The 72,089-nt window shown below is 33.1% G+C and overlaps 3 protein-coding genes across 3 annotated transcripts in view; all 3 read left to right on the plus strand.

Moving 5' to 3' along the window:
- LOC105775176 (uncharacterized) overlaps positions 1 to 4,903 on the plus strand; it is a 10,928-nt gene extending 6,025 nt beyond the window's left edge. Inside the window, exons 6-11 of the mRNA XM_052621576.1 lie at positions 926 to 1,384; positions 1,532 to 1,879; positions 2,075 to 2,836; positions 2,932 to 3,047; positions 3,126 to 3,178; positions 4,126 to 4,903. Of these exons, the coding sequence (XP_052477536.1) occupies positions 926 to 1,384; positions 1,532 to 1,879; positions 2,075 to 2,836; positions 2,932 to 2,988 (1,626 nt within the window). The 3' untranslated portion in view covers positions 2,989 to 3,047; positions 3,126 to 3,178; positions 4,126 to 4,903. The remainder of the gene's footprint in view (positions 1 to 925; positions 1,385 to 1,531; positions 1,880 to 2,074; positions 2,837 to 2,931; positions 3,048 to 3,125; positions 3,179 to 4,125) is intronic.
- A 5,981-nt stretch (positions 4,904 to 10,884) lies between these two features.
- Positions 10,885 to 20,880, plus strand: LOC105775174 (uncharacterized). The gene is made up of 10 exons (XM_052622553.1): positions 10,885 to 13,386; positions 13,804 to 14,175; positions 14,311 to 14,763; positions 15,662 to 16,450; positions 16,620 to 17,111; positions 18,812 to 19,124; positions 19,227 to 19,300; positions 19,418 to 19,765; positions 19,932 to 20,693; positions 20,824 to 20,880. Exons 1-10 carry the CDS (start codon positions 10,885 to 10,887, stop codon positions 20,878 to 20,880), a joined length of 6,162 nt encoding a protein of 2,053 aa, XP_052478513.1.
- A 13,575-nt stretch (positions 20,881 to 34,455) lies between these two features.
- LOC105775178 (zinc transporter 7) lies at positions 34,456 to 38,487 on the plus strand. Its single transcript, XM_012597710.2, has 5 exons — positions 34,456 to 34,578; positions 34,797 to 35,088; positions 37,204 to 37,817; positions 37,896 to 38,045; positions 38,134 to 38,487. Exons 1-5 carry the CDS (start codon positions 34,456 to 34,458, stop codon positions 38,437 to 38,439), a joined length of 1,485 nt encoding a protein of 494 aa, XP_012453164.2. The 3' UTR covers positions 38,440 to 38,487.
- The last annotated feature ends 33,602 nt before the right edge of the window (positions 38,488 to 72,089 follow it).

Consider the following 72,089-nt stretch of genomic DNA (forward strand, 5'->3'; position numbering starts at 1 on the left):
TTTATCTAAACATAATTAAATAAAATTAATTATAATTAAATGTTAAAACCCTAAATCTTAAACTTGAAATTATAAGCCCTTAAACATAAGATCTTAAATCCGAAAGTTATTAATATTTATTTATAATAGCTACGACTAATGTTAAATAAATTTTCATCTTTTTATCTTTTGAATTTGTATTTTGTCAAATCACCTCAAAATGAATGAAAAAGTTTATGTTTGTTAACTTCGCTTATGTGGCAATCCATGTGTATGCAAAATTAGCAATTAATTAATTTTTAAAATATTTTATATATTTTAAATATTTTATAAAATTTTCAAAATAAAATAAAATTAATTGTTGACATGTCATCTACAGGCAATCCAATGTATATAACATCAGCAAAGTTAACAAATGTCAAATTTTTCTCTACTTTGAATGATTTGACAAATAACACAAGTTCAAAGGATAAAAGAAATAAAAATTAAAATAGAGAGCTAAAATGAATTTTTTTATAAAATTGGAGGGTTAAATAAATTATCTATGCCTAACTATTTTTAAGGTAACTCATTAAATAACTTAAGTAATTAATGTAAATCAGTAATGGAAACTACATAAATATGTGAGTCCAACTTAATTAGAAACAAGCATATTCCCTGTCCAATCGCATCAATAATAATCATTCAACAATCATTATAGTATATATGAAAGCTCCAAGTTGTATAGAAAAAGGCTTCTTTCTTTAAAAAGAAAAAAAAAAAAACAAATTTTGCTTTAGGTTACATTTATGCTGCTGAACATTTCATCTAAGTAAAAAAGGTCCGCGTCTGCTAGCTATATTTATCAGTTTATAAATCTTCATACTTATCTACTCTTTTTGATTGTGTTTGTAAGTAAAGAAGGAAGAGTTTTGATGTTATCTTATAATGAAATTTATGTCAACAGGTTATCATTCCTCGTTTGCGGCATCTGGAATTGTCCTTCGTTAACATTCATGAGATATGGCACCACCCATCCTCCCCATCTGTCGGATTCCTAAATTCCTTGCAAGTGAAGAGGTGTCACAATTTGAAATACCTGTTCCCATCTTTCTTGGTAAAAGATCTTGTGCAACTCCGACGCCTTGAAATTTTGGACTGTAATATGATGGAACAAGTAATATTCACGGATGGATTGGTTGAAGAACATCAAGGGAGGAATCAGATGTTTTTCTCTGAACTAGAATTGCTGTGGCTAAAAGACCTTCCCAAACTCACAAGTTTCTGCTTTGAGAATTACTTTGAATTCCAATGTTTGACAGATTTAGAACTAACAAATTGTCCATTGCTAAAAACATTGATCACTAAATGTGTATCCGAAGGTGAACCTGAAATTGGCCAACATGTACAAGCGAGTAACTTGGAGGTTCATAACTCATCTCTCCTCAATGAAAACGTCATTTCTTTACGGGTTCTCCTTTTAATTTATGTTGCTTCGATTGATCTTATTCATTTGAAGTTCTTTCTTTTCCATGCATATTTCAGTTATTAACCTAATGAAATGATTTAGCAGGTTGTTTTCCCTAGTTTGGAGAAGTTGCGGATTCAGAATTGTGATTCGTTAGAACAAATTATTGAGCTGCAAGGAGTCATTGCTGATGAGTCACAGTCAACATCAGCTGCTCAATCTATTATGGCTGAAACAGAGACGACCAAGTTTGTATTTCCCAAACTAATAAACCTCGGATTGGATAAGGTGCCGAGATTGAAAAGTTTCTACTCTAGGATGCATACCACCCAGTGGCCTTCATTGAAACAAATGGACATTATTGAATGCCCCAAAGTACAGATATTTACTCCACAATGTCCTGAGAGTCAGGTTGGAATCTCAAACCAACAACCCTTGTTTTGCGTCAACGAGGTGAGCTCACTAACAGTTTCATACTCCATGTTCATTACTTGAGATTACCTATAAAATGCCTTTTGAAATAACTAATATTCTTACCTTCCTTTTAAATTTATGAGAAAGAAAATGGAAATGATATTCATTCTGTAGTCTAGTTCTTACCAATTCAAAACTCTTTGATCAATGTTTAATATATTCGTTGCCATCCAGGACACTTTCCCTGTATTAGAAGAACTGACACTGAAGACGAATGATATGGTGAAGGGGATATGTGATGGACAGCTCTCATTGCAGTGTTTCCAAAACCTTAAACTTCTTAACCTCCAATTCTTTCCTGAGGCATCCACTACTCTTCCATATTCCTTCATTCGGTCACTACCAATGCTTCATAAGCTTGTTATAGACAATGCTTCCATTTGTCAAATAGTACAATCTGAAGGACTCAGCGACGACGAAAGGCATACATCAGCGTTCTATCAGCTAAAGGAATTAAGTTTGTGTCAACTTCCAGAGTTGACGTTAAAGACTTTTGAACCATCTTTGCTGTCTTTCAAAAATCTAACGACACTGGAAGTTTCAAGGTGCCATGGGTTCATCAATTTAATCGCATGCTCAACAGCTAAGTGCCTGACGCTACTGGAAAGATTGAGCATAGATGATTGTGGGATGATAGAGGAAATCATAGCTTGTGAGGCTGAAGAAATGCAAGGCGGCATTGTATTTCCCAAACTGCAGTATTTGCAACTAAGCTGTCTACCATGTCTAGCAAGCTTTTCCTTGGCCCATCACTCGTTGGAATTCCCAGTCTTGCTAATGGTGAAGGTGACAAAGTGCTCCAAAATGAGGAATTTCTGCCAAGGAGATTTAAGCACACCAAGGCTGGAACAAATGCACTTAACAAGAGATGAGGAAGGTGAACTGCAGTGGGAAGGCGACCTTAACACTACCATAAAACATATGTTCGATGAAATGGTACGAATCATTTAAAGGATTTAAATTCACGTGTTTTTACATACATACATACATAGTTAATTGAACAATTCTTGGTTTGTTATGATCATGCACAGAATGTGCAAAATTCTGAGGTGACGAAGGTTACTGATCAGTTGCCCAAGCTGGAATAAGGAAATATGTTTGGGTGCTTATGCGAAAAGCTCAATTTCGTTTCAAATCAAAACGAATGGTAATTGACTCTTCTATTTTCATCATGGCTAAACTAAAGATTTATAAAGTGACCATAGATACGCCCTTTTTATTGTAGGTTGAGTTGCTCTACTGAAGCACATGGCTGCATCTGTTGGTAGAACGTGAAAGGTTATTTCAGTTTTTGTAAAACTACTATTTGAACTGTTCCATTTCACATTATAACCTCACAATTGTATTTCAAGTGCATCATGCATGGCATTGGGAACTACAAACATGTAAACTTTTACTAGTAAGCAAAATAAATAAATAAAAAAATCATAAATTAGAGTATGAAAGTAAACATATTAAAGCATACTTTTGGTTTCACAATTTAAATGATTTGAGTTAATTTGAAGCCAGAAAAAAGAAGATAAATTCAATTATAAATTCTGATATTTGAAAATTTTCAATAATAATAAGTAAATGCTTAATGAAGTAATTAAGATTATAAGGCAACAAGCTTAATTAAGAGGAGTATTTGTAAATATTAGTAAAATTTACGGTAAATGTTGTATGAAATAAGCAATTTATTTATTAATTAACCAAATAGTTGTTTTAGGGTAAAAAATGTAGTAATATGTTACAGTTTTAGGGTGTTAAATTAATATGATTTGTCTTGATTAAATGTATTAAATTTAATATAACTATTTTGAATTTTATTTTGGGAATTGAATTGATCCGCAAATCAATATATTAAAAATAATATTTTTAATTTGGGAAGGTTTACTAGTAATAATGCTATCTATCTATTGATAAAAAAATATTATAATCAAAATAATATTTTCATGGTAAGCTTAGCTATCCTTTACCGTCAACATCCTTTATGGGTTGCTTAGAGTATTATATATAGATGAAGCTTTAGTTCAACACTGATCTTAATTTAATATTTTGATTATACATATTGACAGATTAAAATTCTTTTTGAAGTTTTATATGTCAGAAAATTTTTTATTTTGAATAGTCTACTTACATTTTAATCCATTTAGTATGTTTAATCACTTTAGGTACAAATATATTTCGTGTACCAATCTAATCATGCACTATAATAGCCAATTTTAATTATAACTTGATGGTAGGTGGTTGATGGTTGTTGGGTTTGGTGAACTCTCAAGTGCTCGAGTCTGCTGATCTAAAGGTTGTGGCCATTCATCTTTAATTTCAGTGTCAGCAAAGGTTTGAGAAGGTTGCTAGTCATCCTAATCCTAATTCCAAGTGTTCTCCCCATCAAAAGTTACATCTTTGGTAATCACAATTTCTTCGTTAAAGGATTAAACAGTTTTCATGCTTTAGATGTTTCACTTACACCTAGAAACACACACTTTTCTCCCTTGTTATCAAGCTTCTTTCTCTTTGCATCTGGAATATGTACATAAGCAATGTAACCAAAAATTTTGAAGTGATCTATCGTTGGTGGTCTCCTTCCACACCAAGCTTCTTCAGGTGTCATGTTTTGAACAACAAAAATTGGGCTTCTGTTCAAAACATGGATGCTCCAATTTACTGCTTCTAGCCAAAATCGTTTTGGGACCCTTCCACCAGCAAGCATGCTCCTTACCATATTAAGTATGGTTATGTTTTTCCTCTTTGATACGCCATTTTGTTGGGGGGTATATGCAGTAGTAAGCTCTTTTCGAATGCCATGACTCTCACGAAATGCTTCAAATTCCTTGGAGCAATATTCTCCTCCACATTAAGTGCGAAGAGCTTGAATGGTTTTCCTGATTTCATTCTCAACAAATGCCTTGAAGCTAGTAAATGCACTAAATGCTTCTAATTTCTCCTGTAAGAACTAAACTCATGTTTTCTGGGAATAATCATGAATGAAAGTAAGGAAATATTTTTTTACCTCCATTAGATGATGGTTTTATTGGCCCTTAGATATTGGAATGAACCAATTCCAGCCACGTTTTGCTCTCAAAGACTTTCCTTTGGGAAATTGTTCACGATTTTGTTTGCTAACAACACAATCTTCACACACCTGGGAAAGAATGACAATCTGAGGAAGGTCGCTGACCATTTCTTTCTGTCTAAGAGTCTTCAAACCCCCAAAATTAAGATGACCATAGTGAAAATGCCAAAACCACGAGTCAACCTTCACTTTAGCCATCAAGCAAGGTTTTAAAATATCTTTGCTTCTTCCCAAAGGTCTCAAAGCATGTTTTGGAGTTTAAGTCTGATTCAATGGTTGCGTTATGTGGCTTGGCCGTAGTTTATTGCACCTTTGTACTTCTTTCTTTTATGAATAAAATCAATGCTTATTAGAAAAAAAGAAAACAAAAACAAATAGTAGATAGCAACAAACAAAGAAAAAAAACCTTATGCCCTACTAACATTTTTTTTTGTACGTTTAGTCAAGATGAATATAATTAAAAATATTAAATAGATGCCAATTGAGTTTTAGTGTAGTTGATATTGGTATTATTAACTTTGCTTAGTCCATATTCCCATAATATGCGATGGTCATATGTGACTTTTAATCCATTTAATCTAATTTGTTGACTTTAGTATTGACTATATCGACTTTTATTCTCGTTGTGCTCTAATGATTTGATTCTATTTTGTGATTCTAGCTTATATAATTCGTGTTGTAATAATTTGATACTTGTAACAAACAAATACAATTTAAAAATTGCTAGTATTTGGTACCTTTGTTAGAATATTATTATGAGATATTATTTTTAGGAATATCGAAATATATTGTATATTAATATATATCTTTTAAGCATATATTTAGGAATATATTATATATCTTTCCTATTCCTACATAACTACTGTTGTATAAATATTATGTATATTCGTGAAGCTTTTCAATGAGATTGAAAGGAATTACCCTATTCTTGTCATGGTATCTAAGCTTGGTGTTTAATACAAAAAAAGAGAAAAATTTAATCGTTTTCAATGGTTGGTAGTGATTCTACTTCTCCACCACCAGGGGCAAGATAATCATCAGGGGGAGAGAGACACTTCTTGGTTTTACCGCTGAGCAGTGACAATCTCTTTTGGTGGTGTTTGGTAATACACAATCCACTACCAATCGGTTGAATGGACATTCATTTCGAGGCAGTTGATTAGAGCGGATGAGAGACGAGATGGACTTTATTACTTCTGACAAGTATCAATGGACAAAGTGGTTTCGATTAAAGCTTTATCCTCTTTGGAACTTTGGCATAGAAGATTGGGTCACCCTTCCGAGAAAGTAGTAAATTAGCTATTTCCTTACGTTAGTAACTCTAGAGATCATTTGAATAAAGCATGCAAAATTTGACATCGGGTTAAACAAACAAAAAATAGTTTTCCAGTTAATGAACAGAAAGCCACTTGTATTCTTGAGTTAGTTTATTGTGATTTATGGGGTTTTTATGATACTCTTTCATAATGTGGATCTCATTGTTCTTTTACATTGGTTGATGATTTCTCTTGTGCTATTTGGGTATATCTATTGGTTAATAAGAATGAGGTTTTCAAGCAGGGGCGAAGGTAGAAAATTTTTCTAGGAGGGTCGAAATTAAATTGTAATTTTTAATAGTGTATATTTTTACAATTTTTAAAGGATTAAATCAAATATTATCATTTTTAAGGGGACTAAAATGTAATTTTATTTTTATTAATTTAAATTTTTAAAATTTCTAAAGAGCCTAAATGGATGATTTTCCATTTTAGGGGGGCTGGGCCTTTGCTAGCCCCCTAGATCCGCCACAGTTTTCAAGATTTTCATGTCATTTATTACTATGATTCATCGTCAATTTTATGAATAGATAAAGTTTGTTAGAAGTGATAATGAGACTGAATTTAATTACCTCCAAGATTATTTTCTTACATATGACATTATTTTTTCAAACATCTTATGTTGGTAATCCTCAACAAAATGGGAGAGGGGAGATGAAACATCAACGAATTTTAAACGTGGCTTGTGTTTTGCATTTTCAAGGAAATCTGTCTTTATTGTTTTTGGGGAGTGTGTTTTGCTGCTTTTTATCTCATCGATTGAACTCTTTCACCTCTTCTTCATCATAAAACACCCTATAAAATGTTGTTTGGTAGACTTCCTTTAATTGATGATCTTTGTGTGTTTGGTTGCTTATGTTTTGTTCATAATTAACATTCTAAAGGTGATAAGTTTAGTAGTCAGAGTCAAAAGTGTGTTTTTGTTAGCTATCATTTTGTCAAAAATAAATAAAATATATTTTAGTATAAGACATTATGGGACTGTTGGCATGTCATTTCTAAGTTGTTTCCACGAAATGCAATCGATACATAAATTAATCATTTTGTCAAAGATGATATCTAAACCTTGAAAACATTTCCTTATTTCTTGTCTGTTTCTACTTTGGTTGTGATGTGCTTTGTTTGATTCTAACCACTCCATTAAATAAATCATCCAAAAACATATATTATATGAGGAATAGGTGGTTGAAGAAGAGAAAGCAAAAATAATAATAAAGAAGGAAATTAATTAGGAAAATAACCTTATATGAAAACACTCATACAATTGGATAACTCATTCACTCCACCTTTAAGAGGAGAAAAAGAAAAACCTTGTTTATGTAATACATGGATACCTAATAATTCATTTATACTTTGGTATAAGACATTTTGGGTTGTCATTTCTGTGCTGTTTCCATGAAATACAATCCAAACTTCCTTTCCTACTTTTAAAGCAAGTAAGAAGTCGTTTTTCTCAATTTATTACTTTCTGGCTTTGCTCCGTTAAGAAGAAAAAAACAGAAGGGGGAAAACTATCGGTTATTGATCAAAGCCAAAAGGTAGGCCATCTGCTGTTCTTTTCCCTGCTTTGCTCTTACTCTTTTGAAATAAGCTTAGGCAGGCAGGTTTAACCATGAGAATAGACTTCTTTTATGCTTTAAATCTCTGAAAAGCTCTTTAAAATTCGTAGAAAAAAAGGGGTGAGTATTAGGAAAGCTGCATAAGCACTTGTGTTTGGGATGTATCAACAACTTGTTGCTTCATGGTTATTCAGAGGTTGGGTGTGATTTATCTTGTAGTCGACCACCTTTTTTTTTATTCGATGCTTTATTTCCATTCAAAACGTTACATGGCTGGAAAGCTGGTTTGATGGTCCAATAAAATTATATGAAAAATCATTAAAAAAAAACAAATTAAATATATATTTTTTATATATTTAAAAGTGTTTGTTTATATATTATTTAGAAATTGCTTTTATAACATAATTATTATTATACTATTTTGAAATTTGAAATTTCAATATTTAAAAATTAACTAATTTTAAAATTTATAGCGAACTAAAAAAAGAACATTAATAAACAAGAAAATTAGCATATATAAAAATTTAAAATAGGATTTGAAATATATTGTTGATATTTTCAATCTAAATTTTAAAATATTTAAATTATGAAAATATGTTGATTTAAAATTATTATAGAACTTATATTCCAAAAAACCATTATAAAAAGTATTTATTCAAGAAAAACATTTTGTTATGGCCTATTTATATAGTATTATAAAATGTCGATTTCAAAAATTATTAAAAGTAATACTAAATAATTAATTTATATATAAAGAAATTATAGTTTATTAAAATCTGAATTAAAATGCTTTAAACTAAAACTAAAACCAAAATTTTCTTATATTGTAAAATTATTGTTAGAAATTTTAGTATAACAAAAACATATTATTGATATTAGTCACTTACATAAAATAAAAACTAAAATAGTTTTACAAAGCTTCCGTTATTATTTATATGATTAATATTTTAATGATTTAACTATTTAATTTATCAATATAATTGTACTTGTAATGCATGAAAATTTTCAAACCGATTCAATATCTCTATCGATCGATCTAAAATACTCTATATACTAATATATAATCAAAGATTGAATTTTTTTACAAAAGAAAATAGTTAGAAATTTTAAATTTACATCAAATTTGACATGTAAAATCTGCATGAATAGACCATAAAATATAACAGTTTGATTGTTAAAATATTAATTATATAAATAGTTACGGAAGTGTGTAAAATTCCTTTAGCTTTTACATATATAAGTGGATCCTTCTCCTTAATGTTAATAAAATTCAATTTTGTTATCACATAATATTTAAATTATGAATTAATATTAATTAAATAATAAAATAAAAATATAAATATAAATAGGGCGAGTATTTGGTGCACTAACAACGTACTTTTTTATTCCACAAGTAGTCTTAAAAAATTGACATATGTCTCTCTTTTTTAAATATGTTATTATACCCTTATAAGACACTTGTCAACCTCCTGACCCTACTTATAGCTAAAACCTCCACTTACTAAATAAGTTCCACAATTTATTATTAATGTTTATTGGACAAAACATGTTAGCGAACAAAATAAATAAATTATAAATAAATACATATGAAATAAAATATAAATAGAATGATTTATAAGTAATTTATTAAATATGAATCAAATAAAAACATAAGAAAAAGTTGAAATAAAGAAGAATTGAGATTTTACGAAACGTTGAGGCCTGTGAAGCACAATTTCCTACGGTACTTGGAGAAACGTTAGTCGAAATTCTCCCATGATACAACAACAAAAGTGATCAAAGTAGTAGCATCTCTACAACAATCAACGAATGAATTTTGCCTTTTTCTATCACCGGAATGTTTGAAAAACGGAGAGGAAAAGGAAGAGTTTTGAAATGAATAGAATTTCGGCATAAAAAATTATTTGAATGTGTGTTTAATCCTCTAGAATACACAGCCTTTTATAGGCATTTAGGATAAGGAGCCAAAAATCAATTTAATTTAAAAATTAAATCAAATCAGATACTGTCCATATATAAGCAGATTATGTCTGCTAAGGAAAAATAAATTTGTATTGGGCTTAAAATATTTGCATGGGCCTGACTGGTCCAAACATTTTGGATCACCCAAATCATGCAGGTGCATGCCCAACCCCATCAGATTTGGACCTACACCCCCTACGCGTGAGACAATGTTACAAGCATAGTTATTCAATCGTTTTTAAAGAGAGTTCACATATATAAGCACATCTCACACTTGGTATTTAACCAATGTGGATCTAAGCCTTTACTTTTTCTCAACAATATTTCCAAGTAGCTTACTTTGAGCATCAATTTCTCATTCACCACTCAATCATTTTGAGCATATGATATGCCATTGTACAGGACTCATGGAGTAGAATATGAAACCATAAAATTATGATTCAACTCTCCACTTTTACCTATTGAAAATATGCCTGAAAGCTCCCATAAAAGTAATTTTTCTAACAATATTTTTAGACTCCATCAGTAGGATCAAGATATTGACAAGTGTCCTATATGAGTATAGTAAAATATAAAAAAATTAAAAAGAGACATAAAATTTTAAAACAGCTTGTGGAATAAAAAATATTGCTAGTATACCAAATAATCACCCATAAATTATTGCTTTAATCAAAATATAAGAAATAGGTATAATTTTGAATTAGTTTAAATTAATTTAAAAGAAATTTAATTTCATGATAAAAAATAATATTTCAAAATAATTAGAAAGATTTAATTTTAAATAATAATTAAAACAAATTTTTAAAAGATGTGTTGTAAAACTATTCAAAGTGTAAAAAGACAATTTAGTCCTTCAATGCTTAGGAAAAATATTCCTTAAAAAAGATAATTATTAGAAAATATCATTAGATATATTAACAAAAGCACTTTAATTGTCATAAAAGTAAAACGTTAATCACATATTTATAATTTCAAAATTTTAACTCTTCAATGGTAGTCAAGATGCAAATGAGTTTTTTTTTTTTTAAATATAAGATAATTCAAGTTTTGCTCTTTGTTGTTGCTGTGGTTATTCAGTTTGCTCTCTCAATGGAGTTTGTTATTGCCATCGTTGGCTCTATTGTCGCTAAAGCTGTAGAGTATACGATCTCTCCTATCAAAAACCATGTCAAATACCTTTCCAATCATCAGAAATATGTTGAGACCCTCAAGAACCGAGCTAATAGGCTGAAAGATGCAAGGGACGGAGTGCAGCATTCTGTTGATGCAGCTAAACGAAACGGTGAAGAGATCGAAGGTGATGTTGACAAATGGCTGTCTGCAGTCGACAAAAAGATCCTTGAACAAGTAGAGAAAGTGATGCAAGATGAAGAAAAAGCAAAGAAAAAGTGTTTCATTGGTTTGTGTCCTAATTTCAGGACTCGTTACAAGCTTAGCCTGAAAGCTGAAGAGGAGGCAAAGGCTGTTGCCGAGCTACTTGAACATGGCAAGTTTGAAAGGGTTTCCTATCGTGCAGCTCCGCAAGGTATCGTGGTTGCACCAGTTAAAGGTTATGAGGAATTCGAGTCAAGAACGTCGATTTTGAACGGAATAATGGAGGCACTAAAAGATGATAGCGTCAGCGTTGTTGGGGTGCATGGTATGGGTGGGATTGGAAAAACAACGCTGGTCAAAGAAATCGCTAGAAAGGTCAAGGACAAGTTGTTTGATTCGGTTGTCATAGCAACCGTAACTCAAGCCATCGATATTGAGAAGATTCAGAACCAAATTGCAGACTCCTTGGGCTTGAAATTTGAGGAACAGAGTATGGTTGGAAAGGCATTTCGACTACGAGAAAGATTGAAGAAGGAGGAGAGGATTCTCGTTGTCTTGGATGACATTTGGGGAAAGGTTGATATTGAGGAAGTAGGGATTCCTTTGGGAGATGAACACAAGGGCTGCAAATTACTATTAACTTCTAGAGAGCTCAATGTTTTATCAAATGGGATGGATGCTCAGAAAAATTTTCCCATTGGGTTTTTAAATGAAAAGGAAGCCTGGGACCTGTTCAAGAAGAAGGCTGGCGACTGTGATGAAAGTTGCGATTTGAAGCCTATAGCTATGGAGGTAGCCAAAAAATGTGCAGGACTGCCGATAGCCATTGCGACAGTTGCAGGGGCTTTGAGAAACAAAAGATTGTTTGAATGGAAGAATGCTTTACGAGAACTGGAGAGGCCTTCGTCAAGCAACTTCACGGGGATAGCTGCGGCATATTCAGCTATAGAGTTGAGTTTTAATTATTTAGAAAGCGAGGAAGTTAAGCTGACTTTCTTGCTTTGCAGTGTAATAGGCCACAATGGTCTCGTTGAGGACTTGGTAAGATATACTCTAGGTTTGGGTTTATTTGATGGTGTCCACACTTTGGAAGAAGCTAGAAATAAAGTATTGACGGTTGTGGCTAATCTCAAAGCGTCTGCCTTGTTGCTTGATAGTTATAATGATAAGAGCTTTGATATCCATGATGTTGTTTGGGATGCTGCTATAGCTATTGCATTGAAGGACTACCGTATGCTTGTTTTGAGAGATCATGCTCCAAAAGAGTGGTCCGATAAGGAGAAAATGAAGACGTGGAGTGTGATCAGCTTACGTTGTCCTCAGATTATAGCTAACCTTCCCAAGGAGATAGAGTGTTCAGGACTTTCCTTTTTCCATGTGGCCTATGATGGCGCGGTTAAAATTCCTCTCAATTTCTTCAAACAAACCGAAGGCCTCAAAGCCTTAGATTTGGTCGGAATGCAGTTTCCATCCCTCCCTGAATCAATTATTCACCTTGCAGACCTTCGCATGTTGTGTCTGAAAAAATGTGCAGTTGATGACATAACCATCCTTGGAGAGCTCAAGAGTTTACAAGTACTCAACCTTTCTCTGTCAGGTATGAAAGAACTACCTAAGGAGATGGCACAATTGACTCAATTAAGGTTGTTAGATTTGCGTGGGTGTAGAGAACTCAAAATCATCCCACCGAATGTCTTATCAGGTTTGTCTAAATTAGAAGAATTATATATGAGTAGGAGCTTTGTTGAATGGGAAAAAGGAGGAGTAGTTGAAAATGAGAGGAAAAATGCAAGCCTTGATGAATTAAACAATTTGCCTTGTCTAACTACTTTATATGTTCATATTCTTGATGTCCAAATGATACCAAAACACCGGTTTGTTGAAACATTGGACAGATTCAGGATTTTCGTAGGTAATTATGGAATATATGATTGTTGCCATAATTATGAATCTCCGAAAGCATTGAAGCTCATGTTATATGCAAACATTGATTTGGACAATGGGATGAAAATGTTGTTGATAAAGACAGAAGATTTGTGCCTAGAGGGGCTTGAAGGCGTCAAGAATGTACTTATGGAGTTAAATAATGGGAAAGATCTTCCCAATTTAAAGAGACTTCATGTCAGAAATGGTAGGCATGTCCAATATATTAAAACAAACAAAATTGGATTTTCTGAATTATGCTTCATCAAACTTGAAAATCTACCGCAACTTGTTAGCTTTTGCTCTTCAGACGAAAGGTGTTCCACTAAGCCCTTACTACTTTTCAATAAACAGGTATTTGTTTGGCTTTACTTATATTTTCTTATACAATTTTATTTATATGCCCATTAATACTTCTAATAATAGAAATAAATAATATTGTGTAATTATTTTTTCGGAGCTCAAAAATAAATTTCAAATCCAAAACAAATGAAAAATTAATTTTTAATTCAAACCGATTGAAAGTACAAAGTCAATTCAATAATCTAAATTTAAACCCAACAATTTTTTTTTAATTCTAAAAATGAAATTTGAGCCCACAAATCGAACTAAAATTATCTTTAAAATCGAAAATCATATTTCCAAATTATGTTACATACTATCTTTCCCTATCGAAAAAGAATTGTGTGTAAATATGTGCAGTTTATTTTCCCTCACTTGGAAAGCTTGTAATTGTGTTCCATTAACACCAAAATAATATGGCACAACCAGACATGTCATTGGGTTACGAATTTGAGGAGCTTGATCATCAAAGGATGCGGCAAGTTGGAGCATCTGTTATCACCCTCTCTCGCTAGAAGTCTGGTGCAGCTCCAATGCTTTGAGATAGAGGATTGCAATTGCTTAAGGGACATCATACTTACAGAGGAAATTGAAGAAGAAAGGAAAGATGTGATTTGTTTCCCTCGATTAAACTCCCTGCATATAGTGGGTCTTCCAAACCTCATCTTCTTCAACTCAGGAAACCACAATATTGAGTTCCCATTGTTGAAAGTGCTAAAGATTGAGCGTTGCCCCAAGTTAATAGAATTCATTAGTCAGAATAGTAATCAGTCCGGCATGCACGCTCTCTTCAGTGAGAAGGTGATTTATTTCATTAGTCTAACACTCTTGCATAAATCTGTTGATTTGTCCTTGTTTTTTTTTCTGCCTTCATTATTTGAGCTAACCTTATTATGGGCATTGATTATATATATATATATATATATATATGAATAGGTTGCAGTTCCTAGCTTGGAAGACATGAATATCTGGGACTTGAGTAATGTGAAGATGATATTTTATAATGAGCTAGCACCAGGTTCCTTTAAAAATCTACGAAAAATAAGTGTTGTGGAATGTGGGAGTTTGAAAAATCTATTTCCAGTATCAATAGCCAAAGATCTTCCACAACTTGAACATTTACGCATCACTAATTGTGGAGTTGAGGAGATTGTATCGAAAGGGGATGGAGTGGAGGAGCAGCCTGTGAGGTTTAAGTTTCCGCAAGTATCTTACCTTGAGGTTACATGGGTAGAAAAGCTCAAATGTTTCTACGAAGGGCAACATGCATTAGTCTGGCCGATGTTGAAAAAATTGAGAACAGATAGTTCTGCTTTGCTAAAGATAGTGGCATCGGAACATCTTAGATTAACCCAAGGAAATGAGCAGCCAGTTTTGTTGGTTGAAGAGGTATGTATATCATTACAACTATATTTCTTTTTATGCCACGATAATACATTTCTTATTATTATAGTTTGTTTGATTTTAATTTTTTTGTTACATTTATAATTATTTTTCAATTTATGAAAACAAGATTGAATAAACATAATAGGTAAATATTGAGTGTTAATCTTGACTTTTAAATTGTAGTTCAATTTGATAAAATTTATAAATGTTGAAAGTTAAATTTATTATTATGCAAAAAAAAAAGCTACATTAGCATCCTGTTAGGTGCTTTACAGCATAGCAATTAAGATATTCAATTTCTCTAACAACAGTGATTAAATTGAAATTTTATTTGTTTTAAGTAACCAAAATGAAAATATTTTAACACTAAGTGACTATATATGTAATTTACCCTGCATTTAAGTAGTGGGTCGAAACTAAATAGAACGTTTAATTTGCTAAAAAAATTGCCACTCAATAAAAAATCAAAACTTTAAAAGTTAATTACACTAGACATCTCAAACTATGACCTTCATTTTAAATTAGTCCTAAAATTTAAAATATTATAATTACATTCTTAAACTATTGAGGTTATATCAATTAAGTCTTTCTTTATTAAATTCGTTAATTTAACCATCAAATTAAATCAGTGTAATATTTATCTATTTTAATCTAGATTTGCTACTCTTCTTTCGGCTTTCATGTTGTGTAATTTTTATCAGTTTTATTCTCAAGGTATTGTGTTTTCTTAAAACAAAAAATTCATCTATTCTGGATTCGTTTGATTTAATATTGATTTTGTTGGGATTTAATCATCAAAATCAAACACTAAAATTGTATTTATTTAATTGATTTTGTTTGTTTTTTAAAGCATATACATCAACATTGAGCCTAACTTGTATATATTTAATTGGTTTCCAAGGTCATTCCCAAATTAGAGGAACTTGAGTTAGGAACTTTTGGGGATATGGACCAATTTCCACCAGACTTGTTTCAACATATTAAAGTTTTTGCAGTGAGTGGTGGCTCTCCATTTTCTTTATTTCCTTTCGTCCGAAGATTCTACAATCTGGAAAGACTTGAGTTCTCTTGTTTTGATTTCGAACATGTAGTCCCTTGTAAAGGAGACGCCGGGACACTCCCACCAATTAGAAATCTGAAATTGTTTTCTGCCAGAAATCTTAACCATATTTGGAGGAAAGATTCGGAGCTTGACCATATTCTTTCTAATCTTCAAACACTCACAGTTCAGCATTGTGATGATTGGATAAATATTAGAGTCTTCTCATCATCTTTACAAAATCTCACAATTTTGAATGTGTCATTTTGTAATATGATGACAAACTTAGTCACACCCTCAGTACTTAAGAATCTTGTGCAATTAACGACAATAAAGGTAGAAGACTGCACTAAAATGACAGAAATAGTGGGAAACGAGGGAGACTGTCATCAGACAATAGTTGTTAGTAAATTGAAATGTTTACAACTATGCAATTTGAAGAGCCTCACAAGCTTTTCTCCACGGTATTACAACTTCGAGTTTCCTTGTTTGGAAGAATTAGTTGTGGAAGATTGTCCTTGGTTAAAGATCTTTTCTGAGGGAGTTTTAAGCACCCCACAATTACAGAGAATAAAACAGTCGCGTTACGGTGAGAAATGGAGTTGGACAAGTGACCTTAATACCACCATACAACAGCTCTACACAGAAAAGGTACAAAGTTAATAAGTTCATAATGCTAGCTAGATTCGTCGCGTCCTAATACAATTAATTTTATTACTACTTCAATAACCATTGAAGAGCGTTAATCGTTATTTTGTTATTGTCTGCATTTTCTATTTATGATTGCTATCTAGTGGAATAATATCAGATTAATTTTTAGGATGGACTCTATTACCCATATCATTTCAACATCTCTGACACATTTCCGGAGTCGATAGAAATATGGACTAGAAACCCTCAAGAAATTTTTGGCTTCAAAAACCTTGGCAGCCTGCAGTTTTATAAATGTAGCAGCTTGAAGTACATATTTACTCCGTCTATGCTTTTGAGCCTCAATCGACTACGAAGGATAGAAGTGGAAGAATGCAGTTCAATGGAACAAGTAGTTAGGGAGGAGGAGGAAGCAATGACACATAAATTTGCATTTCTTTCGCTACGCTCCGTAACAATTGAGTCGTGTTCCAACTTGACAAATTTCCATTGGGGAAGTCAAGCTCTTGAATTTCCAGAGCTGAGTAATATCACGATAGCTGAGTGTCCAAAAATGACTGCATTTTCTTCCTCAGTTTCAAGAGAGAGTGGTGATGCAAGTGAAAGCGTGGTTGGCGAAGAGGGCATCTATGATAACACTGCAACTTTTTTCAGCAATAAGGTAAGTTTGGTATTCAATATTTATCTGCACAACTTATTTCACATTTTATTTTGATTTGATCAACATGAGTGTGTCTGGTCTATATATACGTACTAGTGCTACACCTTGTCAAAATTGAATATAATAAAATCCATATATTAATAAATAAGATAATATTTTAAAAAATTGGAGTTTAAAGTATAAATAAATATATAAAATACGAATTGAAAGGAAAACTTAAAGTGAAATACTAATAAACACTAAGAATTTAAGAGAAGTTTTAAATTAAAATAATAATAGAAAAAGAAAACTAATCTTCCTTTATTTTAATTTGTGGGTGTATAAGAAGGAGATGATTGTGGAAGACCTTCACAAAGGTCATTTGAGATCAAAGGAGAAGAAGCAAGAAAACAAAAGATGAGAAGTTTGGAGAAGAAAGAACCAAATATATAGAGGAGAATTGAAGTGAGAGAGTGGATGCATATGGGTTTTATTTAAAGATTTAATGCTTTTTTTTTTTAATTTCATATATAAAAAAATCATTGAAAGAAAACAAATTCAATATAATTATTTCAATTTACTTGTCGGGTTTTTATAAAAGTAACTCAAATTTTTGATTAATTATGAAAATGACTCAATTTAAAATTATGCACATAAATTATTCGATTTCTATAGTGTTTATTGGTGCCGCTAGACACAATGGCGCCACCGACCTACCATCATCGACCAATGATTGTATTTTATTTAAAAAAATAATAGTTTTTTAGAATTGGCGATATCAAACTGAAGTGTGATTATATAAAATGTTCATAGACTTAACGAAGTAATTACCTTTTTTTAATTAGCGGAAAAAGGGGTCTTCCCGTGAATATGGGGCACCAAATTAAATGATTTTCATCTTTTGGTCTATTTGCATGTTAGGTCTATCCCTTTTGAAATTAAATTTAAATAACCCTTAAGAAATATAAGAATAACAAAAACAAATCATTCTCATTTATTTTATTTTATTTTAAAAAAATAAACTTAAAAAATTATATAAAATTCTTATTTAAATGACCCAAATATATCCTCACACAATTTCCTCAAGTTTATCTAAATTCAAGCATTTTCAATTCATTCCCTAGCATATTTAAATTTAGATAAACTTAAGGAAATTTTTTAAGGAATATATTTGGGTAATTTGAATTAGAAGTTTATATAATTTTTTAATTATTTTTCAAAAAAAAAATGGTTTAATTTTGTTATTCTTATATTTTTTAAGTGCTATTTAAATCTAATTTCAAAAGAGGACAAACGTAACATGCAAATAGGTCAAAAGTTGAAAAACATTTGGTTTAGATACCAACAACACCCCTTTTTCAACCAATCTAAAAACGTTAACCGCTTGAAAGGATCCCTGCACATTTTATATAACCACATTCAATCTGGTGCCGTCAATTTATTAGGCAACACCACTACAATTTTTTAAAAAGCAATCATTGGTTGATGATGGGGGCCGATGCAATAAGCACTATAGAAATCAAGTCATTTACGTACATGATTTTTAAGTTGGATCATATTCGTAATTAACCAAAAAATTTAGTTACTTTTAACTTTCTAGTTGATGTGTGAATATTAACCTTTAGATCAGTTTATAAATCATCATACTCATCTACTCATTTTGATTGTCTTTCAAAGTAAGGAAGAGTGATACTATCTTATAATGATATTTATGTCAACAGGTTGTCATTCCTAGTTTGGAGAGTCTGGATTTGTCCTCCATCAACATTCATAAGATATGGCACCACTCATCCTCCCCATCTATTGGATACCTAAATTTCTTGCAGGTGAAGAGGTGTCACAATTTGAAATACTTGTTCCCATCTTTCTTAGCAAAAGATCTTGTGCAACTCCGACGCCTTCAAATTTTGGACTGTAATATGATGGAACAAGTAATATTCACGGATGGATTGGTTGAGGAACATCAAGGGAGGAATCAGATGTTTTTCTTTAATCTACATTTTCTGTGGCTAATAGACCTTCCCAAACTCACAAGTTTGTGCTTTGAAAATTACTTTGAATTTCACTGTTTGGCATATTTAGAACTAAGAAATTGTCCATTGCTAAAAACATTCATCTCTAAATGTGTACCTGAAGATGAACCTCAAATTGGCCAACATGTACAAGCAAGTAACTTGGAGGTTCATAACTCATCTCTCCTCAATGAAAAGGTCATTTCTTCAAGGATCCTCCTTTTAATTTATGTTACTTCGATTGATTTTATTCATTTCAAGTTCTTTCTTTTTCTTACATATTTCAGTTATTAACCTAATGAAATGATTTATTAGGTTGTTTTCCCTAGTTTGAAGAACTTGTGGATTCAGAATTGTGATTCGTTAGAAGAAATTATTGAGCTACAAGGACTCATTCCAGATGAATCACAGTCAACATCAGCTGCTCAATCTATTGTGGCTGAAACAGTGACAACCAAGTTTGTATTTCCCAAACTAATAAACCTTGGATTGGATAAGGTGCCAAGATTGAAAAGTTTCTGCTCTAGGATGCATACCACCCTGTGGCCTTCATTGAAACAAATGAGCGTTATTGAATGCCCCAAAGTACAGATATTTACTCGACAAAGTCCTGAGAGTCAGGTTGGAATCTCAAACCAACAACCCTTGTTTTGCGTCAACGAGGTAAGCTCACTAGCTGTTTCATATTCCATGTTCATTACTGGAGATTACTTATAAAATGCCTTTTAAATTTATGAGAAAGAAAATGGAAATTATATTCATTTTGTAGTCTAGTTCTCACGAATTGAAAACTCTTTGATCGACGTTTAATATATTCGTTGCCATCCAGGACACTTTCCCTGTATTAGAAAAACTAACACTGAAGACGAATGATATGGTGAAGGGGATATGTGATGGACAACTCTCATTGCAGTGTTTCCAAAACCTTAAGCATCTTAACCTCCAGTTCTTTCCTGAGACATCCACTACTCTTCCGTATTCCTTCATTCGGTTGCTACCAAAGCTTCAGAAGCTTGTTATAAACAATGCTTCCATTTTTGAAATAGTCCGGTCTGAAGGACTTAGCGAAGAGGAAAGGCACACATCGGTATTCTATCAGTTAAAGGACTTAAGGTTGTCTCAACTTCCAGAGTTGACGTTAAAGACTTTTAACCCGTCTTTGCTATCTTTCAAAAATCTAACAACACTGAAAGTTTCAAGATGCCATGGGTTCATCAATTTAATCGCATGCTCAACAGCTAAGTGCCTGACGCTACTAGAAAGATTGAGCATAGATGATTGTGAGATGATAGAGGAAATCATAGCGTGTGAGGCTGAAGAAATACAAGGCAGCATTGTATTTCCCAAACTGAAGTATTTGCAACTAAGCTGTTTGCCATGTCTAGCAAGCTTTTCCTTGGCCCATCACTCGTTGGAATTCCCAGTCTTGCTAATGGTGAAGGTGATAAAGTGTCCAAAAATGAGGAATTTCTGCCAAGGAGATTTAAGCACACCAAGGCTGGAACAAATACACTTGACAAGAGATGAGGAAGGTGAACTGCAGTGGGAAGGCGACCTTAACACTACCATAAAACATTTGTTCGATGAAATGGTACAAATCATTTAAAGGATTTAAATTCATGTGTTTTACATACATACATACATACATACATACATACATACATACATACATACATACATAGTTAATTGAACAATTCTTGGTTTGTTATGATCATGCACAGAATGTGCAAAATTCTGAGGTGACGGAGGTTACTGATCAGTTGCCCAAGCTGGAATAAGGAAATATTTTTGGGTGCTTATGCGAAAAGCTCAATTTCGTTTGAATTCAAAACAATTGGTAATTGACTCTTCTATTTTCATCATGGCTTAACCAATGCTTTATAAAGTGACCATAGCGATGCCCTTTTCATTGTAGGTTGAGTTGCTCTACTGAAGTACGAGGCTGCAACTTTTGGTAAAATGTGAAAGGTTATTTCAGTTTTTGTAAAACTACTATTTGACTATTACATTTCACATTATACCTTCAAAATTGAAGTTCAAGTGCATCATGCATGGCATTGGGCTACAAACATGTAAACTTTTACTAGTAAGTTTGACCCCTGTTTGAAGGATTTTCCAACTTTTGATGGTTACCATATCAATGTCAGCTTAAAGCTATCAAGTATCTTTAATGAGGGATAAAAGTAGGCAGCTATCTATTAATGATACGGCTGATTCTGAAAAGACGGCTGAAATTGAATCAATGGGTTGTTGGTATTTGCCTGATGGAAGAACAGGACCTAATGTTACGTGGATTTTGATCAAGTTTTAAAATTTCAGTTGTAGGCATTACTGATTGTTGCCATTTGGTTATTGATACTCTGATTTTACGGTTGACTGTCTTGCTTATACGTTGCAAGGTTGGCGGGTTTCAAGTATGAATTTCCAAGTCGGCTTTCATCCATTATTAACTAAGTGTTTCAATCCATGGAGTTTATGGTTTATGGAGTTTATGGACAATTTGTAACACCCCAAACCCGTATTCGACGCCAAAATAGGGTACGAGGCATTACCAAAACACATACATTTATAAACGTATTAAACTGAGTTATAAAATTTCATACAGATTAAAACTTTTAAATTATTATCTTCGAATCGCTAATTGGGGCTTACAAGGCCCAATATATATATACTCATTTGATCCAAGCCTTATAGCTATCACCATTTGTTCATTTCATAGCCATATATGAACTTATAATCCTTCACTTTCTCGTCATATGAATTTATCAATTATTACTTGCTTCTTGCGAGTACCTGAATTGATCCATATCATTTCATATTCTCATATCGTCATATTTTTCCTATTAAACCATTGTAATATATTAAATATTCAATATCTTGTAAAGATTCACTAATCTATCCCATAAACTTTCACATGATTAATTTACAATTCACAAGTCTTATCATTTCAAAGCTTATAAGACACATGTACATGTCTACTAATTCGTATGAGTCTCATACTCATTCATATGCTCAATAAATTGTTAAATCATTTCAACATCAAAGAATCCACATTATGTCGAAACGATACTAATAACAATCATAAATCTTTTCATATTAATTTCATATATCACTTACTGAACTTCAAATATCATTTCATAAATATGTAATTCACTAACACATCTTGCCATATACAGTATCCAATTGGTGAAATCACTTAATTGAATTCAACTTCAACAATCAAAATAAATCTATCACTTGAATATGAGTCCATGTAACACTTACCAACTTTGTCAAATTAGTGAACGTCTTACGGAATTGAGTACTTATTTTCTCGATGTCATAGTCCAACTATGGTCTTACACGTAATCACATAACATATACCGATGTCATAGCCCAGCTATGGTCTTACACAGAATTACATATCACTTATTGTCATGGTCCATCCATGGTATTTCCCGTCAATTCGTCTTTATCACTGAACGAAAGTACTCAACCCTGCATTCTACTCAATTTGAACTTATAATTCAATTTTCATTCTTTTACAATTTTCACAATTCAATAGCAAACATATGAATTAACATATTATATCATTCCTAAAATTATCAAATAATCATTAAAATTTAACCATAAAACACACCTTTAACATAAACTAACATCAAGATCAGATTTGCATTATGCCATTTATAACTCTTTTCCGAATCACATGACAAAATATCACAAATATATATATGAATTTCGTAACTATGTATCAAACTTACCAACATGAGTTAATTCATAAACCATTCATGACATTACTTCATGCCAAATCATATTCCAAATATACCACACATATAAGCTATGAAACTTTATTTCCTCACATGAGCTTAAACCATAACCAATTATGCATAAAACATTCATATATTTTATTTTCCTCCTCCTCCTCCTCTCCATTCCACATCTTTAATGTACATAACACTCTTATAAATAACGTTTTCTATAATTTTACTATTCACTCACATGTATATTCAAAGCTGTCTATCCACAGAGTCACTAAATTATTTTTATCCGGAGATACAGAGCTCCAAATTAAGATCCGTTAATTTTTCCTGAAACTAGATTCACATATCTTCTTACCATAAAATTTTCAAAATTTTTGGCTTAGCCAATAAGTACAGTTTATTCTTTAAAGTTCCCCTGTTTCACTACTCGACAATTCTGACCTCTCTTCACTAAAAGTTAATTATCTCACTGTACAGAACTCAGATGGTTACGTTTATTTCACTTGAAAATAGACTCATTCAGGGTTCTAAACATATGAATTTTAGCCTGTAATTATTTTTGTACAATTTTTAACAATTTTCCAAAATCAAAATAGGGGATTCCAAACTCATTCTGACCCTGTCTCATTAAACTTAAGATATCTCAAAATATATAAGTCTTTTCTTGCTATGTTTCTTTTATGTAAAAATAGACTCATTAAACTTTCATTTCATATCTTATTCACTCTCTAATTCAATTTCCACCATTTTTGGTGATTTTTCAAAGTCACACAACTGTTTCTGTCAAAAACTATTTTGTTGCTAACTCTACTATTTCATAATTTCACTTTTTCACTTTTGATCACTATTCAATTCAATTCCAGACATATATTCATCATTCAATTACACTTAATTGTTACATGATCTCATGTATTTTCACTTAGTCAATTTCTCGTTGAACACTCGGAATATACACGGATACGTAGAGAATTAGCACATAAGTGCCGCACTGATATGTAGCCGAAGCTACCATTGATATGTAGCCGTAGCTATCACTGAAATGTAGCCGAAGCTACCACTGATATGTAGCCGTAGCTACCATTGAAATGTAGCCGAAGCTACCACTGATCAATAACACTAAAAATGTCCACGGGCCAGCTCACACAAGCTGTTAGGTGTCTGCAACACATGCTAGATCACCCAGCACCCGGACTCAACTGTAACATCAGAACATCGGTCTCTAGTGACATGTCACTAGTATCCACTTCTATTCCTAAGTTCAACTGGGAATTTACACTTAACACTTTATTTTAAACACTTTAACACTTGAATAATTCATAAAAAAATTTCCTTCCACATTCAATAATAATTCACATATCAAGTGTAATTCACAATTTATAAAAATATATTACTATTATTTACACATAACTTACTTTGGTGCAATAATATAAAAATTTAGCAATTTAGTCTTTAATCTTTTCTTTTCTCCGATCAAGATCAATTCCACTTCTTTCTTGATCTATAATAACACATCTGAATTATTTAATACTCACATTTATCAAAACAGCTCTTCACTCAAACTTTTAAAAATTACAATTTTGCCCCTAAACTTTTGCATATTTACACTTTTGCCCAAATTCTCGTAAATTAAACTTCATCCCTTATTCTTATGTATTATGACATGCTGAACAATTTTCCCTTCTATGGTAACACCAAATTCCCACTCTAACACTTACTTATGAACATTAGGTATTTTTACCGATTATGTCGTTTTACTCGTTTTCACTTAAAATCACTTAGCAAAAGTTGTTTAACATAATTTCAAGCTTCATATTCTACCATAAAACATCAAAATAAACACATTTCACCTATGAGTATTTTTCCAAATATAAACCCTAGGTTAAATTATTGCTAGAATAAGCTAAATAAAGTTACCGGGACTCTAAAAACATAAAGAACATTAAAAATGGGGCTTGGAATCACTTACTATGGAGCTTGGAAGCTTGAAAACCCTAACTATGGCTTCCCCCTTACTATTTTCGTTCACCATGGAGAAGATGAGCACATTTTGCCATCTTTTTCCCTTTTTAATTCTTTTTATTACTAAATTACCAAATTGTCCCTAACTTAAAAATTTCCTATTTCACTTATCTCATGTCCATTTTTGTCTACCAACTTAACCAATGGTCTAATTACCATATAAGGACCTCCAATTTAAAGTTTCATAACAATATGACACCTCTAACATGTAGAACTCAACTTTTGCACTTTTTACAATTTAGTCCTTTTGACTAAATTGAGTGCGCAAACGTCGAAATTTTGGAACGAAATTTTTACGAAATCATTTCGTGAAATTGTAGGTCATAAAAATATAATAAAAATAATTTTTTTCTAGTCAAATTTATGGTCCCAAAATCACTATTCCGACTAGGCCCAAAATCGGGTTGTTACACAATTGTTGTCTATGTTGCTCATTGCTGCAAAAAAAAAAAAAAAACCAAACACAATGCATGCATAAACCATTAAAAAAAAGAACATAAGCAACTAATAATGAAATATATTAAAATGAAGAATGGCAATTAATTTGAATTACCAAAATTTCGGTAAATATATTAAAACATCATCTCTAATCATTTCAATTTCGATATTGAAAAATTGGTATTTCTAAAAATATCAGAGTTATTAAATTATTTTCATTTTGAAAGTGATAAATTAAGGATAATTAATCACAACGTTAATGTTTTTCACCAATTATACATAATTTTCTTGGTATAATGATAAATTTAGCCCTCAAAGTTGACACATTCTATCAATTTGTTATTGATTTAATAAATTTAACCCACAACATTTAGACATTTCGTCAATTTGATCATCATTTAACGTATTTAACCCATAATAATTACACATTCTATCAAGATTTACATAAAATATATAATCATCAAGGATTAAATTTATTTTATACTAATCAAAATTATGTATAATTAATGAAACTATTAGCGCTTGATTAATTGTTCGTGGTTACTTTCAAAAAAATAACGATTAATTTGTTCAATATCAAAAAGATGTTTTTTTTTGTTATTTTTTTAATTTCATAGGTAAGAAAATCTCAAAAAAGAAAATCTTTGAAATAAAAAAAAATAGTATGTTTTATATAATTATTTAAATTTACTCTCACATTATTTTTACCCATTCAAAGCTAGCAAGTCTTTTATGTACAAAATGGTATAGCTCTGCAATTTGGATTAACATTTTGGTGACCTCCATGTGAAGTGAAAGAAAATTGACAATGTCACACAATTATTATTTTTCCCTCCATACCCCAATGCCACCAAAGAAAGTTGAATTATTAAGGCACAAAAGTACTAAGGAGTAGGAGCTAGAAAAAGAGGGGCATGAAAATAAAGAGACTTACATATATTATTTGCATAATACAAAATCAGTCTTTAATATTTACATATTTTATTAATTTGATTTTTATTTTTATTTAGTTAAATTTGACTTTAAACCCTTTAAAAAATAAGTTGAATTTGATCATTAACCTTTTAAAAGAGTCAAATTATTATTTAACGGAAATGTTAAATTTTGAAATACATATAACAATTCGTGTATTTCATATTATTTTTTAAAATTTTATGATTTTTTGAAATTTTGATTTTGAATATTATTAGAAAGTTAGTTGGTATCCTGTTAGCGGAATTTTTAAAGTCCACCAACAAAATCAATGGGTTAGCATGTGTCTTACAAATATATAATAAAATATTAAAAATAAATATTTAAAAAAAAGATATATGTCAATTTTTAAAGTTACTTATGGAATAAAAATAATATATTATCCGCGTACCAGTTACTCACCTTTTTAATTAAGATTTAAAAATAAAAATAGTTAGTAAAATGAATGGATTGCAAATTGAGAAATTTGATATTGGATATTAAAATTTTCTTAAAAAGAAGACATAGCAAGATACGAAAGTTAGTAACTTATTTGATTTAATTTTAATTTTTAAATTTATGCATTTTATTATGAATTTTTATTTTTGTGTACTCTGTAAAATTTGTCTGAAATTTGCAATTTTCAATTTCTCACGTGAGTTTGAGATAAAAGAAATTACTTTTAGGATTGGTGAAACAAGGGTTATAGTCCATACATGAGTTTCGTTAAATATTGTCTCTCTCTCTCTCTCTCTCTCTCTCTCTATATATATAAGTATATACTCTTCTCCATGCTGCACATTATTGCAAAAAAAGAAAACACACAAGGGACCAATCTTAGATCTTCACAAAGGTCATATGAGATCAAAGGAGAAGAACAAGAAAAACAAAGGTGAGGGGTTTGAAGAAAGAGCCAAATATATAATAAAGGAAAAATTAAATGAGAGAGGATGGGTTTCATTTAAAGATTAAATGTTTCTTTTTTGGTAAAAACATTTCTTTGGTCCCTCTCCATTTTGATGTTGAGCAAATTGGCCACTTTCTAAAAATTTTGGAGAAATTTGATCATTGTTATTTTGAAAGTAAGCAACTAAGTACAATTAATCACAACGTTTATGTTTTCATCAATTCTACAATTTTTTCTTGGTATAATAAAAAAATATAACCTTCAAAGTTTACACATTTTATCAATTTGATCTTGATATAACAAATATAACTCATAACATTTTCACATTCCATCAATTTGGTCCTGATTTAACAAATTTATCCCATAATATTTACACATTTTGTCAACGATTCTGTGGAATATATAAACATCAATGGCTAAATTTATTATTATACCAATTAAAATTATGTATAATTGATGGAAAATATTAACGCTTATAATTAATTGTTCGTAATTACTCACTTTCAAAATTGAATATTTACATCTTTTATTAATTTGAATTTTTAGTTAAATTTAATTTTAAATCCTTTAAAAAAGTTGAATTTGATTATCGATGTTTAAAAAGAGTTGAATTATTATCTTTTAATAAAAATATTAATCAAAATGTTAAATTTCAAACATGACAATTGTATAACAATTCGTGTAATTCATGCTTGTTTTTATTTGATTTTTATGAACTCTTTTGTGAGAAATTTTTATTTTTAATATTTTTTAATTTTAAATTTATTGGCGTGACATATAAGATAAATAATACTATGTCAACATAATGACATGTGGACGCCACATGGGTTGCTATGCCAACTTCGTTAAAATTAATATTTTAGTCAATATTTAAAAAAACACGATTTGACTCTTTTTAAAGGTTAATGGTCAAATTTAAATTAAGAAATAATAATGATCAAATTGAAAAAGATGTAAATATTAAGTGTTGAATTTATTATTATACTTATATTATTTTAAGTAAAATTTTGGATTTGAATTTGAATTATTTCATGTTTAGATTACATTGAGTTCAAGTCAGTTTAGACTCGAATATTTTGGGAAATTTAAATAGTTTTGAGCTCAGAACATTTCAAGAGAAAATTAGCAAGTCAAATTACAATTATAAAATAATATATATAATTTATATGTGTATCTATATAAGTTTAAATTACAAATTAATTACTAAAAGTGATTAGGGCATTAGTATTTGTGTTGTCGCATGGGAGTTTAGGTTCAATCTCTTGATTGAAATAATATTTTAAAATATTTATTTAATATTTCCATATACATCAAAATCCTTGTTAAATTTTAATTTTGTTTTTGTTATTAGAATACTTGAATCAATAAATTTTTAAGGCACATATCAAACCCAACAATCAAAATTAAATCACACCAAAATAAGGCCAAGAAATCCTGAACAGCTCACCAAGCAACACTCAAATATCATAACTTAACCCCCTTGCAAATAATAAGAGCATAGACGGATAAGCACCAAAAAGACTTGCTGCAGATAAAAGGTCCCATGCCCATTACAAACTCTGCCCATCAGTTCCTGCCAGAGGAGCCATGGCCAAGAAAACTATTAGTCTTAATGCAATCCACAAAACGTGTGGGACATTTCCTTAAGGTCAGCTCTTTTGAGCTCAAGTCCTTTTTGCTGGCAAATTTGTTGATATAGGAGCAACATTGGTCATCACAATCAACAAAGGTCTTGTGAAAAAAATAGTACGTCTGTAATGACAACATATCACAAAGAAAAGAGAAATAAAAATAAAGAACACACAGATTTTACGTGGAAACCCTTTCGGGAAAAAACCACAGGTAGAGGAGAAGAAAATTCACTATGTTGAATTCGAATGATTACAAGAGGAGTTTCGACTACATCTATTTATAGGTTGAAAAAAACCTAATTCTAATCAAAGTCGAATATATTATGCTAATAAATACTAAATATATTATACCCATAAATACTAAATCTTCTAGAAAGAAGATATATTTTGTTTAACTTGACTTGCAAGCAATCTCTTAGAATTTGGGTTACACAACTCTAACAATCTCTACCTTGACACGAATTCTCAATGAACAAGTTCTTCATCGCGAACTCTCAACAAACAAGTTCTCCACTCTTCCATAAAACCCTTTAAGGGTTTAACTTCAACAATGAACACCAATCAAGTCTAAGCAATGCTTAAACTTGGTTATAGGAAGTGACTTAGTCATCATATCTGTAGGATATTCATGAGTACTAATTTTACTCACAACAATATCTCCACGAGCAATAGCATCACGAACAAAATAATACCGAACATCAATGTGTTTTGTTCTCTCATGAAACATTTGATATTTTGTAAGGAAGATGACACTCTGACTGTCACAAAATACTGTACTGATTTAAAGGTTTTCATTGAGTTCACTAAAGAGTCCCTTCAACCAAATAGCTTCTTTACAAGCCTCAGCAATTGCCATGTACTCAGCTTCAGTGGTAGACAAAGCGATTGTAGTTTGCAAAGTGGCTTTCAACCTGATTGCACAACCTATGATTGTAAAGACATAACCTATGAGAGATCTTTTTCTATCAAGGTCTCCAGCAAAATCAGCACCAACATACCCAATGACTCCATCTCTAGTTCTTCCAAACTGTAAGCAAACATCAGTAGTACCTTGTAAGTATATTAAAATCCACTGAATTGCTTTATAATATTCTTTACCAGGATTCACCATTTATCTGCTAACTGTACTGACTGCATATGATAAATCTGGACGAGAACAAACTATAGCATACATGAGAGATCCCACTGCACTAGAGTATAAAAATGTGACATGTACTCAATCTCATCATCTGATTGTGGAGACAAAGCCGATGAAAGTCTGAAATAGGCTGCTAAAGGAGTACTAACAGACTTAGCATTTTGCATATTAAATCTGTAAAGAACTTTCTCATGCACCCTTTCTAACTTAGGTACAATTTACTTGCTTTTCTATTTCTGAGAATCTTCATACCAAGTATCTTCTTCGCTGGTCCCAAATCTTTTATCTCAAAATTTTCACTTAGTTGGACTTTGCCCTTTCTTATCTCTCCTTTATCTTTCGCTACTATCAACATGTCATCAATATAAAGGAGTAGATACACAAAAGAACCATCACTGTTTTTCTTAAAGTAAACACAACTGTCAAAGCTACTTCTTTTTAAATCATGAGAAGTCATAAAGGAATCAAATCTCTTGTACCACTGTCTTGGTGACTGTTTCAAACCGTAAAGGGACTTTTTCAGCAAGCAAACATAGTCCTCTTTTTCTGAGTATAAAACCCTCTGGTTGTTGCATGTAAATATCCTCCTCAAGTTCTCCATGTAAAAAAGTAGTTTTTACATCTAACTGCTCAAGCTCCAAATCATGCATGGCCACAATACTAAGCAAAGCTCGAATCGAACTATGCTTCAAAACTGGAGAGAATACATCTGTGAAGTCTACTCCTGGAATTTGACTGTAACTCTTTGTAATAAGCCTTGATTTATATCTAGGTTCTTGAACTCTTTGAGTCCCCTCTTTCTTTTTAAACATCCATTTACAACGAACAACCTTTTTACCTTTAGGAAGTTTCACAAGATCCCATATTTTATTTTTGTGGAGTGATTCCATCTCCTCTTGCATAGCAAACATCCACTTTTCTAAGTCTTCCCGGTTAACTGCATCAGAATAATTAGATGGCTCTTGGTTTGCATTTATATCTTTAGCCACGTTTAAAGCATAAACAACTAGATCAGCCTTGGCATACTTCTTTAGAGGTTTAATTTCTCTTCTAGTTCTATTTTTGGCGATAGAGTATTGTGGTGGAGAAGCAACTCTATTTTGAATTTTTGTACTGACTTGAGGAGTCGACTCTGTTGTAGATTCTGGATTAATCTGATGCTCCACTTGCTTTTGATTTTCTTTATTGGAAGAGTCTTTAAGAGATAAGTTATGTAGCATAACAGTTTCATAAAAAACAACATCTCTGCTAATCATAACTTTTCTATTTTCAGGACACCATAACTTATACCCTTTTACACCAGCTTTATAACCAAGAAAAACACATTTAATGTATCTCGGTTCCAATTTTCCATGATCAATATGGGCGTACGCAGGTCACTCAAAAATCTTTAAATCAGAATAGTCAGCAGGATTACCAGACCATACCTCTTGTGGAGTCTTTTTCTCAATGGCGACGGATAGAGATCGGTTGATCAAAAACATGCAGTAGAGGCTGTTTCGGCCCAAAATAACTATGGTAAGTTGGCATTTGACAACATATATCGAACCTTCTCCATGATCGTTCTGTTCATTCGTTCTGCAACGCCGTTTTACTGTAGAGTATGACGAACTGTCAAGTGTTTCACGATTCCTTCTGACTTGCACAGTTTATTAAACTCATCAGAACAGAACTCTAAGCCATTGTCTGTGCGGAGGTATTTTATTTGTTTTCCCGTCTGTTTTTCAATCATAGTTTTCCAAGAAGCTGCTTGCCACCAATGCAGCTTAGTCGAAATATTTAGAGTTACGAGTGGAAAATGCAGAGCAGAAGGCCAAGGATGCTAAAAAAAAATAGTTGAGCTCGAAAGGTAGCTCAAGGCTCAGGTAAAGGAAGCTGCACAAGGGAGCAATAAGCTTGAAGAGGTTGGTAATGGACCAGATGATAAAAATTCAGAAAACACTAGGATCCTTTGACTCAACAGGTATCAACTTTGATAAAGCGAAGATATCTAAGGTTCGTTCTGTGTGCCTTTTTGATACTATGATACTTCTATATCAATTTTAGATCGTTGAGAATCGATGATACGGCTGGACTATGGATTACGCGGGAAGAGGAACTTCAAAATAGGATAATTTAACTGGAGAAAGAATTATCTCGAAAACAAGCATTGGACTCGGAAGTTGAGCGTCTAAGCGGATCATTGGATGTAATTGGCAAAATGGAAGATGGAGATTACGTAAATGTTCTAAGAAAGCTGGAGGAATACCTTAAGGATGTAGAGACATTGAATCGATATCTTATTTCAAGAGAATAACGGAGCAACGATCAGGTGCAGGAAGTTTAAGAAAGATTGATCAGTGTAAGCTATTTTTCTTCACTTACTAAAATGTTTTCCACTCGAATTTCATTGCAAGAACCCCGAAGTTCTTCAAACATTTGACCTTATATGTTAATAGATGGTAATTGCTTTGCAAACTAATGGTTTCTACTGTTGTCATGGTGTAGTATATTATGGAATCTGAATCAACCATTGGAATCAAAAGAATGGGAGAGCTTAATCTAGAACCTTTTTTAGACAAATACAAGAAGAAATTTGTTATTGACGGTGTTTGAAGTCCGAACAATTATCCTCGTTGTGGCAACAACATATTAGAAATCCACTGTGGCTTCCTTTCAAGAGCATTCATACATCATATCTTGATTATCTTTTTTGTACTTTATATATGAAAGTCTGCACATTATAGACTACTCATCTTGTGGTAATAATATTCAAATGAGAAATCGTTCTTCATTAAACCGTAAATCCTTATCCTTTACGCATCATTGCTGTAAGTGTTGCAGAACCACTTTAAAACACATCAGGTTTTTATCGATGAAAACACTTATGGAATGATCTTCTGAGGTTTGGGTTCATAGGCAGCTTTCAACATGGACACATTGGTAACCAGTGTAGTTTTACTTTATTTTTATGTGTGAATCAGTTAATAGTTGATGAAGATAATGAAGGATTAAAGGAATTGAGAAATGAATGGGGTGAAACGATCTACATGGCCGTAATTGTTGCATTACTGGAAATGGAAGAGTACAATCCAAGTGGGAGATACATAGTTTTTGAACTTTGGAATTTCAATGATGATGAAAAGCCAGCTTAAAAGAAGCTATTGAGATCTTCATCCACCATTTACAGAACAAACTGAGTCGATCCCTGTACTTCTCGAACTGATGGTAAGCTGAGTTGTTCCTGGTACTAGACTATCAACAAGCCAAGCTAATCCCAGTATTTTGCGTAACATTTCCATGTAGTTAATCTTATTTTGCTAATATATAATCAAATGACCAGTATTTTTTTTAACCCTCAAACATCCTGCGTGGAAGCAAGTTATTCATATGAATTGCTTGAATTGCTCATATGTCCAATGAATTATAAAGTAATGCTATTGAATTCCCATCTATACATACATGCATACGTATTAGTGAAGTATATTCCAATATAATATCAATATTGGGATTTACGTTTTATAGAGCAGCATTAATGATTGGTAATATACATTGGTTCCAAGGCAAACCCAAATATTTTAACCTACAACTGTGGCAAATCAAATTTTACAGAAATCCAATTATAATGTGAAGTCAAATATGAAAGTAACATTGGTTTATATATATTTTTTTTTCTCAAAATTCTAATAATCAAGTTGGTATAAGTGATAAACACTGAGCTTGCCACGTGTAACGTGTGTTAAACCACGTTTTTGTTATGTGCCACTCCGAAGACATCGGGCCTCTATTCAGGCTGGCATAGTCAGGACGTGGTAGCATACTTCAGGGCCCTGGTTAGAAAATATCCCACATCCGATAAAATTGGAACGATACAGAGAAGATTGCAATCTTCTTTTTTTTCCCCTGGGTTTGGTGTTCATATTCATGGGTTTTTGTGCATTTAAGATTGCAATTAGAGTTTTCTTTCTTTCTTTTACTGGGTTCGGTCTGTTTTACTCTCTTGAACTGTGAATTTGATTTCTTTTTTTTTGCCATTTTTTCAGCTTTGTTGCTTTTTTCCCCCTGGGTTTAGTTTTCATGTTCATGGGTTCCGCGCACTTAAGATTGCATTGGAGTTTTTTTTTCTTTTCTTTTTACTGGGTTTTGGCCAGTTTTACTCTGTTGAACAGTGAATACCTCAAGTTTTCTGGGAATAAATTGTTGCTTATATATCTGCTGGTCAACAGTGCTAATTTTCTGATATATTGGCCAGAATTGAAGGAAGAAGGTCCAATTTTGCTTTTGATCCTTCTACTACTATCTTAAGATTTAAAAGAAATTCAATTAAACAATTTCTTCCAATAAAATTAAACAAGAAGGGACCTGCACACTTAGACATGTTTCTCTTTGAAAAAAATTCAAACAGGGTTTTAAAATTTGCAATGTGTTTTATGTAAATCAAATGATATCCTGAATTTTGCTAAGGGTGTTTCATACCCTTGAATCCTACTTTTGCTTGGCAAGTGATTCATTGAGTTTTTGTGATCAAATTTCATGTTTCTTTTTTTAGTATGGGAATTTGTGGGAAAATGCTTGGCAATATGGAAATGAAACCAATTTCCATTTCCAAAGGCAACAGCAAAGTGGTGAAGCTTATTGTTGAAAAATTCTTCAATAATGTCAATAATGAAAAAGTAGAAAATGGAAAAACAGAGAATAATTTTGGTTCTTCGTCCTATTTGTAGTTATAGTGAATGGATTTCTTTGATTTTAGTAACTAATATTATGATTCCAACATTTGGGGTTTTAATCTCAATATATGAACTTGGCTTTGCTTCTTAGTGTTATTGTTGAACTTTTTAGGATACCTCTATCTTAATCCATTTATGTGATTTGATAATGATATTTGCAGGCACTTAAATCTTCCATTGAAATGGAGAACACCAACTACGAGGAGGAGCTGAAGAATGATCGCAGGCTTGTTTGCAGTCTCATATACGAGATTAATTGCAGAAAAGAACTGTTGTCCCAAATGGAACGTGAATATAACGAGATGACCTCAACTCTTCGAGGACTCATCAATGGCCTCATAGCAAAAATTAACTCCAAGGACAGTAATCTGTGGGGTTGGGAGCTTCAATATAATGTAACCGTGAGACAGTTGAAGGGCAAGAATGCTGCGTTGCGCCTTGCATTTGCTGAAGGTACTTTAGATTATATGCGTATGTAGTGAGCAGAATACTATGTGTTAATTGAATCGTCTGGTACCCATTGATTGATCTATATAAATGTCAGGATTTGAACCCCAAACTTAGCTTTTATTACGGGAACCGGATCAATTTAGGCTCGGATAAGCTTAATGTGTTCATAAACAGATAAGAACATAATATATGGGAACACTTTGGCCATACGAGGCTAATGCTTATATGATTCGCATTACAGACTACATGCTTCTAGTGATAACTCTTCTGTAAGTACTGTTAGTTGAATAGCTTTATGATGTATTAATCTATAAAATCTGGGTGTCATATTATGAGTTCCATTGCTATGTTAATCTATGTACTAACAATATTATGAAGTAAGGCAATTTTGTGTACATTATATTGGGATGCAAGCTGAATTCCCATTAATCAGCTTCAACCATACATACATATACATATATATATGAAGTTAAGAACGTAAGTGCTGTCAAATGGTGCATTACTCAGATTGGTAATATATTGGTGCCGAATGTTCTAAAATTTAACCAGCATTACTGGTAATATATTAGTGCCAAATTTGACTATTATTGTTGATATATCTTCAAAAATTTCAGATTTGATAAATATAAAATGGCAATAATGAATAAAAATACTGACTTTTTGAGATCTTATTTAATGAAGGGAAGTTGAATATGGAAACTAAATCGACCTAATGGAAATAAAAGCAAAATATGGAAAAGTTTTATCGGGAAAACAATTGTTATCCTTCATATATCTTGATGATTCTCTAACGCCGCCAATTTTCCCCCCTAAGTTTACAGCAAGAAGAAGAAGAAAAAGAAGACAAACGGCAACGTTAAGCCATTTTCATCCCAGGTTAATTTTTTTGTAAATTAAACATTTTTTGTATACATTTTGTTACCTATTTATTTAATGTTTTTGAAGTTTCCATTGCCATTTCCACCTTTCCAAAATGGTGTCTTTTTACTTGTTTTTTACTGGGTTATTGACATTTGTTCCATAGAATAAATTTCTTTGATTTTAGGGTTCTATATGTATTTTTTTATGAATTTGAACTTGAGTTATCCATAAAAATTCTACCTTTAATCTCAATATATTTACAGTCTATAAATTTTGACTTTTCTTCCAATAATATATCTCCAAAATTCTAACTTAACCTTTTTAAACTTTGTCATGTCATTATTATTAGAGTTAATTGCACCAAATATCTCCAAACTATGGCCCTTCTTTTAAAATAGTCCTCAAACTCAAAATATTGTAAATTACATTTCTAAATTATCAATATTATATCAATAATGTTCTTCATTGCTAAAATCATGAAATGAGACGTCAAATCTTATCGATATAATTTAAAATAAAAACTTAAAAAATAATTATTGTAAAAATATTGATTTCAAGGTTTTCAAAGTTATTACAAAATTATCATTCATTTTCTCTTTCACTTTATTTTTAATTTTTATTTTTAAAAGTTGTATCAACAACATTTTACTTTTCTCTAAAAATATTATTTTTCATTAATAGTTTCAATAATAAAAGCATGAGATAAATAGTTTAAAATATTTTAAAGTTGGGAGAATAATTTAAAATAAAGATGCAATATTGTTAATCTAGTACTATTTCATAATATCATTTTATCGTTTCAACTTTTAAAGACAATTTTTTTTTTGAAATATTTTAAAGACAACATTTAAAGATTGACTATAATAATATTATTGCATGGAAAAAGAATCCCACGTCAGTGAAAAGGCTTACGTCTGACGTGTGCTTAGTGTTATTAAAAAAGTTAAAGGTTGAGAAAGTCTGAGGCGAGTCACGCATATCACACGCCATGCACAGGTTTCCTTATTTCGAGGCTAAAATACCAAAATACCATCACATTTCTCGTTAAATTTACCACTTAATCAACGATCCTCTAAAAATGATGTAAGGACATATTAGAAATTTTAATCACAATAATATCACCAAATCTGAAAAATTACAAATGAGGCAAAAAAAAAATTACGAGTAATATTTGGCCATAAAATGTATATATTCATTCCCTCTAAACCAGGTGGTTAAGCCTCACAATCCAACGTAACTGTAAACCTTTCTTGGCAGCCATGAAATCAGTTCTAAAATCCCTTGCAAACTCAACCTTCCTTGTTCTTTTCATCATCTTTTCATCTTCTACTCCACTTGTATTGGCTCAATGTGAAGCAGAGACCAAGACTAATGGATGCCATAACTACAGAGAATCCATGAAGCTAAAAATCATTGCCATTGTCGCAATTTTACTATCCAGCATGATTGGCGTGTGTCTGCCATTGTTTTCTGGTCAGGTTCCGTCACTTAAACCCGACAGGGACTTGTTCACCATTGTCAAGGCATTTTCCTCCGGTGTTATTCTAGCGACTGGGTACATGCACGTGCTACCGGATTCTTTTAACGACCTTATGTCCGGGTTTTTGCCTGAAAACCCATGGAGGAAGTTCCCTTTCACAACCTTCGTCGCAATGCTGTCGGCTGTGTTGACCCTTATGGTGGATTCATTTGCAATGAGTGTATACAAGAAACGTTGCGGTAAAGCTTTAATGGCGGATGCTAACAATGGTGGTGGATTGGAAAATACGAACGTTGTACAAGTCGATAATTTTGAACACGGCCATAGCCATTCACTTGAGATGAATGACGACGTATCATCACAATTGTTAAGGCATCGAGTTATTGCTCAGGTATATATACATGTTTGAATCCTCAAATTCGATGGTTTTGCTTTTCAAGTCTTTACATTATATATTTCCTAAATGTAGGTATTAGAGTTGGGAATTGTAGTTCATTCAGTGGTGATTGGCCTTGCAATGGGAGCCTCTGGCAACCAATGCACCATTCGATCACTCATTGCTGCCCTTTGCTTCCATCAAGTGTTTGAGGGGATGGGACTTGGTGGATGCATACTGCAGGTAACCCCCAACATTGCACTATATATTTTCTCATTCAAACATCCATTTAGTGTACAATATTGATTAACATTATGTTTGATATGTGCAGGCTGAATATGAGATAAAAATGAAAGCAATCATGGTATTCTTCTTTTCAGCCACAACGCCACTTGGAATAGTTCTGGGAATTGGTTTGTCCAAGGTTTACAGTGAGACGAGTCCAACTTCACTTATGGTGGTGGGACTACTTAATGCTTGCTCAGCAGGGTTGCTGAATTACATGGCACTGGTTGATCTCCTTGCAGCTGATTTTCTGGGCCCTAAGCTTCAAACAAATATGAAGCTCCAGGCTTGGTCATATGTTGCAGTTTTACTTGGTGCTGGATTTATGTCTTTGATGGCAAAATGGGCTTAGTCATTTCAACATATACATGTCTTTTTGTATTTTTTTAATCTTCTTTTTTTTTTTTTTTTTTTGCTTCAACAGATGAGTTTATAGTGGATCAACACTTATTCAATCAATTATAAAATTTAGGCAAAGAATTTAGGCAACAGGCTTGAACATTGATCTTTAAGATCGTTTACTCCATATTGCAGGGCTCATCACAAAGTATATATATCAGAAAAGTATGCAAACTTCAATTTTGTGTCAATATCATTATAATTTAAACTGTTTAATGTTACATCAGATGTAGATGTCTTTAAGCCAATGCTTATAGCCACAAAGTCTCTTTGGTGCAAGCTATAAGGACAGAGTTATGCTATAAATAAACAAATTAAATAATTTGTATTTAAAATATCAAATACTAAAAACCAATAAATAAGATTAGAAAACCAAAAATCGGATAAAGAATCAAATTTTACTAGATGTTGGGACTTGTTTTACACAGTTTCCTTAAGATAGATTTGTCCGCTTCTACTGTACTTGGTGAAATGTTGGGAGACTGTCTAATAGGATACAACAACACAATGACCGAAATAGTAGCATCTCTACAGAGACCAATGAACAACCTTGCCTTTTTCTATCATCAGAACATTGGAAAATATAGAGAGAAAAAGAGAAGAATTTTCGAGAGCAAAATAAACTTGGTTTTACAGAGTTTTTTAGTGTAAAAATTTTTGAAGAATTCTCAAGCATTCAAGATGGAGGAATTTTGGAAATATCCATAATTAAATATACAAAATCTGTATTAAATGAGCAATTAAATCATAATATATGTCCTTTTTAAATTATATTTTATATATATTTGTTGAGAAAAATAAATTTTGTGTTGGGCTTAAAATATCCATAGGCCCAACTGACCGGTCTAGACATTTCACATCCCCCATGTAGTGCGAATGCGCTTCAACCCCGATGGGTTCGGATCTACACCCCCTGTGCGTGAGACAAAGTTTCAAACTTAGTCATTCAATCATCCTTTAAGTGGGTTCTCATATATAAACACATCTCACATTTGGTATTTAATCAATGAGATCTAAGCTTTTCTTTTCCTCAACAAATATTCACAAGTAACTTACTTTGAGTATTAATTTCTCGCTCATCACTCAACCATTTTGAGCATATGATATACTGTTGTAAAGGTATCATAGAGTAGAATATAAAATCATAATTTTATGATTAAATTCTCCACTTATACCAATTGAGAATATGCTACAAAGTTTCTAAAAATTACAATTTTTTCAACATTTTATACATCTATTTTAAAGGTATAATCGAGCCCAGCAGAGCCCGAATAATGACAAGCTTGAACTTGACTCAAACATCACTTTTTAAGCTCAGTCTTGATTCAAAACATAATTGAGCTGATTAAGCTCGTTTATCAATTTTTATAATCAAACTCATTTATAATTAAGCTCTTTTATATATCAAAGATAAAATGTAATTTTGTAAGTAAAATATATTTAAATGGAATGCTTAATTAGGTTTGTGGGCTACTTGAATCAAGTATTTCAATATTTAAATTCAGCTTAATCAATAGCTCGAGCTCTACTCAATAATTTTCGATAAAATATTAAGATTTTTGAATCCAATTCGACTAGCTTGCAAATATAATGTATCACTTGTACTCTTAATTTTAAGTTTGCATTTTAATTCTTAAAATAATATTAAAAGTTCTTTAATAATATTAAAAGTTCTTTCTTTCTAAAAAGAAACACCCAATCAATTGAAGGCATTTTAGAAAGTGGTGGCAAAGTGCATCCTTTACTTTAAGTCTCACTATATCTAAAAAGAAATTAATGCGAACTGTAGAAAGTGGTAGGAATGTGCATCATTATTGCTTTAAAAGAATTTCAATCTTTAAACGGATAGAATTAAATTTTCATAATTTGGAAGAGTTAAAGTGTAATTTTTTATTAATTTAAAATTTTAAAATTTTTAAAGAGTTCAAATAATAATTTTTATTTTAAGAGAGCCGGGCTCCTGTCAACTCCTGGATTTGCCTCCATAATTTTCAAAATTTTAAATTATGTTATTTTGAATAAAAGTTAATTGATAAAGAAATTCCTTTAGTTTCAAAAATTCAATTTTTTTGTTTTAAAAAATATTAAAATTTAAAAATTAAAAGATTAAAGTAATAAAATTTCTCCCAATATTAATGTCTTTTTGATACATGCACGAATGGAGTGAAATTTATTAGATTCCAATCATCAAAACTGCCAATTTTCAGGCTTGGGAAATTAGCACACTTGCGATGACTTTGTGGATGGGATTCTGGCATTTTTTGGGTTGAGATGTCTCATGGCATTTGAAGATCAATCTCTTAGCTTCGAAACACATTTCGAATCACTCGATTTTGAGTTCGGAAGCTCAAGTTATGACTGTTTTAGTGAAGACTGCGCGAGCAGAATTTTTGAACGGGATTATGACGGGAGTTACGAATTTTGGGCTTTTAATTCGTGTTTAAATCATATTGGGTTCAGGTTTTAGACTTACTTTTTTTATTATATATGAGCCTAATATTATAGTTGTTAGATCTTATTATTTTATTATTATTTTATTCTAATTTTTTTATAATTATTAAGTATTTAAAGTTATTTAGGAGTTTTATATTAACAAGAAAATTCAATTTAAAACTACTTCTTATTTAGATTAAATTAGAATTCTAGTATACTTAAAAGTTTTATTTAGATTTATTTAGCTAGCCTATATGTAGGCCTTATTCATTATTATTCTATTTATCTTTTGAGTTAATAAATTCTCTCTGGGTTTTTTTTTCAAGAATTTTTCTTGAGTTTCTTTTAGAAGAGTTTTAACAATCATTTTAGATTGTGGGGATCATTTTCAAACTTTTTATTGCCAAGGTTTCTATCTTGAAGGGGAAATTAGAGCCGCTTGAAGGGGATTGTGAATTCTTCGTGTTTCCAAGGCTTATTAGGACTTATATACACCACGTTCTATCTTTTCATTTATCTTCTTTATTTGCTTCCTTAATCTTTAATTTATTATTTTATTTTAGTCATTTATTTTAATTTTTTTATCTGACTTGGATTCAATTTCGTTTCAGATTGTGTCAAAATCCAATTTCTTTCCGAACGTTTAGAACCCTAAGTCAAATCCGTGATTTTGACAAACTTTACGATCCGCTTTCGCGTTCATCCTTCTCATCCTTTATCACTTTTGCTACTTTTCTTGCTTCTGCTGATGTAGATCCTGACAAGCTTTTAACTATCATGAGAAGCAAAGGATAAATACACTACGTTTGATATAAATATGATTAATTTTCCTTGAAATATTAATTATTAAATACATATTAAAATATAGATATGGGAATACAATCTTTTATAATAATCACCCACTATGACACCATTTCATTGTAATTATTAAATTTTTACTAAAATTGATATTAATATTTTATTTTAATTTCTATAACAACTTTTCACTTATAATAGCAATATTCATATTTATGATGTACATTCTTTATTAAACTATTTCTGTATAACATCGTATTGTTTAAATCTTTAAGTAATATTATAACTCTTTTAACATTCTCACTTTTTTTATTTGATGAAAATTTACGATTACTTCCCTATAGCAATATAACGACCACCATTTTATAAAAGATAAAATCTAGACAGATAAAATAAGTAATTTTAGTTTAGTAAATTGTATTTTTTTTCTGAATGATTTAGATTAATTGCTTTTTATCAAATGGTTAATATTTTTCCAACACCATGAAAAGCTAATATCAAACACAATAATTGGCGAGAGTGTGTTCCTTTCTTTTGTCACCTTCACCAAAAGGGAAAATAATTGGCGATAGAGTGTTGCTTTCTTTTGTCAACTTTTCAGCTGTAGCCACCAAATGATAAGAATCCATAAAGCTGCACTCTCAAGTATTTGTGTTTCTTTAGGATTCTATTGTTTACATTTCAAATTTTGTTTAGATTGAGCTGCCCTTTGTCAAATTACTTCTCGCATTACTCTGTTAAGAATATTATCTTTTCGCTCGTTCGTAACTGCGACAACTAATCGCTGAATCCTTCTCTTATACGTTCGAAAGGTACGCCATCTGCTTTCATTTTGGTTGATTTGGTCTTACTTCTTGGTTTACAGAAGCTTTACTTTTTGCTCATTTTATTTGTAACTTTTTCTTCTGATTTTGTTTTGGTCTTTGTTGTCGCTGTGGTTATTCAGTTTACTTCTTGTTTGATCTCTGAATGGAGTTTGTTACTACCCTAGCTGGCTCTATTGTCACTAAAGCTGTAAAGTATACGATCTCTCCTATCACAAACCATATCAAATACCTTTCCAATCATCAACAATATGTTGAGACCCTCAAGGACTATATGTTTAGTTGGTAAAAAAAGGAGAAAAAAAGAAGAAGAAAGAAAACCACTTTGCTTAGTTGGTAAAAGCCAAAGTTGTGAGTATTGAATAATCAGATTCAGAATTTAGAGTGATAGCATATAGAATATTTTCCCATTAAAATATGTTTTGGTATACGACATTTTAGGGTTGTTGGCTAGTCATTACTGAGCTGCTTCCTTTCTTTTAAAGTATGATGAAGTCATCTTTCTCAAATCACTACTTTCTGGGTTTGCTCTGTTAAGAACAAGAAAAAAAGAAAAAATTGTAAGTTATTGATCATAGCCAAAAGGTACGCCATCTGCTTTTCTTTTCCCTGCTTTGCTCTTACTCTTCTGAAATACTTGTCGGTATAAATAAGCTTAGGCAGGCAGTTTTAACCATGAAAATGGACTTCTTTTATGCTTTAAATCTATTTAGCCCTTCTATTTTAGCTTTAGGATTTTGAGTCCTGTACTTTTTCGATTTAAAATCTTCATCTTTCCATTCAAATTTACCCTTAGTGTTGTTGACCTGACATATAAAAAAAAAATCAAATAAATTTTTTAGCCTTAATTTGATCTTTACTTTATAAAATTACATAAAAATTCAAAATTAAAAAGAAAACATATTTCCACTAGAATCCATTAAAAAAATTGTGGAAAACACTCTTTAAAGTTCGTGGAAAAAAGGGATAAGAAGGGGCGACTATTAGGAAAGCTGCCTAAGCACTTTTGTTTGTGAGCTATCAACAACTTGTGGCTTCCACATACTGCAATATGGTTATTAAGAGGTTGAGTACTGCTTTATCTTGTAGAAGGAGGATTTGTAGTAGATCTGATTATGGGTTGGGTTAATATAAAAATTTTAGATTAGTTTTTTGGGTTTGGACTCGGCTCAACTAAAAAAATGCGCCTAAAATTTTATTTAAGTTCAACTCAGATAAAAAATACTAAATCTGAACCCGTTTGTATTAAATTTTTTAGATTTTTTTATATAAAAATAAATTTAAAAAATATAATACATCAAATACTCTAAAAATATTAAAATAAATGTTTCTCAACAAATTAAAAATATATTTTAAAAAAATTCTTTATACTTAAATAAAACTAACATATAGTTGCAACTTAGCAAACAAATATTTCTAAAATAATAGCAAAATTAAAAATAAAATAAGAGTTGTACAATATCTAAATAATAGTAGCAAAATAACAACATAACAGCAAAAAAATAACAACATAAAAGCAGTAAACAGCAGCAAAAAAATAGTTAAATTCGGGTCAGGTCCAAACTAAAAAAATCTTGTCTGAAGCTCGGCCCGTTTAAAACATGAATTTTATTTTTTTCGAAGTTTATTTTTTGGGTTTGTATTATTACCTAAAATATAATGATTGTATTATTAAAATATTAATCATATAAATAGTTACGGAAGTGTGTAAAATTACTTTAATTTTTACATTGTGTAAGTAGATCGTTCCCCTTAATATTAATAAATTTTCATTTTGTTATAACATAATATTTAAAATATGAATTAAGATTAAAAATTAAATTAAAAATATGAATATAAATAGGGTGAGGATTTAATACTTTTTTTATTCCACAAGTAACCTTAAAAAATTGACATGTCTCTCTTTCCTTTAAATATTTTATTATACTCTTATAAAACACTTGTCAATCCCTTGGTCCTGCTAGTGAAGTCTAAAAACTTCATTGGCAGTGTACTAAGTGATTTCTCATAATTTATTACTGAATTTTTTAAATTCCACAAGGAAAGTCAAGAGGTTGATAAATGTCTTTTTAGAAGTATAGTAAAATATTTTAAAAAATTAAATATTTTAATACTGCTTGTAGAATAAATATGTACAAGCCCAAGTTTACTAGGGGCCCAAAAACCCAATTACAACCAAAACCAAACCCAAAAGACCTGGCCCAATACCCCTAACCCAACCAAATCCAACCAACCCAAACAACAGACCCTAAACATTTAAAAACCAAGCCCAATTACAATACTCGGCCCAATAACCCTAAGCCCGATTAACAGTAGCCTAAAGCCTAACATCAAATCAGAAACAGAAGAAGGGTCAAACCCTAGGTGCGCCGCACTTAGGGTCTTCTGACCCCTGACCCCTTGCTGCCGTTGCCGCGCCACCTGCTCTGCCACCGCCGCACCTACTTCACCCACTTGCCTACAGAGAAATGACAAGCAAAAAATATTGTAAAAAAATGGCTATAAAGCCATAACAACTATTGTAAACGGGGTCTTCTTCCCCCCCTTTTTTTTCCACGAGCATGAAATAAAAAAACACAACACTTTCAAGGTTTTTTTTCGTTTTAGGCACTTATTTTGGTTATATATTCCTTTTATTTATTTATTTTATTTTACATATACGAAAATATAAAAAAAAAGAGAGAGAAAAGGGAAAGAACCTACCGGAGTCGATCCGCGTCTTTGTCGTCGGAGACCTCTTCTCTGGTGCCTAAAATCGGTCGTTGAGAACGTTGACGGCCTCTTGCCCTTTGTTTTTTGGTTGTTTTGAGGCCGGATCCGAACTCAGGGGGTTAGTATCTAAAAAAAGGACACTTTTTACCCTCGTCGGCCACCGTGCACGGCGGCATCGACGGCCGACACAGTGGCCTTTGATTGAACGCTCGACCGGAGTGTGGGGGAGTAGAAAGGATATTGCTTAGTTTTTTAAGGGGGAGGGTGAAAATGAAAAAATTCTAAAAATTTTGGCTTTTATAGCCTGTGGGAAACGGCGTTGTTTCATCCGGCCTCCACAGGCGCCAAAACGGCATTGTTTTGGGGAGGCCGACTCGAACTCGACCTGCCTGCTCTAAGATCCGCGTGTTTTAAGATGGAAGGACTAATTTGCACTTTTAGCCCTTCCGCCTTCTTTATGTTTTTAATTAAGTATTTTTGTTTTTTCAATTTTGCACAGTGATTTTTTCGCGATTTCAATTTAGTCCTCGCTGAAACGATGTCGTTTTGGAGGAAAGAAAAAATTACCCTTTCAGTCCCTCCATGTTATTCGCGTGTTCAGATTGGTCTTTTCCTTTTATTTTACTTTTGATTTTGCCCCAAATCTTTTCCTTATAATTCAAATTAGTCCTTTTTTGTAATTTTATTATTTTATTAATTAACTCAATTATTTTATTTATTCCTCATTATTATACTATTATATTGTGTTGTTATTGTTATTATATTTCCAATTTGTTTATTGATCTAAGTTTAAATATTTTAATCTCATTATTATTATTATTATTATTATTATTAGTTACTCATTTGTACCTTTTTAATTTTAGATTTAATTATATACATACATATCTTTGATTTATATATATACATACTTATATATATATTTTTTACATTTTAAAATATGTATATTTTTATATTTTTATTTTTATTTTCTTTATGATTCACATAGATATATATATTTTTATATTTTATAATTTTTATCTATATTTATTTATTTATTTATTTATTTATTTATTTATTTATTTTTTGGATGAAAACGGGGTCGATTTGGATTTTGAAAATGAAAACTAAAAACGGGAGTCTCCACCAATCTTTTTTGATGAGGTGTGATCGGGTCATCTTGAAAAGTGGTTGTTTTTAATAAACGATTTGATTCTATTAAAACAACAGTTTTGGTCCACGAAATTCAGAAAAACAGGTTCGGGAGTCGGTTACGTACGAGGAAGGATTAGCACCCTCGATACGCACATAATTGGTTCCTAGTTGATTAGTTAATGTCTTAATGTCGAAAACTGAGAACTTTGAAGAAATTTAAAAAATACGATCCTTGTATTAAAACGTTGAAAATTTTCATGAAAAGGGCATATTTCACGTTATCCGAGAAAGAGAATCATATCCAGTAAGTTAGGAAACAATGTCTCGAATTCCCGATACGCGAATGAAAAAATGCTTATTTAAAAGACATTTAACTATCTTGGATTAAAAAAAAGGAATCACGACTAGTAAGTTAGGACACGATCCTTTTTTTAATTCCCGACATCGTTTAAAACTTGAGTTTAAAAAGATTCGTGTAATAAAGTTTAAAAGAATATTTAATTGTTTAAATCAAATGAAGAAATAGCAACCCAATACGTTAGGGCACAATTTCTCAAAATATTAAACATTGAATATTGCATTTATTTCGAAAAATCCTCGTTTCGAGAAAACAACGTGTCACATCCAATGCGTTAGGACACAACGTATTGAATTCTCGATAACGAGCTTTTTATCATTTTTAAAAGAGTAATCTCGATTATTTAAATTCAACGAAGAAAGTCGGAACCCAATACGTTAGGGCTCGATTCTCTCGAAGATCTAAAATACCGAATATTACTTATATTTTTAAAATTTCTTTTTTTGAAATCTAAATAAAAATGAGCATCATGGAATAACAACAATAATAATGTAAGTAAAATAATACAAGCACAACTAAAATGAGCAACAAATAAAATACATAATAAACGAATCAAAGATACATGAAATAATAAATGAATAAAAATCTAAAGCATTTCATAAATATAATGAACACTTGAATAAATGAATAAATAAATATCAAATAAAACAACGATAACAATACTAATTATAAAAGATGAAATATTTATGTATGTGTATCTATATATTTAAATTATAACTTATATGAATGTATATACATATATAAAAAACAAATATGCATATCTATGTATATATATAAAATTATAAAGCACAAAAACCATAAGTATGCATATATATAGATATAAATTGAAAATATATGCATATGCGTACATATATATATGAAGTGCAAAGTATATATAACATATAAGTATTTATATATATTAAAAAAGGGTTATGTACGTATATATATTATAAATATGTATGTATGCGCATATATATATAATAAAATTTGAAATTAACAAGACATAGATAATAATAATAATATTAATAATAATCATAATAGTTTTAATAATAAAATAACCAAGATATAAATAGAGGCTAAATTGAGTAAAAATAAAATTTATGGACAAATCGCAAATAAATTAAAGGAAAAGGACCCCATTGAATGCGCTGAATAACATGGAAGGACCAAAGGCGTAAATTACCCACCGGGCAAGCATGCATGTGTCTTCCTCCTCCAAACGGCGCTGCTTTTAATATCTTTATTTAAACACCCTTTTTTTTTTTTAGTTTTCATTTTCCCACCCTTCATACTAAAAAACTGCAGCAACCCTCTCAAAGCCTCCTCCATGCCTTCCGACGGTTGGATTTCACACCGCCGTTCATCCGTCCACCGCACCGCCATTAAACCGACGGTCGACGAAGCGTGATGAAGGGCTTTTAAAGCCCGTTTCTAGGCATGCTATGGGGTCGGGCTTCAACGGAGGGAACGAAGAGCCTTGCACCCCATTTAGACCCGATTCCGACGACGGCGAGTGGACCTCCGTCGACGGAGCCACAGAGCGATTCAGGTGCGCTCTTTCCTTTTTTTTTTGCTATTTTCGTTAAAACAAAATTGTAAAATAAATAAATAAATAAAAAAAAAGTAAAAAATCAACCTTTAAAACTTCTATTCTGCTTTTTTATATTTCAATGCTCGTAAAAATCCCTTTTACATTTGTTTGATTCGCTTTTATAGCCGCTTTACATTCGATTTTCTTCGCTATTTTGTTTTCGTTTCGCCATCGTCCTGTTGCTCTTCTACTTTTGTCTTCATTTGCGGTACATGGCAAGGTCAACTTGCTATCTTGGTGCAAGGCCCATTTGGTGGTGTGCCTCGGGCGTGGTAGGCAACAAGGCGCATATGGGTAGCAAAGTAGGGAACGGCGCACTAGGGTTTCTAGGTTTCTGATTTTTGCTAAAACTAGTTAAGGTTTTGGGCTTATTGGGCCCTGGGTCATGGGTTTGTAGTTTGGGTTGTAATTTTGGGCCCGGGCATAAATTGGGTCTTACAGCTGCCCCTTTTTGCTCATTGTCGTGTAACGAGAATAGAGCAAAGACTAAGAAAGACCAATTTTGCCCGGTCTCACCGAGTCTTGACTTCTCTTGATGCTTCTCTTAAAATAGCATTCTTCCAGCCCACTGTGTCTTGTTGCTTCGATCCACTCCATTGCCCTTCAGAGAGTTCTAACTTGTAGCTTCAATCTTCTTCGTAGCAACTTCAGGGGGACGATGTTTGTGTTTTTTCTGTCTGCTCCGCTACTGCTTAGGGAGATAAGACTTGATGCGATCTGCTCCACTACTGCTTAGGGAGATAAGATCTGTGGTTTTAATCCGCTCCACTGTAACTTTAGGGAGATAGGATTGGTTTCTTCTGTCTGCTCTACTACTGCTTAGGGAGATAAGACTTGATGCGATCTGCTCCACTACTACTTAGGGAGATAGGACTGGTGGCTTAAATCTGCTTCACTACTGCTTAGGAAGATAAGATTCACCGTCTTCGATCTGCTCCACTACTGCTTAGAGAGATAAGATCTACTATCTTTGACCTGCTCCACTACTGCTTAGGGAGATAGGATCTACCATCTTCGACCTGCTCCACTACTGCTTAGGGAGATAGGACTGGTGGCTTAAATCTGCTTCACTACTGCTTAGGAAGATAAGATTCGCCATCTTCGATCTGCTCCACTACTGCTTAGGGAGATAAAATCTACCATCTTTGACCTGCTCCACTACTGCTTAGGGAGATAGGATCTACCATCTTCGACCTGCTCCACTCTCGCTAGGGAGATAGGGTGGTGGCTTAAATCGCTTCACTCTCGCTTAGGAAGATAAGATTCGCCATCTTCGATTTGCTCCACTACTGCTTAGGGAGATAAAATCTACAATCTTTGACCTGCTCCACTACTGCTTAGGGAGATAAGACTGGTGGCTTAAATCTGCTTCACTACTGCTTAGGAAGATAAGATTCGCCATCTTCGATCTGCTCCACTACTGCTTAGGGAGATAAAATCTACCATCTTTGACTTGCTCCACTCATCGCTTAGGGAGATAGGATCTACCATCTTCGACCGCTCCACTCTCGCTTAGGAGATAGGATGGTGGCCTAAATCGCTTCACTATCGCTTAGGAAGATAAGATTCGCCGTCTTCGATCTGCTCCACTACTGCTTAGGGAGATAAAATCTACCATCTTTGACCTGCTCCACTACTGCTTAGGGAGATAAGATCTACCATCTTCGACCTGCTCCACTACTGCTTAGGGAGATAGGACTGGTGGTTTAAATCTGCTTCACTACTGCTTAGGAAGATAAGATTCGCCGTCTTCGATCTGCTCCACTACTACTTAGGGAGATAAAATCTAATATGATGACTTCAATCCATCCCACTGCAACTTCAGGGGTGTGGGTAACTTCATTGATCTGTTCTCTGGGGAACATGACCTGTATAATGAACCTAATTATGCCTAAAGATTAGGATGGAATGATCAAAATGAATCAAATGCTCCTAACTAGACATGTGTGAATGGTGTTTGCCTGAATGCAGAATTTTATTTTTCCGAGAACGATCCCGTCAAGGTTGTCATTACTCGAAGTTTATTAAGGCTTTGTGACTGACGTGCTACAACTTCTTCTCACTTGACCGACTTCTTCAAAGCACCACTTTAGTCAGATTGCCCCCACTGTGAAATCCACTAGGACACAAAATTTGTACCATCATTCTCCCACTGTAATCCAATCGTAGAAATATGTGGCCTTTCCTCAATCCTTCCTTATCACAATTCAAGGATACAGGATCTGAGTCGTTCTAGTTCCTTACACCATTCCCAAGGTGTCGTACCAGAGACTTATGCGCAAATGAAGACTCTCTTCTTCGAGGTAACCTCTTCCTATTGCCTGATGATCATTGCTTGCTTGTTCATTTAAGCTTTGTCATTAACCTGTCATCTTATCATTTTGTTCAACCAATGCATTCGACAACGAAATTCAAAGAGAAAGTCTAAATTCAGACTTTTCCTTCTCAGATTTTCAACCTTTAAAATTGGTGTGTTCTAAACAATAGTCCTGTTTCAGACTCCTATATTATTTAGAAACTTTTCAGAGTAATATGCAAAACTTCCTTTGTGCAAGTTTTATTAGTCCATTAATCATTATTGCAATGCAACATGTTTGCAAAAAGGTCATAACAATAGATAAGAATAAAGTTGGTTCTGAGCATAGCTCGAAAGAACAAATTATCGAAAATAGTAAAGAAGTATGACAAAGAAATTAATTGGGAATGTATATTTGGAAAAGGAAAAAAAGTATTCCAAGAACAACAAATAATATGAGAATTGGGTGCCCCAGATATCGCAGCTTGAACTTCTCTGTACAAACTTTCTGAAGACCATTTTGAGTTGGACATGTGTTTAGGAGATCTACAGTGCTCTGTCGATGCCCCGAGATGTCGCCTATCCCTTCCTGTTGATTCAGGCATAACAAGATCACCACATGCCTCAATCTGATCAAGATTGAGTTGCTTTGATCACTTCACCCCTTTCTGATCAATATTTGAGTCGCCCTTTTCGGGTTTTCAACTCAAATCCCTTTTGGCCTAAGGTGCCCTTTGCGGGTTTTCCCCTTAGCCTCTCCATTTTTACTATTTCATTTTTCATTTTTCATTTTCGTTTTTTCATCTCTTTTTTGTTTTTTTTCTTGACTGAAAGTGCCCTCTGCAGGTTTTCACCTTGGTCCTTCATTCTTCTTTAAACAAAGTGTTTCTTAACTGGATCCAAGTTTATAGGATTAGCAATCTCACTCAGGATCAGTGCTCCTCTGAAAATGGTCTTCTTTACAACATAGGGACATTCCCGGTTTGGCATTCATTTCCTTTTAGAATCTGTTCGTTAAGGAAGAATCTTTTTCAACATCCAGCCCTCTCGTGGAATTCTCTGAGACGAGCCTGTTTATTATGGGCTTATATCATTTATTTCTGGTACATTCTACCCCGATGAATAGCTTTTAACCCTTTTTATAGGGCCAACTGATCACATCGCGATTGGATCCCTCCAACAAGCAATGAGGGGATTTCAATAGGTAAAACTACCTCAATCCTGTAAACCAAAAAGAGAGGTGTTGCCCTAGTGCAGATGTTCGACAAGCAATAAGGGCAAATGGTAATTTCTCATGCCAGTCCTCGTTTACCTCTAGGTAATTCAGTCACAAAACGTGGTGTCTGTTTCTGAATTGATTTTAGACCTCAGTTATCGTGCTATCATTTAAGTTCAATGCATTTTCCAAAACCATCCTCTCTGAAATTATGTACCGGTATAGGATGACCTTGATCCATGAAGTAGCCTCTTAAAAAATGAAGCAATGGCCATTAGAAGTCTTCGGTAATGGTGATGTCCATGCCCCATTTTGCTCAAAATTTGAGTCACCCTTTTTGGGTTTTTAACTCAGATCCACCTTTGGTCAAAGCGCCCTTTGCGGGTTTTCGCCTTGACCTCTCTTTTTTCTCTTTATTTTTCTTTTCTTCTTCTTTTTTTCCTATTTTTGACTTTGATTTTTTTTTATTTTTTTCTTCTTCATTTTTTTGTCTGAGCTCATGGGATCAGGTAAGTCCTGGTCATGCTTTTCGATCAGAATCAATGCTATTCTAAAGTTTTCCACATAAGATCTTCCACTTTCATCTTGTATGTGAAAAACCTTCTTGGGTACCAGATTTCTTTCATAGAGCCCTTTTGGGACGCAACTACGACAGAAAACTTGGGATCTTCCTTTTTACTCAGGATAAAATCCAACAACATCTTGAAGGGATGGAAACTCAACTTCAAATGGGCGGAGCTATGCTGATTCAACGAGAGAGGCATTGCCCCGGCAAAGAATTACATCGTTCGCACTGTAAATTTCTGACATCGTGCTGTTGTGCAGGTTTCATTATAGGAATTGGGGCATACCCTGGTATGATCATACAAAGACATCTTTGAACTCTAGAGGTAACTCAACAAGGTCTTGCTTCGTCTTTGCAGTCAGGTCAGTTCTAATCTTCACCAAGCTCACAATTTCTAATGGTTTCTTGTGAAGTATGATCCGTGTATCCTCCTGCTCAACCTTCCTCAATAAGTCCGGAGACAAGCTACGATCTATGTCATTTCTAAAGCCATGAGATCCGTCTAAACACATGCCACACTCAAGAGGAAAATCTGAGTCTGTAGCAGTGTCATTCATGTAATTGATATCTGAGGACCCGTAATAAGTACCGAAGAATATACAAAAGAATGTATAAATTTATGAATGATTATTTATACAATATGATTATGAATGAATGAATAACAATTTAGAAGCAAATTTAAAAGAATGAAAGAATCTGGAATTGTTTGTAAAGAATGAAAATATTGGCTCAGTAATAATTGCAAAGATGTATTTCATTAAAATAACAACGTTCAGACATAAGCCTATTTCACAAAGGAATTTCTATCATTTCTAGGCTAAAAACAACAAAATGTTCTGAACATTACTCTAAAAAAGCTCTAAAAACTATAGGGATCTCTTCCGCAAGCTAATTGCTTAAAACACTCTAGATTTAAAAGGACAGATATCCAACAAGGTCCATTTTCATTTGCTTTTCGTCGATGTGAACATCTCCCACTCTTCTCCGTGCATTACATTGGCTCCATTATCAATTATGATTGGGTAACGGATTTTTCGCACTAGAGTCATCAAACTTGACAACACCCATGTTGATGAATTTTTCAACTAGTTTCTTGAAAGCAATGCAATTCTCTATGGAATGCCCCGTATTTCCCGCATGGTATTCGTATTGTGCATTCACATCGTGCCATGGGGTACGGAGGCTATGGGGGTTTTGAGTAGAAAGGGGAAACAATGTGCGCACCGAATAACCTTTGATATAGCTCCTTATACGTCATCGAGATTGGCGTAAACTGGAGATTCTCTGTACCTTTTTTCATACAAGGTCCTTGCTTTAAAGGGCTCTGATGGTTGGTGGTCTCCGTCTTTGGCCTGCCCACAGTGATTGGTTTTGAGTGGCTCTTGTTATATCCGCCTGCGTTATCCTTTTTATTCCCCTTCTTCCTTGGGGCATTTATAGTATCTGGGTACTCTACCCTCATCTACTTTATTTTGGCTAGATTAGCAACATGATTAACTAAATCGTTCCTCAAATTGGATCCTAAGCCTGTCAGGCAATTCACTGGTGTCGATGTACCAGTCTGATAATATTGGGATCCGATAGTAAAGAGTGCCCCTTGTGGGCGCCCATCTGGCTGGACCTGGGCACTTGTCGGGGTACAATCTAAGGAATAGACAAGATCCTCATTATTAACCCTAAAGTAAACCACCGGGTCTTGCACTTCTTTTGACTTTCCAGCTAGCAATCAGTTGAACTGGTTTATCATAGTTCTCCGTAATTCTAGCATCTGATCTTTCATTTCCTGTTGAAGTTCGGCCAATTGCTCCTGTATCTGTATCTGCATTCGCTCTAATCTTTCCAACCTTTGTTCCATTTCTCTAGTCTTTGCTTAGATATCGTAAGGGTGTTTGGTTGGTTGGTTTTCCAGGTTAGCTGAAATAAATTTACTCGTTTAGACTCTTTCAATGGATTTTAATGCATGTAATGCAATGTAATGTAAATGCATGAAATGAATGCCTAAAGAGATGTTGATTCTGATTCAATTACATTTAGGAAACTTTCTAGAAAACGAATTCCCTTACATAAAATGGATACATGTACGGCCTCACCCTCATATTATAAGAAACAACATCGGTCTTTTTCTTCATCCGCATGTTTGAGGTAATCTTGCCAATAGATGCCATTGCTAGCACCACATTTGATCATGGTTGCAATCCATCACCTGCCCGTCCTCATAAGGCTCGTCCGCCTCTTTAAGGGGGTGGAATATTGAAGGATCTTAGACAATTGCCTTAAATCCTCAGGCCATGAAGCAGGGTCACGAACTCTTCCATCGCCATTCTTGTGTTTCTTAGAATATATTCGGGAAGTCGTATTGTTTTCCACTTAATCAAGGAATCCGTATTCCATGACAAGCTTTCTAATTTAGTAATCGAACTTGAATCAATATCTCTTTCCTAAGATGCAAATGCAATGTAATGCAATCATAATCAAAACACAACAAGAAGGGTTAGAACAAAACATAAGAAAGCACGGAAAGCATAAATTACCTAATCAGGTAAATACTAGGGATTTGGTGTGGCTCTACCTAGGTTAAGTTCCTAAGTCCACTATATGAAGGTTGGTTCTAAAGATAAGGTACCCGAACCAGCAAATTCCTCGATCTTCACCCATTATAGGCTCATATAGACCGAGTTCGGTTCAGGGGAATACATTTCCCTATGGCTGCATGGAGATGAAAATCTCACGAAGACATAGGTACAGATGTATCCCGAAAGCGATCCACTATCCTGCACGGAGGTGAAAACCTCACGAAGGAAATAGCTTCTCACTCCCACTTAAAAGGTGTGACCAACGGTCATGCAATGCAACGTGCAGAAAGATATAAAAATTTAAAATACAAAACATGATGAAAACTATAACTCAAAACAAATGAAATGCAATGAGAGGACCGTATATTTAAATCACATTTTCAACTTTCGACAAAAAGACAAGAAATAATCAACTCGTGGCTTGACTCTCTTATTTTATTTCCCCAGTGGAGTCGCCAAGTTGTTGGCACCATTTTTTGGATGAAAACGGGGTCGATTTGGATTTTTAAAATGAAAACTAAAAACGGGAGTCGCCACCAATCTTTTTTGATGAGGTGTGATCGGGTCACCTTGAAAAGTGGTTGTTTTTAATAAACGATTTGATTCTATTAAAACAACAGTTTTGGTCCACGAAATTCAGAAAAATAGGTTCGGGAGTCGGTTACGTACGAGGAAGGATTAGCACCCTCGATACGCCCATAATTGGTTCCTAGTTGATTAGTTAATGTCTTAATGTCGAAAATTGAGAACTTTGAAGAAATTTAAAAGATACAATCCTTGTATTAAAACGTTGAAAATTTTCAAGAAAAGGGCATATTTCACGTTATCCGAGAAAGAGAATCATATCCAGTAAGTTAGGAAACAATGTCTCGAATTCCCGATACGCAAATGAAAAAATGCTTATTTAAAAGATATTTAACTATCTTGGATTAAAAAAAAGGAATCACGACTAGTAAGTTAGGACACGATCCTTTTTTTAATTCCCGACATCGTTTAAAACTTGAGTTTAAAAAGATTCGTGTAATAAAGTTTAAAAGAATATTTAATTGTTTAAATCAAATGAAGAAATAGCAACCCAATACGTTAGGGCACAATTTCTCAAAATATTAAACATTGAATATTGCATTTATTTCGAAAAATCCTCGTTTCGAGAAAACAACGTGTCACATCCAATGCGTTAGGACACAACGTATTGAATTCTCGATAACGAACTTTTTATCATTTTTAAAAGAGTAATCTCGATTATTTAAATTCAACGAAGAAAGTCGAAACCCAATACGTTAGGGCTCGATTCTCTCGAAGATCTAAAATACCGAATATTACTTATATTTTTAAAATTTCTTTTTTTTTGAAATCTAAATAAAAATGAGCATCATGGAATAACAACAATAATAATGTAAGTAAAATAATACAAGCACAACTAAAATGAGCAACAAATAAAATACATAATAAACGAATCAAAGATACATGAAATAATAAATGAATAAAAATCTAAAGCATTTCATAAATATAATGAACACTTCAATAAATGAATAAATAAATATCAAATAAAACAACGGTAACAATACTAATTATAAAAGATGAAATATTTATGTATGTGTATCTATATATTTAAATTATAACTTATATGAATGTATATACATATATAAAAAACAAATATGCATATCTATGTATATATATAAAATTATAAAGCACAAAAAACATAAGTATGCATATATATAGATATAAATTGAAAAATATATGCATATGCGTACATATATATATGAAGTGCAAAGTATATATAACATATAAGTATTTATATATATTAAAAAAGGGTTATGTACGTATATATATTATAAATATGTATGTATGCGCATATATATATAATAAAATTTGAAATTAACAAGACATAGATAATAATAATAATATTAATAATAATCATAATAGTTTTAATAATAAAATAGCCAAGATATAAATAGAGGGCTAAATTGAGTAAAAAAATAAAATTTGGGGACAAATCGCAAATAAATTAAAGGAAAAGGACCCCATTGAATGCGCGAATAACATGGAAGGACCAAAGGCGTAAATTACCCACCAGGGCAAGCATGCACAGGTCTTCCTCCTCCAAACGGCGCCGTTTTAATATCTTTATTTAAACACCCTTTTTTTTTTTTTTTAGTTTTTCATTTTCCCACCCTTCATACTAAAAAACTGCAGCAACCCTCTCAAAGCCTCCTCCATGCCTTCCGACGGTTGGATTTCACACCGCCGTTCATCCGTCCACCGCACCGCCATTAAACCGACGGCCGACAAAGCGTGATGAAGGGCTTTTAAAGCCCGTTTCTAGGCATGCTATGGGGTCGGGCTTCAACGGAGGGAACGAAGAGCCTTGCACCCCATTTAGACCCGATTCCGACGACGGCGAGTGGACCTCCGTCGACGGAGCCACAGAGCGATTCAGGTGCGCTCTTTCCCTTTTTTTTGCTATTTTCGTTAAAACAAAATTGTAAAATAAATAAATAAATAAAAAGAAACAGTAAAAAATCAACCTTTAAAACTTCTATTCTGTTTTTTATATTTCTGAATGCTCGTAAAAATCCCCTTTTACATTTGTTTGATTCGGCTTTTATAGCCGTTTACATTGCGATTTTCTGCTGCTATTTTGTTTTCGTTTCTGCCATCGTCCCTGTTGCTCTTCTACTTTTGTCTTCTGTTTGCAGGTACATGGCAAGGTCAACTTGCTATACTGGTGCAAGGCCATTTGGTGGTGGCGAGTGCTCGGCGCAGTCTTGTTGAAGGCGCATATGGGTAGCAAAGTAGGGAACGACGCACTAGGGTTTCTAGGTTTCTGATTTTTGCTAAAACTAGTTAAGGTTTTGGGCTTATTGGGCCCTGAGTCATGGGTTTGTAGTTTGGGTTGTAATTTTGGGCCCGGGCATAAATTGGGTCTTACAATACATATCTTTGATTTATATATATACATACTTATATATATATTTTTTTACATTTTAAAATATGTATATTTTTATATATTTATTTTTATTTTCTTTATGATTCACATAGATATATATATTTTTATATTTTATAATTTTTATCTATATTCTTTGTTGTTATAATTGCTTCACTTGGTGTTCATTTATTTATTTATTTACATGTCCATTATTATTATTATTTTTAAATGCTTTTGTTTTTATTTGTTTATTACTTGTTATTGTGTATACATGATTGATTTTTTTATATATTTGTCTTCTTATTTATTTATCTTTTGTTTTTACTCGTATTATTTTTACTTAAATTATCATAATTGTTATTCCATTACATCAATTTTTACCAGATTCGTAAAGAGAAAATTTTGAAAATAAATGCAATACTCAAGATTTGGGATCTTCGAGAGGATTGAGCCCTAAATTATTGGGATCCAATTTTCTTCTTTGAATCTAAATAATCGAGAATACTCTTTAATAAAAAAACATAAATAAAAAGCTCATTATCGGGAATTCAATACGTTGTGTCTTAACGCATTGGATATGACATGTTGTTTTCTCGAGATGAGGATTTTTCTAAAAAAATAATAAAGGCAATATTCAATGTTTAGAATTTTGAGAAATTGTGCCCTAACGTATTGGGCTGCGATTTCTTCTTCTGACTTAAACAATTGAATATCCTTTTAAATTTTATTGCATGAGTTTTTTGGACAAGCTCATTTTTGAGGAGGTGAAATGTCATGCCTTAACTCATTGGGTGTGACATTTTATCTCTCCGAAATGAGAGGGTCTTAACGGGTAATTTGTTTTATATAAGTTTTTTTACAAAAGACCGTATTTTTAAATTTCTTTAAAGTTTTTAATTCTCGACACTAAGACACTAATTAATCAACTAGGTACCAATTTTGGGCGTTACGAGGGTGCTAATCCTTTCTCGTACGTAACTGACTCCTAAGCCTATTTTTTTGAATTTCGCAGACCAAAATCGTTGTTTTAATAAAATTAAATCGTTTATCAAAAACAACTATTTTTCAAGGTGGCCCGATCACACCTCATCAAAAAGGATTAGTGGCGACTCTAGTGTTCTTTTTGCATTCATTTTGTGCATTTGCATTACATTACGTCATGAACATTAAAGTCCACTAAAGAGCCTAATTGATTAAAATTATTTCAGTTAATATGGAAAACCAACACCCTTGCGGTACCCGAACAGAAACTAAAGGAATAGACCAAAGGTTGGAGAGGTTAGAGCAGATGCAAATACAGATGCTAGAGCAATTGACCAAATTTCAACAAGATATGAAGGATCAGATGCTAAAAGTCCAAAGAAATCTGATGAGCCAGTTAACCCAGTTATTGGATAAAGGGTTAGAAAAAGGAAAAAACCCAACGGTCTACTTTAGAGATGATAATGAAGACCCTGCTCATTTTCCAGACTTTACCCCAACAAACATCGAAGCACAACCGAATACATATCCACAAAGGGTAATTGTTAACATCCGACCATAATACCAGACCAGTACCTCGACACCGGTGAATTTCGCGACAGGCTCAGGTTCCAACCTTAGGGGCAATTTAACTAATCCCGTTGTCCTTGATGATCTAGCGGGAGCAAAACAGGCGAGAGTGGAGTTCTCAAAACAATTTGGAGATAGTTACAAACAGAAAGGGCAAGAGTGGAGCCCCCAAATCGATACTTCGAAGGCACCTAAGAAGAGGAAAAATGAGGTGAATGATGCTAGTAGGTATAATGAGGGTTATTCAAAGGCGATTACCGCAAGCCAGCCAAGGACGGTTGCTTCTAGCCATCAGATCCCCCAGAGACATGAATCCGGCACAAAGCAAAACATTGAGAAGTCCCAATTTACACCAATCCCAATGTCATATCAAGAGCTGTATCAGAGTTTATTTGATGCACACGTTATTTCTCCTTTATACGTGAAGCCTTTACAACCTCCGTACCCCAAATGGTACGACAAAAATGTGCAATGTGACTACCATGCGGGAATTACGGGGCATTCTATAGAAAATTGCCCTACCTTTAAAAAGGTGGTTGAAAGGCTCATCAGTATGGGCATTGTTAAGTTCGATACAGAAAATCTGTTGCCCAATCATATTGATAATCGGGGTGAATGCGATGAATGAAGAAATGTTAGGAAACGTTCACATCAACGCCGTATACAAAGAAACAACTGAAGAAGAGACCTTGTTAAATATCCACCTTTATAAACTTGGGAGTCTTCTAAATAAATCGACTGTAGAAGAAATCTCTGTAGCATTTAAAGCTTATTTAGAGTAATGTTCAAAACACTTTTGTTGCTTTTGGCCTAGAGGCAGTAAGAATGTCTATGTGAAATAGGCTAATGTCTGAATATTATCATTTTAATGAAATACATTATTGTGATTATTTTAAGCTAGTATTCTTTCATTCTTTACAAATAATTATGTTTGATTCTTTCATTCTTTTGGATTTTCTTCCACACCATTCTTTCATTTATAATTATATTGTACAAATAATTATTCATAAATTCATACATTCTTTGCATATTCTTTTGTACCTACAATGGGTCCCTAGATATCAATGACATGAGTGACGCTGCTACAGACTCAGAATTTCCTTTTGAGCGAGACATGTGTTTAAAGGGATCTCATTACTTTATTAAAATTTTTTTGGGTGCAGCCTGACCAATGGGCAACACTAGACTAAAATGTGATGATCTAAAAACTCCAGGGCCTTATATGTCAAATTTTCATTTTCATTGGCAGTTGATTCAAAGGGTGTCGCATGACAAGCGGCACCAAACTTTAAAAAGGATAAATTCACCCTAAATCCCCCTTATTTATTATTTTTCTTTAACACCAAAAATAGATTGCCTTTTATAAATTAGTCTAAATTTTTTTTACCAAAAAGTATTTTTGTAAGTAAACCGTTTCCATTTGGAAATAAATTTTATTTCTTTTTAGAAAATATTTATAATTTTATTATCAAATTGATTTACGTACACGATATAAAATTATAATTATAAAAGCTTTAGAAAAATCTTATTATGTATAAATTATAATTATTAGTTAAATTTATAGTTTCAAATATAATGAGAGAAAAGAAAACAACTATAAATATAGTTAATTGTAATGTCAAACATAGTGTGAATTTTTTGAAAAATAAATAAAATTTATTTTGAGTTGGAATCGACTTACTTTCAAAAATACTTTTTGGTAAAAAAAAAATTAGACTAATTGATAAGAGGCCAATTTATTATTGGTGTTAAAAGATAATAAAAATTAATAATAAATAGGGGTTTAGGGTAAAATTTACCGTTTTAAAATTTGGAGCCGTCATACAGGCGACACCCTCAAAGAGTTTTTCGACTGTCAATTAAAATGGAAAATTTCCATATAAGGTCCCTGAAATTTTTAGATCGTCTCATTTTAGTCTGGTGTGGCCGATTGCTCAGGCTGCACCTGAATTTTTTTTAAATAAAGTGATGCTGTCGATTGGTTAGGCGGCACCGATATTTCACCATTTCATTTGACTATTCTCATAAATATTAATCTCTTTATCCTATTATTTATTTATTTATTTATTTTATATTATTAACGTAAAAAACCCTATATTGTGACTTGCGGAAACGTGGAATGAAAACCAATTAGGTTTTTTTTTTTTTTTAGTTTTTCTTGAATTAAAATGCAACCAATAAAAGTAATTGATATTTTAATTTAATAAAAATAAAATTAATTAATGTTTGAGTATTTAATTTTAAAATGATCAAGATGTAATTACAACAATTAACTTTAAAAGTTATTAAAGATATTTATATATGTCAATTTTTATAATTATTAATGACATACATATAAATTAATTAATTAATAGTGTGTCTCTCATAGATGATATTGACCGTAGCAGAGTCAGAAAATGTTTTTGAGAGATCGGAATTAATGTAAAATATATAATTTAAATAATTTAATAGTTTTTATAATATTTAAAATATTAAATCAATTTTTTTATCATTTTAAACAAGAACAAAGTATACTTTTACTTTTATTAATTTAAAATTTTATAAATTATAAAAATTATATATGAAAAATTTTTCATTTTAGGTACCGGATACTGTCAGCCCCTATGACTATGTAAGCCTTGAAAACATCCTTCCTTATTGAATGTCTTTTTCTACTTCGGCAATGGTGTGCTTTCTTTGATTCTAGCAGCTCCTTTTAAATAAAATTTCCAAAAAGAATAGATATTATATGAGGAATAGTTGGTTGAAGAAAGAAACAGCAAAAAAATAAAAAAATAAAAAAATTGGCAAATGACCTTTCAAGAGCTGCATTTAATACATGGATACTTAATAATTCATTTATTTAAGGGTAAACTATAAAAATAGTCACTTTTGTTTACCTCAGATTACATTTTAGTCACTTATGTTTGAAATGTTACGGTTTAGTCACTTACGTTTTCATTTTGTTACAAAGCGGTCACTCTACCGTTAAGCTTTGTTACCTCCCTAACATTGGTCCTACATGGTAGTCCAAATGAGTTTTAAATGCCAACTTGGATGTCCTACATGACAGTCCAAATTAAATTTATTTAATTAAAAACTTATTTTCATCCTAGCAAATAGACATCCAAGTTGGCATTTAAAACCCATTTGGATTGCCACGTAGGACTAACGTTAGGGAGGTAATGGAGTTTAACGGTAGAGTGACCACTTCGTAACAAAACGATAACATAAGTGACTAAAACATAACATTTCAAACATAAGTGACTAATGTAATCTGAGACAAACAAAAGTGACTATTTTTATAGTTTACCCTTTATTTCATAACTTATTTTAGGGACCGAACATATATCTTTTTCATTTCATCAAAAATCAATTTTACAGTATAAACTCCTACGACCTCCCTTCTATACCTTGCAGTAATGATTCCTATAACAATTTCTCAATTCAATAAAAGAAAAAAAGAAAAGAGTTGAATAGGGTCTTAAATAATGAGAGATATGTAAAAGGAACTCCTTTTTATTTTCTAGTTTATTTTCTATTTTAGTATATTTTACATCTAAATTATATAGAAATTTTTATATAGATATAAAATTTATTTAATCAATCAATTTAATAGATTAAATTTATTTCTATCTAGTTTAGAGTTGTAAATAGAGATAATTAGAGTAAAAAATCATTTATATATTTTATGATTGCCAACATTTCTCTCAAAAACAAGTATATATTTGCACTAGAGGTGCTCATGGGCTGGGCCGGGCCTAGAAAAAAATTTAAGCTAGCTTTCTAGGCCCAAGCCCAGCCCGAGAAAAATTCTTAGGCCCGGCCCGGCCCGGTCTTTTTTTTTTAGTAAACACCAAAATTGTATAAATTGTATGTTAAACATACATTTCATTATTTATTGCATGTTATTTTTAAACATAAACATATATTTTAAATATATAAGTTTTCGATGCATAATAAAATTAAAATGAATGATTAAAATAGGGAAATGCTATTGAGCAAATAAAATGTTTTATGATTGAAGTTCTTGAATACTCAAATAATGTTACCTTATAAATCTCTCATGTCTTCTTTCATAAAAAAACACCTCTAATGTCTAAATTGCTTAAATTATGCTGAATTATATTTCTTAATCATCAACTTTGTTCCCACTTTGTTTGTTTTCTTTCAAAAGTTAGACAGAAACTATGAACTTCTCCGCTCTTCATTATTCACAAAACAAATCCCTGTCTACCATTATTAACTAATCTCAGTATCCTAATCCAACACTGTTTTCTCTTTTTTCATTTCCTTAAAAACTGTTCCATTTTTTTTAATATATTACTCCATTATATTGTGGTCAAGTGAAACAAAAGTAAAATGTAGTGTATTTTAAAAATTAAAAAATATACATTTATTATAACTCGGGCCAACTGGACCGGGCTCGAACCAAAAAAGTTTTACTCGAGGCCCGGCCCATTTTCTAAATAGGTCTCGTTTTTTTGTCCAAACTCATATTTCGGGCCTATATTTTTATCCGAACCCTCTCATATATCGGTCGGGCTGCCGGGCCGGGCCGGGCCACCCGACCATGAGCACCTCTAATTTGCACAAATTCATCCCATTTAATGCAAACATATTAAATATTTATATGTCCATAAAATATATATAAATTGGGGTCTTAAGAAAACCATGAAATTAATAATGATGTAATTGTCATTTACTAATCCTATACTTAAACTTAATCTCATTTTCTTTCCATCTCAAAATAAAAAAGGAAAAAAGAAGAAGAAGGAAAACCACTTTGCTTAGTTGGTAAAAGCGAATATTTTCCCATTAAAATATGTTTTGGGTGATCAGCTTACGTTGTCCTCAGATTATAGCTAACCTTCCTAAGGAGATGGAGTGTTCAGGTCTTTCCTTCTTCCATATGGCCGGTGCAGTTAAAATTCCTCCCAATTTTTTCAAACAAACCGAAGGCCTCAAAGTCTTAGATTTGTTCGGAACGCAGTTTCCATCCCTACCTGAATCAATTATTCACCTCACGGACCTTCGCATGTTGTGTCTAAAAGAATGTGCAGTTGATGACATAACCATCCTTGGAGAGCTCAAGAATTTAGAAATCCTCGACCTTTCTAAGTCAGGTATCAAAGAACTACCTATGGAGATGGCACAATTGACTCAATTAAGGTTGTTAGATTTGAGTTGGTGTACAAAACTCGAAATCATCCCACCAAATGTCTTATCAAGTTTGTCTAAATTAGAAGAATTATATATGGGTGGAAGCTTTGTTGAATGGGAAAAGGAAGGAGTAGTTGAAACTGAGAGGAAAAATGCAAGCCTTGACGAATTAAACAATTTGCCTTGTCTAACTACTTTATATGTTCATATTCTTGATGCTCAAATGATTCCAAAGCATCAATTCGTTGAGACATTGGACAAATACAATATTTGTGTAGGTGATTATAATAGGTTTGTATGGGTCCAAAATCATGAATGTTCAAGAACATTGAAGCTCAAGTTATGTATAAACATTTATTTGGAGAATGGGTTGAAAATGTTGCTGATAAAAACTGAAGACTTGCGCCTAGAGGGACTTGAAGGCATCAAGAATGTACTTGTGGAGTTAAATAATGGGAAAGATCTTCCACATTTAAAGCGACTGCATGTCAAAAATGGTATGCATGTCCAATATATCAAAATGGACAAAATTGGGTTTTCTGAATTATGCTTCATCAAACTTACAAATCTACGGTAACTCATTAGCTTTTGCTCTCAAGACAAAAGGTGTTCCATGAGTTCCAAGCCACTACCACTTTTCAATAAACAGGTATTGGCTTGGCTTTATTCATATTTTCTTATACAATTTTTATTTATATGCCCACTGTTTAGTAATACTTCTAATAATAAAATAAATAATATTATGTAATAATTTTCGGGGCTCAAAATAAATTTCAAATTCAAAACAAATGGAAATTTAATTTCTAATCCAAACTTATTGAAAGTCCAAAATCAATTCAATACTCAAAATTTAAACCCAAACAAATTTTTTTTTTAAATTCTGAAAATGAAATTGGAACAATTCGAACTGAATTGTCTTTCAAATCGAAAATCATATTTCCAAATTTATGTTACATACTATCTTTCCCTTTCCCCTCTTAGATTTTTAAGAGAAAAAAAGAATTGTGTGTAAATATGTGCAATTTGTTTTCCATCACTTGGAAAGCTTGTAATTGTGTTCCATTAACACCAAAATAATATGGCACAACCAGACATGTCATTGGATTACGAATTTGAGGAGCTTGATCATCAAAGGATGCGGCAAGTTGGAGCATCTGTTATCACCCTCGCTCGCTAGAAGTCTGGTGCAGCTCCAATGCTTTAAGATAGAGGATTGCAAGTGCTTAAGGGACATAATACTTATAGAGGAAATTGAAGAAGAAAGGAAAGATGTGATTTGTTTCCCTCGATTAAACTCCCTGCGTATAGGTGGTCTTCCAAACCTCATCTTCTTCAGCTCAGGAAACCATAATATCGAGTTCCCATTGTTGGAAGAGCTATGGATTGAGCGTTGCCCCAATTTTATAGAATTCATTAGTCAGAGTAGTAATCAGTCTGGCATGCACGCTCTCTTCAGTGAGAAGGTGATTTATTTCATTACTCTTACGCTCTTATATAATTCTGTTGATTTGTCCTTGTTATTTTGTCTGGCATTATATGAGCTAACTTTTGTACTGGCACGAATTTTAAATAGGTTGCATTTCCTAGGTTGGAAAAGATGACAATTAACAAGTTGAGAAATGTGAAAATGATGTTTCATAATAACTTTGCACCAGGTTCTTTTCAAAATCTACGAGAAATAAGAGTTGAGGGATGTGGGAGTCTGAAAAATCTATTTCCAGTGTCAATAGCCAAAGATCTTCCACAACTTGAAGATTTATGCATCACTAATTGTGGAGTGGAGGAGATTGTATCGAACGGGGAAGGAGTGGAGAAGCAGCCTGTGAGGTTTGAGTTTCCGCAAGTGTCTTCCCTTGAGGTTACATCCCTAAAAGAGTTCAAATGTTTCTATGAAGGGCAACGTACAATAGTCTGGCCCCTGTTGAAAAAATTGAAAACAGATTGTTCTGCTTTGCTAAAGATAGTGGCTTCGGAACATCTTAGATTAATCCAAGGAAATGAGCAGCCAGTTTTGTTGGTTGAAGAGGTATGTATATCATTACAACTATATTTCTTTTCATGATTTAAGCCACCATCACATCCATCTCTTGTTGATATATATATATATATATATTATTTGAAACGGTGGTTGCTTATCCATTTTAATTCAGATTTTTAATGCACTTCTTTCTGCTTATTTTTATCATTTTTTATTTCTAAGGTATTGTGCTTTCTTAAAACAATATATTCATCTATTTTGGATTGGTTTGATTTAATATTGATTTTGTTGAGATTTAATCATCGATATCAAACACCAAAATTGTAGATCTTATGTTCTTTTTAAGCATATAGATCAACATTGTGCCTAACTTGTTTATGTTTAATTGGTTTCAAGGTCATTCCCAATTTAGAGGAACTTTAGTTATTAAATTTTGGTGATATGGACCAGTTTCCACCAGCCTTGTTTCAAGATATTAAAGTTTTTGTAGTGAGTGGTGGCTCTCAATCTTCTATATTTCCTTTCGTTCAAAGATTTTACAATTTGGATAGTTTTTGGCTTTATGATTTTGATTTCAAATACGTAGTCCCTTGTAAAGGAGACGTTGGGACTGTCACACCAATTAGAAATCTGATATTGGATCGTGCCATAAATCTTAAACATATATGGAGGAAAGATTCAGAGTTTGACCATATTCTTTCTAATCTCCAAAAACTCTCAGTTTTGGAATGTGATGATTAGATAAATATTACTGTCTCCTCCTCATCTTTGCAAAATCTCACAACTTTGAATGTGTCATATTGTCAAATGATGACAAACTTAGTTACACCCTTAGTGGTTAAGAATCTTGTGCAATTAACGAGAATGAGTGTGGCGAGGTGCACTAAAATGACAGAAATAGTGGGAAATGGGGGAGACTGCCATCAGACAATAGTTTTGAGCAAATTGAAATGTTTTGGAACTAAGCTATTTACAGAGCCTCACAAGCTTTTGTTCAAGGAATTACACCTTCAACTTCCCTTGTTTGGAAGAATTATTTGTGGAACACTGTCCTAGATTAAAGACCTTTACTGAAGGAGTTTTGTTAAGTTTAGTTCCCATGCAAAGGTGGCCATGCACGACATGCAAAGGTGGTCATGCTCGAAGGAATAATAGCGAAGCGGTGGTGCCATTGTGTGCAAAGAATCAAGTTTGAAGTCGCCAATCCACTTGCTGTTTTGGTTCCATTTTGATTGTTTTGTAATCTAGTTCATGTTGAACTAAGTAGGTAAATGTTTTGATATTGATTGACTGAAAAGTCAGCAATGCAAGTTGTACAAGCTAATCTTGTAAGTTTCAATGCAAATTAGTGGAGTTAGGTAGTTGATTAGGTGATTACTTGTTTGTTTTACTTGTTGACTGAAATATGTAATGGCTTAATGCCTTGTTTTGAGTTAATGAAAAAATATCAGCTCATTTTTCATTCATTCTTCTTCTCTCTTTTCTGTTATTCACTTGCTAGTTTCATTTTCTGTTTTTTGCTTCTGAGTTTGTTTCTTCACCAAGGCTCGAGGCTTGCTATTCAAGCAAGATACAAAATGACTGTTATTGTCTCTTTGTTCCAACAATTGGTATCTAGAGCTTCATTCTTAGTGGACCTGTTGTATTAAACTAAGAAAGCTGAATGTCTTCCTCAAGTTTTTCACCAGCAGCCCCACCAGTCTTCAATGGAGATGGCTTCCACATATGGCTGGTCAAGATGAAGACTTACCTGCAGGCCTTTGATCTGTGGGAAGTTGTTAACACAGATCTTGAGCCAGACCACCGAGGGCTAATCCCACAAGAGCTCGAGATAAGGCAAACATCTTGATGAGAGGACCAAAAGGCATAAAGCCATGTCCGCATCCGAAGCGTGTATCAGATGTCATCTTCACCAGAATTATGGCCTGTGAGACTCCAAAACAGGCATGGGATAAGCTTAAGGAGGAGTTTCAAGGCATTGAGAGAACAAGGCAACAGCAGCTATTAAATTTGAGAAGGGATTTCGAGAATCTAAAGATGAAGGAAGAAGAAACAGTGAAGCGAAGATGCGATGCAGAATCATAGCGATGGTTAACAGATAAGGCTCCTTGGTGAGCACTTTGATGAGGCAAGAATTGTGGAAAAGGTCCTCTCCACTTTGCCCGAGAGATATGAGGCCAAGATATCCTCCTTAGAGGACTCAAGAGACCTTGCTACCATCTCTTTGGTGAGCTAATCAACACTTTCTATGCTCAGAACAAAGGAGAGCTAGCAGAGTGAAGATCACCGGAAGGTGCATTCAATGCCAAGGCGGAGAAGCCTCGAGCTTCAAAGCTCCAAGAGGCAAAAGGCCTTGGAAAAACAGCCTAAGATCGACATCGCAAGGAGTAATGACCAGCCCTGCAGACATTGCAAGAGGCCAGTCATCCAGAAGACAGATCTTGGTTTAGGCGGATGCAAGATGCCAACACCGCAAGAAGAAGGGCCATGTTGAAAGGGTCGTAAAAGCAGGAGTAAGCCAAGGCGTAATCAATTTCAGCGATCAAAGGTTGAAGCTCGAGTAGGCGAGGACAAGAGTGACCAAGAAGAACAGTCTTTCTTTGTTTCTCGCTTAGTTGCTCGGAAGAAATGCTCAAAAGGTGGTTCTTTGGGACGGTGGTTGCACTAACCACATGTCACCAGATGCCTCCTTGTTTAAAACCTTGGACGAAGTTATAAAACCAAGGTCAAGGTTGGAAATGGTCATTTATAAGGATCGAAGGAAGAGGAGAAGTCTTGATATGTACTCCCACAGGCAACAAGATCATTCCAAATGTGCTGTTGGTGCCAGAGATTGACAGAAACCTTCTCAGCATAGCTCAACTGCTCGAGAAAGGTTATTCTGTTGTGTTCAAGGACAAACAATGCCACATTACTGATCCAAGTGGATCAAGCCTTATGACAGTCACAATGACTGATAAATGCTTTGAGGTTCATGGGCAAATGACTCAAACTCAAAGATACACACCTCTGTTGATGACTCCAAGCTTTGGCATCAAAGGCTTGGACATGCCAACTTCAGATCAATGGCTCGAATGGCCAAAGAGGGTTTGGCAGAGAACTTCACCAGCTCAGTGGAGCATGATGATGTATGTGAAGTTTGCCAGATGGGGAAACAGGCAAGACTGCCATTTCCTACAAATTCACTTGAGAGCTCTTGAAAGACTGCAATGGTGCACTCGATGTATGTGGTCCGATGAGGATCGAATCACTCAAAAAAATAGGTATTTCATCCTCTTCATTGATGATCTTACAAGGTTTTGCTGGATTTTCTTCTTAAAACACAAGTCCGAGGTAGCTCAAGTGTTTGTGAAGTTTAAAAGCTGCAGAGAGAAAGAAAGCAAAGTTGCAAGTGAAATCGATAAGGATGACAATGGCATCGAGTACACTTCATTTCGTTTCAAGCCATTTGCAATGATGTTGGTATCAAACATCACTTACAAATGTCTACACACCTCGTGAGAATGGGGTAGTGAAAGAAAGAATAGAAGCTCGATGGATATGGCGGATGTCTCTGTTTGAAAAGAAACGCCCAAAACCATGTGGGCCGAGGCGATAAACACGCAGATTTACCTTGAGCAAAGCTTCCTACCAAAGCTCTTGCATCCGAGACACCTTCGAGGCTTGGTTCGATTCAAGCCTTCTTTGGCACATCTGAAGGTGTTTGGTTGCTCGTGTTATGCACAAATACCAGAAGAAAGAGAGACAAGCTCTCTAAAAGGGCTCAACCAGTGTTCTAGTAGGCTACATTTCTACCAAGAAGGGCTACTGTGGTTCGGATCCCTTGACAAACAAAGTCCAGTGAGCAGAGATGTCATCTTTGATGAAAAAGCTCACTGGAATTGGGAGAAAAATGAGCGAAGCGGTTTGAAGACCTAGTGCCTAATCAAGTGAACTTGAGCAGCTAGGACCGAAATGGATGTTGATGATGTGCTGTGAGAGGCACAAGGCCCCTAGATGATATTTATGAAAGGGCACAGTTGCAATAGCGTAACCTAGCGCTTTGAAGAGGTCGAGGCGGATGAAGGTCGGAAACTAGCTATGGTCAATGAAATCAACATGATTGAGAAGAACCGGACATGGGAGCTAGTTGATAAACTCTTTGGAAAGAAGACCATTGGAGTAAAATGGGTCTATCGAGTAAAAGCAGAATGCGATGGCGATCGAACAAGCTAAAAGCCGTGCTTGTTGTCAAAGGATTTAGCCAAAGGTATGGTCGGACTACCGGAGACATTTGCACCAAGAGCTGTGCTTGACACGATTAGAATGATAGTTGCCTTGGCTGCTCAACATCAGTGGACCATTCATCAGCTTGATGTTAAGTCTGCATTTCTTAATGGTTTCCTGGAAGAAGAGATCTACATCGAGCAGCCTCAAGGATTTGTGATCACTGGCAAAGAACACATGGTGTACAGACTGAAAAAGGCTTTATATGGCCTGAAACAGGCTCCTCGAGCCTGGTATGCTCGAATTGACTCTTACTTGCTCAGTTTGGAATTTGAGAGAAGTCCCAGTGAACCAACACTGTATGTGAAGAAGAACCAAGCTGAAATTCAGCTTATCCTGTCACTCTATGTTGATGATTTATTGGTAACTAGAGGAGATAGAAGAATGCTCGAAGACTTCAAAAGAAAAATGATGGAAATGTTTGAAATGTCTGATTTAGGCAGAATGAACTACTTCCTTGGAATGGAAGTGAAGCAAACAGAAAAAGGAATCTTTCTTAGTCAGAGTTCTTTTACTATGAAGATCCTGGATAAGTTCTCTATGAAGAACTGCAAGCCAACAAGCACACCAATGGCTGTTGGAGTGAAGCTTTCGAGGCAAGGGAGTGGTGAACCAATTTGCGAGACTATGTACAAGAGTCTCATTGGTAGTCTGTTGTATTTGACTGCAACAAGACCCGATATCATGTTTGCTGTTAGTGTGCTATCGAGATACATGAATTGCTGCAATGATCAGCACTTTCAAGCAGCTAAAAGAGTGCTAAGATACATCAAAGGCACCATTGATCATGGTGTATTGTTCAAAAGGGCTGAAAACATGAAGCTGATAGGCTATGTTGATAGTGACTGGGCTGGATCGAGTGATGACATGAGGAGCACATCCGGATATGCATTTAGTCTTGGCTCAGGCATGTTTTGCTGGAGCTCTAAGAAACAAAGTCAGGTGGCACAATCAAATGCAGGTTGAATATGTTTCTTCTTTGATCTGCGTGAATCAAGCCATATGGCTTAGAAAAATCTTGGCTGATTTAAACCATAACCAAAAAGAGGCAACAGAGATTTATTGTGACAACAAATCTGCTGTTGCAATTGCAAAAAATCCCATTTTTCATGGTAGAACCAAGCACTTCAATATTAAGTTGCATGTTATAAGGGAGATGGAACAAGCTCATGAAATCGAGCTGATTCATTGCAGTTCAGAAGTGCAAATTGCTGATATCTTCACAAAGGCACTCAATGTGTCTAAATTTGTTAAATTCAAAAGG

This window comes from Gossypium raimondii, chromosome 10 (genome assembly GCF_025698545.1).
Source record: "Gossypium raimondii isolate GPD5lz chromosome 10, ASM2569854v1, whole genome shotgun sequence".
Classification (NCBI taxonomy): Eukaryota; Viridiplantae; Streptophyta; class Magnoliopsida; order Malvales; family Malvaceae; genus Gossypium; species Gossypium raimondii.

Bases quoted from the DNA above. Each gene is read 5' to 3' on its own strand.
- LOC105775174 (XM_052622553.1), top strand. From the start codon at position 10,885: ATGGAGTTTGTTATTGCCATCGTTGGCTCTATTGTCGCTAAAGCTGTA. The intron at 13,387-13,803 runs GTATTTGTTTGG...TGGCACAACCAG, and splicing joins TACTACTTTTCAATAAACAG to ACATGTCATTGGGTTACGAA. The intron at 20,694-20,823 runs GTACAAATCATT...GATCATGCACAG, and splicing joins AACATTTGTTCGATGAAATG to AATGTGCAAAATTCTGAGGT.
- LOC105775178 (XM_012597710.2), top strand. From the start codon at position 34,456: ATGGGAATTTGTGGGAAAATGCTTGGCAATATGGAAATGAAACCAATT. The intron at 34,579-34,796 runs GTAGAAAATGGA...TGATATTTGCAG, and splicing joins ATAATGTCAATAATGAAAAA to GCACTTAAATCTTCCATTGA. The intron at 35,089-37,203 runs GTACTTTAGATT...CTTTCTTGGCAG, and splicing joins GCGCCTTGCATTTGCTGAAG to CCATGAAATCAGTTCTAAAA.